The 72,089-nt window shown below is 38.2% G+C and overlaps 2 pseudogenes; one reads left to right on the top strand and one right to left on the bottom strand.

Annotated features, from left to right (window-relative positions):
• The first annotated feature begins 33,808 nt into the window (after positions 1-33,808).
• On the top strand, positions 33,809-34,448 carry LOC119505542 (annotated as a pseudogene).
• A 6,205-nt stretch (positions 34,449-40,653) lies between these two features.
• Positions 40,654-60,715, bottom strand: LOC119545135 (annotated as a pseudogene).
• Between the last annotated feature and the right edge of the window lie 11,374 nt (positions 60,716-72,089).

Raw genomic sequence — 72,089 nt, 5'->3', positions numbered from 1 at the left:
CTATCAAATTCCAAACCAGTAGCCTGGACTCTTGAAGACAATTGTATAACAATGAGCTTACAATGGGTGACAGTGTGATTGTGCGTGGATCGCACTCCCTTTATCCAGTGTATGGATGGATGAGTAGAAAAATGGGGACAAAAACTGAATGAAAAATAGGGTGGGATGGGGGCAATAATTTGGGAGTTCTTTTCTACTTTTATTTTGTATTCTTATTCTTCCTGGTGTAAGGAAGTGTTTAAAAATAGATTGGGTTGATGAATGCACAACCATATGAAGACACTATGAACAGTTGATTGTACACCATGGATGATTGTATGGTATGTGAATATATCTCAATAAAACTGAATTAAAAAAAACAGCATTACAAAACATTGCAGGGACAAGTGAGGTGATGTAAATGTGGAGCATGCATTAGATGGTATTAATTTGTCATGTGTGATGACATATGTTGTGGTTATGCAGAAGAATATCCTGATATTTTACAGATGTATACCCGATGTTTGTAATTTATTTCAGAAAAAAAGTAAATATGGCAAAATATTAAAAACATTAAATCTGGGTAAAAAAAAAATTCAGGGCAGTAAATTTCCTGCAATGACCAATAAGGGTATTTAATTTGACAATAGTCCCTTAAAGATGGTAGAACTGCCACCTGAAGAGACACATGAAAGAAAATTTGCAGCAGATTGGTTGGTATGTTTGAAGTATTTGGGGAAAAATACATTTAGTTAGCATGCTGAATACAGGCATTTTAGGGCCCTGAATCCATAAAATAATTCATTTTCTTGCCAAAAGGATTATGAGTGGTTATCCTCATGTAAAAACATAAGAAAACTTCCTTGTCAGTGATTATATTTTAATTTGTGTTGCTTTTGGTGTTTGATGCGTGTAGGGGCAACAAGTAAAAGGATATTGCAAGCAGCACCTACCACAATCTATTCTGATTTAATTGCAATATTATCATTGCTAAGTCATCAATATCTAACTAAGATACAACTTGATGGAAGTATTTTTTCTTATCTTCTACAAAATCTATCCAACCTTAAATCTGAAGTTAGTGTGCTTGAAAACAATGGTGTTTAAGAGAACGGACAAATCAGAGAGGGACAACTTATTGATTTATTTGAGACCACATTTTTAGTGGTGAATGATAACTTTGTTTTGATGGTTCTCTTTGTCAGCAGCTCCAAATGATAATATCCCATGCTCCTTGATATGAGAAATCAAGTCTTTGCTTAAGCTTTTCTTATTTTAATTATGTGGCATTATTTGAAGAAAGCTACTTAGCAGTAGTAATCATTATATTCTATCTGCCACAGACTTGATTTTAGTCCTGATCTCTATACTTATTTATTTGAGAGCCACAGTTACTTTTTCTTGGTGTAGTCTGCTCCTCTTGTCCAGCCACTTTCACAAAAGAAGGTTATTTTCCATCCCATGGATGTTGAGGTGGACCACGTGGCTTGTTTGGGCCAATGTACTATAAGTGAAAGACACAGGCAGTTTGCCAGTTCTAAGCCTGTGCCTTAAGAGGCATGTTTTACTTGCTGTCTTATAATCCTGATTTTTGCTGTGAGAATTATATACCCCTGTGTGCCGGTTTGAATGTATTATGTCCCCCAAATGCCATTATCTTTGATGTAGACTTGTGTGGGCAGAATAGATTGTAATTCTTTGAGTGTTTCCATGGAGATATGACCCACCCAACTATGGGTGATGACTCTGATTGTATAGTTTCCATGGAGGTGTTGGCCCACTCATTCAGGGTGGGTCTGGATTGGTTCACTGGAGCACTATATAAGCTCAGACAGAAGGGGTGAGCTTGCTACAGCCAGGAGGGACACTTTGAAGAACACACTGGAACTGAGAGAGGTGCTTCAGCTTACAGAGACATTTTGGAAATGGCCTTTGAAAGCAGACTTTTGCTCTGGAGAAGCTGAGAGAGGACAAACGCCCCAAGAGCAACTAAGAGTGACATTTTGAAGAGGAGTTGCAGCCTAGAGAGGAACATCCTGGGAGAAAGCCATTTTGAAACCAGAACTTTGGAGCAGACACCAGCCACATGCCTTCCCAGCTAACAGAGGTTTTCTGGACACCACTGGCCATCCTCCAGTGAAGGTACCCGATTGCTGATGTGTTACCTTGGACACTTTATGGCCTTAAGACTATAACTGTGTAACCAAATAAGCCGCCTTTATTAAAGCCAATCCATTTCTGGTGTTTTGCATTCCGGCAGCATTAGCAAACTAGAACACTGTGGTAGCCACAAGGAGGATGAGCAACACATGGACCAACTGTAACCCACCCACACCTTACAACTAACCTCAGAAAAGCCCAGCCTAGGTCAGCCCAACCCAAGGCAATTGCAGACATATGACTCAGAAATTAATGCTTTCTATTGTATGCCACTAAATTTGGGGATGTTTGCTATGCAGCAATAGCTGACTAATATAATTGGTTTGCTAGTTAAAATATGCTTGGTTGTCTCCATCTTTCCTGAATACAATAGTCATTCATTGCCCCCCCCCCCTTTTTCTTAACACTTTTGACATATCTTCCAATCTACTTCTCCCTTTGGGCCATTTTAATTACCAAACTAAAATTTAGATATAGCCTGCATGAAGAATGGGGAATCCACTTTCTGAACTGTGATGAAGGTCCAATTTATATGACTACTTCCTGGAACAATACCTCATTCAAAAATTAGTAGGAGTGGATTGGAAGGAATGAAGTTATTTCAGCATGTTTGTTTTTCCCATTGCTTTGCTTCATTTTGTCTGGAAATATTTTTTTGTTTGATAAATAAAGTAATTTAAAAAAACTAGCAGCTATCTCACTTGGAAAAGCCTCAGAAACTCCATATGTTTCCATTTTCTTGCTATGGTGTCATGTTCCTTATGATTTACTTTTAGTCAACTTGATCACAATGTAAATTTTGCATAGAGACAAGAAGCTGATGAGAGGTTCTCAAATATTCTCAGCCACATATTGTACCCAGGGCTGTGGAGTACACGCACAGAGTGATTCAAAAGATAAGGCTGCAGCTGCCACTGCCAGGCAGGTTCTGTGTTAAAGGCTTAGGTTCTGCAGATAATAAAATAAACGATTTCAAAAATATTTGATGGTTGATATTTTGGCAAAGTTGGAACTTAGCAAGAGAAACAAACAACCCAGGGGCATAGAATTCCTGAATTTCCTCATTTACAATTGCAAAGGTACTAAAACTAAGCATTCAATACAAATTTGTAAATGATAGAACATTTCCTTTTTGCACCTTACCTTCTGGTGTTTTTCTTTCTCATCATCATAGCACAAATATTTTCTACTTTCTACCCCCTGATAATTAACATCTTAATGGCTATGCATAATTTTGTGGTTTAATTATCATATATTTAATTATTTTTCTTACAGTTGAACTGCCAGGTTTTCAATACTCTAGGCAATACAAAGAAAATCTTCATGCGTAGAGACTGACCTTCTTTAGGAATCATTTATAAATGTGAATTTTATGTAAAAAGGTTTAACACATGTTGTAGTTCTAGGCATACACATGGCCAATTCATTTCCCCAAAAAAGCAGTTATAATTTTAAATGCCACACCAGCAGAACATGAATATTCCAGTTTCACTGAAACATTGAAGTTGTGGATTTGGGGGCCACTAATTTTGTAGCTATATATATTTTATAAAATAAAATATTATTTCATTTCCTTGTTTAATATTTTTATTTATCTTTAAGTTGATTACTGATATCTTTCATTCACCCCATATTTTGTTTTGGTGGGCTTATCCTTTTATTAAAACTTGAAAGATCATGTTAAAATGCCATGTGATTTTATTTCAGTTATATTTGGGCTGGCCCTGATAGAAAGAAATAGCTGCAGAAGAGTGTACATGGTGGAGGGAACAGCAAATTCAAAGTCCCCAAGGTGAGGAGCATGTGTCTGTCATGTTAGAGGAAGAGCAGGTGGTCTGAGTGGCTTGAACAGAGTCCCCAGGGAGAGACTGTCAGGAGATGAAAGCCGAGAGGGAACTAGGAATCAAACCACAGGGACCACTTTGTCAGCCATGGCTCATGAAATTGGGTCAACGTTCTAACTATTATGAAGTCATTGAGGGTTTGCTAAAATCCTTTTATGTACTGCACATATTCTGTAGGTATTTTATCTTCTTTATTATTCCTTTTTTAAAAAACAATTACCAGGACTTACAAGCTACACAACAAAATCTTGACTTGCTTACAGAAAGTAGTAAATCAGTAATGACTAGGGCAAGAGTTGGTGCTAATATCTGAGGAAAAGAGAAAATATTTGAGGCTTGTCCAAGATCATATCATTTTGATCATATCATCATTAAAATGGCTGGCAGATTAGGGTGAGGGCTCAGGGTCAGTCTGAATCCCTCTCCACTGTACCACGTAAGTTTCGGCAGCGTGGGGACGAATGGAGCGAGGCTCAGCACAAATGCCTTTGAGAACATTCATAAAACTCAAAAGAAATCATTGCCCTTTCCCCCATTTACAATTGTGTATAAATTTTTATTTGCCTTTCATGTCAAGTCATAAAAATCATTCTGTAGCACTTATGCAGATTTTTATGAACATATTCACTGCTGTATTTGTCAGCTAAAATCCCAATTATTTTATATTGTTTTCTGACAATATGCTCCCTGCTGCAGATCTGTAGTTTGCTTTAAGGACAGGCTTTTAAACAATCATAATTATTTGGTTTATGATATGCTATTAAACTCAAAGACAAAACAGTATTTTAGTAGCATCTGCTGTCACCACTATAGCTAAGACTTTTGTCAGCAGGGGTTTATGATCATAAAAAACCCCGTGTGTGTCAGAACTTAGCCGAAAAGATGATTGCTTGGGAGCAACTTTTTCTGCTATGAAATAAATTTTGTTGGTAGCAATTGGCCACCTTTATGACTGTTTTTTGTTGCTATTACTTAACTCAAAAGCAGCTTCAATAAATAAGAAAGGAAAGGCTTCAGCTTCTTAGTTTAGGCTGGTCACTAACATCGTTTGTTAAAAAAGCTGCTGGTCTACCCAAAAATTGGTTTGGGGGGTGGGGATTAGAGAGAGCAGTGTGCAATGGCAGGCTCTTATAAGAAGGAAGAGAGTCCTTTTGAGCATGTGGCTGATGGTCGGTTAATGCTGTTTATTCTCTTCTGTTATGATTTAAATTAAAGGGATTTCTGATGGGTGCAATAAAACTTTAGCATCCACAAATCTTAAACATTTCCATTATGAAAAAAAAAATAACATGCCCTTTAGATCTGGATAATAAAACAGAGCTATGTACCTAAGCTTACACTGAGAAATCAAGTTCTTCCCAAGAAAAGGGATAAAATTGCATTCTTCCTATGAAGTATGTACCCAACACATTCATTTCAAGAGAATCTGTCTCTTCTTTGGAGGGTGGCACGGCCCAGTGGTTAGAATTTATGAAATGCTGGAGAACTACTTTTATTTTATTTTTAAATATTTTTTTTTATTTTTTATTTTTTTTTAAATCACTGAAACATGAATCAGTCACAATACCAGGTTGTACTGACTTTCATCAGAGCTAAATACTTGCAAGCACAAAATTTAAAGGGGTCACCTCTGAAAGGAATTCTGGAAGAAACTTATTCCAGGTAAAAACAAGTAAAAGGCAAATTCGAGACAAATGGAAGGGATGGAGCAGAAAATGACCATCCATGCTTTGCAATTTTTTTTCCTCAACTTTTGCAGAGGAGCTGGGACAGCTTTCTGGAGATAGGTGATGCAGACTCACAGCCAACTGGAGTGAGGTTTTGCTGTTTTTTTCCTGACTGACTCATTCTTCAGGTTGTAACCTAAGCATCTCCTGTCTGGTGATATTTCTTCCCTCATGTGCCATCTGTGGCTTCCAGAACCCACCACATTTGAGTCAAGGCCCTTGTCTGTAGCGTCTGTGATATTCTGCATGTACGATTTCATAATGCCAACTCGTAATGCTAAAATGATTTTAATAAACTCCGTGAGGACACGCTAGGTCTCTGTGATCATTGTTTTGTTCCTCTGCTCAGCATTGTTCCTGGAATATGGCAGATGCTTAAATATTTGTGCAGAGATGGATGAGTGGGGAGCCAACCTAAGGGCCAAGATGTATGGTAGAATAGTCAGCTTCCTCAGCAATATCTGAGGTTCTGTGCTCCTCCTGTCTTTGCCCATTTATGAGGATTTACATTGCTCTTCAAATCGTTGCATTTCCTTAATTCATAATTATTAATATCCTCTGGCTCCCTACCTTCTTTTATCTTAGAATTTATTAAAGGCTCTCTTCTTTTGTGACGAACATAGGTAGAGCTACCCTTCTCACCTTCCTCATATTGGTTGTGCAATGTTTAAATAACCTTAATATTGCCTTATCTTGGACGTATGGGTGCTGGATTTGGGGAAGTGCAGGTAGGATTTTGTGAAAAATTTTGCATGCAAAGGAGACAATTTCAAGTTAGACAAATCATGTCTGCACCTATTCATGCAATGCACTATTTGGAATAAAATGTGAGAGAAGATGGAGTAGATGCATTTATTTATATATATATATGTACTGATATAGATAAAGCATATATTAGCACCTTTAGCATTGGGAGGAAACCAATCTGGTAAATAGGACGGGGACATTGAAGAAATGTGATGCAGGCTGAACACCTCTGGGAATATGAGGTTAAAAAACAAAATTACTATTTGACTGCATTATTTAACATCCTTTTGAATCTTGATGTCTATGATTCAGGAGATAGCAGAAATGAGGCTGCAGATTCAGGCCATCGTGGTGATATCTTTACAGAATACTGGAAAATTGAATGATCAATAAGTGGCTGAGTAATTAACAGAATATTCTGAGCTATTGGAGCTACATAATTTATATAAAATTTTCACAAAGGAATGCAATTCAGACATTCTAAGAAGCAGCATTCTACAAGCAATAGAACAAGAATAAAAAATTCACAGGGTTTGGTTTTTTTTTTTCAATATAAAAAAATTGGTATTTTCCTGGACAGATAGACAAATTGGTCAGGCTGTTTCTTCTTGTACATATTAGTGCATCTTCAGAAGTCAGAGATGGGCCAGGAGAGGCCAGACTTGCCTTAATATTTGGGTGGTACAATTAATTTTAATTTGTTTTAAAATAGCAGGTATTTTCAAATTCCTTGGTGTCATTTTAGTGAGAAGGAATCAGGCACGGAGTAGAATTAGAATCTAAAAGTCTGAAATTCTAAAATAGACTACTTCTAGGAGTTCTGCTTTAAAGGGAAGTAGAGGAATTTTAAATTCCTACAGTATAAGAAACTTATCTTCTTATGTTATAATTACAGTATAAAACTTACCTTCTTGGGTTTGTAGTTTGCTTATTTTTCCTCCAAAAAAATGATATTGTTGATTCATAAAGGTGATGGAATCTGTCTCATGTTAACCTCTGAAAATTTCAAGGACATAGAACAAACAGGGGTATTGTTTTCTTGATAGCTGATCATATAACAATTTTTCATTCTAACACAGAAACTGGGCAAGAGAATAGAGAAAATATTTGGGAACTTTCAGTAAAACAAAAACAGAGGGATAATTCTATAATAGAATATTAAACACTGATGAGTGGTTTTGGGGAAGATAGAGACATCACAATCCACCCTGTCTCTCCCACAATGCAAGTATAAATCGTAAACACAGTACATGGGGCAGCTCTGTGAGGACTCCATAAAGTACATGGATTTTCACCAAAATTAACTCAAAATGGGTCAAAGGCCTAATTGTAAAATACAAGACTATAAAACTTCAAGAAGAAAACATCGGAGAAAATCTAGATGGCTTTGTATTTGGTGATGAATTTTTAGATACAGCACCCAAAGTACAATCTGTGAAAGAAAAGAGTGATAAGTTGGACTTCATTACAATTAAAACCTTCTGCTCTTTGAAAGACACTCTTAAGAAAATGAAAAGATAAGCCACAGACTTGGAGAAAAAATGTGTAAAACACATAGCCGATAAAAAACTTTTATCCAAAATATCAAAAATCTCTTAAAGCTCAACAGTAAGAAAAGGGCAAAATATTGCAACAGTCATCTAACCAAAGAAGATATTCAGATGGCAAATAAGCAAGTGAGAAGATGTTCCATGTCATTTGTCCTCACAGTAACTGCAATTAAAATAAAATCACAATGAGTTGGTACTGCATGCTTATCAGAATGGCTAAAATCCAAAAACTGACAATATCACTGCCAAGAATTGTGGAGCAATAGGAACTCTCATTGCTTACTATTGGAAATGCAAAATGGTGCATTTACTTCGGAAAATAGTGGGGCAATATCTTACAAGCTAAATAGTCTTACCCTACAGTGCAGCAGCTGCACTACAAGGTATTTAGCCCAACTGCTTTAAAAACATATATCCTTGCAAAAACCTGTCTTCTAGTTTGCTAATGCTGCTGGAATGCAAAACACCAGAGAAGGATTGGCTTTTATAAAAGGGGGTTTATTTGTGGTTACACAGTTATTGTCTTAAGGCCATAAAATGTCCAAGGTAACACATCAACAATTGGGTTACCTTCACTGGAGGATGGCCAATGGTGTCTGGAAAACCTCTGTTAGCTGGGAAGGCATGTGGCTGGCATCTGCTCCAAAGTTCTGGTTTCAAAATGGCTTTCTCCCAGGATGTTCCTCTCTAGGCTGCAGTTCCTCAAAAATGTCACTCTTAGTTGCACTTGGGGCGTTTGTCCTCTCTTAGCTTCTCCAGAGCAAGAGTCTGCTTTCAACAGCCATCTTCAAACTGTCTCTCATCTGCAGCTCCTGTGCTTTCTTCAAAGTGTCCCTCTTGGCTGTAGCTCCTCTTCAAAATGTCACTCTCAGCTGCACCGAGTTCCCTCTGTTTGTCATCTCATTTATATGGCTCCAATGATTTAATTTAGACCCACCCTGAATGGGTGGGGCAACACCTCCATGGAAATTGTCCAATCAGAGTCATCACCCACAGTTGGGTGGGGTGCATCTCCATGGAAACACTCAAAGAATTACAGTCTAATCAACACTGATACATCTTCCCACACAAGATTACATCAAAGGTAATGGCATTTGGGGGACATAATACATTCAAACTGGCACAACCTGCAAGCAAATAATTTATAGGAACTTTTTCGGTATCACCAGCACCAGTTTGGATATATTATGTCCCCCCAAACACCATATTCTTTAATGCAGTCTTGTGGGAACAGACATATTAGTGTTGATTAGGTTGGAATCCTTTGATTGAGTGTTTCCATCTAGATGTGGCTCAATCAACTGTGGGTGAAACATTTGATTAAATTATTTCCATGAAGATATGGATCCCACCCACTCAGGGTGGGTCATGATTTAATCACTGGAGTCCTTTAAAAGAGCTCACAAACAAAAGGCGCTCACAGCAGCTGAGAGGAACATTTTGGAGAGAAGCTAACAGCTGACACTGATGATTGGAGGTGCTTGGAGGCATTTGGAGATGCGAGCCCAGAGTTTGTTCCAGAAAAGCTAAGAGAGGACCCTGAATCTTAGATGCACAGGAGCTGAAGAAGCTAAGAGAGACCCAGAAACATTTTGGAGAAAGCCATTTTGAAACACAACCTGGGAGCAAAAAATAGCAGATGCCAGCCATGTGCCTGCCCAGCTGACAGAGGTGTTCTGGATGCCATTGGCCATTCTTCAGTGAGGGTTTCATCTTGTTGATGCCTTAGTTTGGACACTTCTATGGCCTCAGAACTGTAAATTTATAACTTAGTGAATTCCCTTTATAAAAGCCAATCCATTTCTGGTATTTTGCATAACAGCAGCATTGGCAAACCAGAACATCACCCAAAACTGAAAGTAACCAAGATGTCCTTTAATAGGTGAATGTCTAAACAAGTTCTGGTACATCCATACAGTGGAATGCTGTTCAGTGATAAAAAAGAATGAGCTGAGCTATCAAGCCACACAAAGACAGGATTGAAATGTAAATGCATGTTGTTAAGTGAAAGTCAGTATTAAAAGTTTAAATGCTATATGATTCTATTCACATGACATTTTGGAAAAGACAAAATTAAGAAGATGGTAAAAAAATCAGTGGTTCTCAGGTGTTTGGGGTGGGAACAGGGTTGAATACGTGAAGTACAAAGGAAATTTTACTGTAGGAAAACATAAAGCTATTCTGCATGATTCTGTATTGATGGATACAAGACAATGTGCATTTGTCAAACCCATAGAACTTTGCAAAGAGTGAACTTTCATGCTTGCACATTAAAAACAAACAAACAAACAAAAAACCTCATACAGGAGGTTGGGGGAGTCCAGGATGGAATGTAGAGTGTATAAAAGAATTAAACTTTATTGTAAATGTTCGAAACAACTTCACTGAAGTCAGGGGTTGGAGAGAAGCTGATAAAGAAACACTGAAAATGAGTAGAGTCTCTACCACTAAAGACAAAAGGAAATATACATAAACACCGTACTCTAGTTGATACAAGTTTTTTCCTATGTGGTACAGATTAACAATTTTGAAACCATGATGGGTGTATACTGGAAACGAAAAATTAAATAAATGAATGGTAGATGGTTGGAACCCAGGTTTTTCACCAGTGGAGTGGGAGATTACAGATATGCAAAGGGAATGATTCGTGTAGCAATAGGTTAGAATTGGAGACCTCAGTATAAACTCATGTTTAGCTTAATATAGATACAGATGGATATATACACACAGACAGGCAAAGTTGACTTATACCTGAACCCTGTGATTCTGGAAAACAATGTGGGTTGAGAAATTGCCCATCTTTCATGTTACTGATCAAGACACCATTAACTTCCACTTAGCTGGACTAAACTTTAGACAAGCAACTCCCTGACCCTAGGCCTCTGACTTTCTTGGATCTTATAAAATCTAGATAGAACATGTTCCACCTGGCCTTAGCAGAAAACTTGTAAATTCAGGAGTGAAAAACACCATGGGATAGACCCACTCTGTTGCCTGGCCTCTCACTGACAGCCTCTAGCACTTTTCCACTAGCTCAACCTAGTCCTTAAAAACCCTTCAGTGGAGTTGAGTTCAGATTTGGTTCTGGTCTCTCTCCCCCATGGCAATAGCCTCCTGTTCTCTGTTTCTCCTATTGAAGTAGCCTTCTGATCTCTGCTCTCTCTTTCTTTTCCTAGTGGCATATAGCTTTCAATGAAGTCATCCTTACCTGCTTAACATTGCTGCAATTGTTTCTTTTTTCTTTGACAGCACACACACACATGCACATATTCATGTGTGTATATATAGACACATGTATATCTGTACATATATATAGAAATATTTATATATATGTCTATATACACAGGTTGTATACACACATGTATTTCCTTGCTCTGTGAGCTGAGAGGGCTTAGAATTAATGGCATTCCAATACCAACAAGCACACTTAGCACCCAGATCTTGATTTCTAATACCATACTCCAATAAAAGGAATCAGGGTTCTTTGGAGAAATGGCTGATTCTAGGACTAGAGTAGGAAATATAGAAGATGGGCCTGGAGCATCTTGTTGCTTCAGAAGATAAGGAACTGCTCAAAACCAACCAACCAAGCAAACACCCACAGTGATGGGACTATATGAGAGGGACACAAGAACCAACCTAAAGAGCCCCCAGTAGCCAAAGCTGGAACAATTTGAGAGAAAGAAAGAAAGAAAGAATTTTATTCTATCCAAAAACATAAAATAAGTATTCACAAATTCATACTGATTGTGATGGCTTGAAGTTGTATGTACCCGAGAAAACACATTTTCTTAAATCTAATCCACTCCTGAGGGTATGAAGCCATCATTAAGTAGGAACTTTTGATGAGGTTACTTCAGTGAACGTGTGACACAGTCCAATCAGGATGGGTCTTAATCCTATAACTGGACTCCTTTATAAGGCGAATGAAATTCAGACAGAGAGAGAAAGCCACAAGAAGCAAAAAGCTGAAATTCACCGGAACCTAGAAGGGAAGGGAGAGACCAGGAGACACCACAATGTGTCTTCCCGTGTGACAGGGGAGCCAAGGACTGGTCTCTAGGAAGAAAGCACTGCTTTGATGATGCCTTGATTGGGACTCTTTTGTTTAGCTTCAAACTGTGAGCCAGTAGATTCTCCTTGTTTAACCTAAACCATTTCATGGTATTTGCTTGAGCAGCCTAGGAAACTAAAAGTAATACAAATAGATAATTAAATAAAGTTGAAAATGAAGGAGAAGAGCTAAATCATGCATGTAGAAGAATTCCAAATAACTTATATTTGGATCATAACCCTGACTTCTTAAGGGTGGGGTGCATAGAGTGACTCCCTTCCAAAGAGGACAGCATGAAAAGGAGGCAAACAGAGTGCCTTTGTAGTTGAGATACATGGCACATCTCTGTCAGCCCTATTATCAAGGTAGCATCAACAATGATAAATAATGTTGATACCATCAGTATGAGGTGATGAAAATCATATTTTACCACTATAGTTTTCCTCCTCCAAAGTCATAATCTCAATCCAATCATGAAAAAAATATAAGATAAATCCCAATTGAGGGACAGTCTACAAAATACCTGAACAAAACTTCTCAAAACTCTCAAGGTTATCAAGAAAAAGGGAAAGTCTGAGGAGCTGTCATTCACAGCCAAAAGGAGCCTAAGGAGGCTTGAAAACTAGGTGTAATAAGGTAACCTAGGTGGGATCCTGGAACAGAAAAAGAACATTAGATAAAAACTAAGGAAATATGAATATAGTGTGGGCTCTCAATAATAATGATATATCAGTATTTGTTCATTAATTATGACAAATGCACCATGCTAATGTAAGGTGTTAATAAGAGAGAAACTGGGTTGGGATATATAGGCCCTCCCTGTGATATCTTGGCAATTTTTCTATGAATCATGATGAGTTGGATTGTTTCCCCCAAAGAGATACCCCAGTTCCTGTGAAGGTGACCTTATTTGGAAATAGGTTCTTTGAAAATGTGATTAGTTAAGATGAGGGCAAACTGGATGAGGATGGTCCCTGATCCAACATAACATGTCTTATTAAGAAGGAAATTTGGTCACAGACTCTGACAGAAACAGAGAAGTTCATGTGGAGAAGGAGATGGAAGAGATTGGAGTGATATGTCTACAAACCAAGGAACGCCGAGGATGGCTGCAAACACCTGAAGCTGGAAGAGGCAGGGAAGGATTCTCCCCATTGGTTTCAGATGGAGCTTGGCCCTACCAATACCTTGAGTTCAGACTTCTAGGCTCTAGAACTGTGAGACAATAAATTTTTGTTTTTTAAGCTACCTAGTCAGGGATACTTTGTTACTGCAGCCCTAGGAAACTAAGAAAATATCTAAAATTATTCTAAACTAGGAAGTTTAAGGTGTTTATTAAAAAAAAATGTAAATGGTAGCAGGTGGGTTATTAAGTAAGGAGAGAGGAAATGAAGTCCCACAGAACTGGCAGTGAATTTACCGTCTTCTTCCTCTCTGATACTGCCCAGTATGGACTCACAGGCAGCCGCAAACCTGGTACTGTACGAGTGGGTCTGAGAAGTGGTAAAGAGGGACCCTGAGGGGCAGCAGTAGGGGGAAATCTCTTTTTGTTTTATCTTGCAATTTCTCTTCTTTTGCAAACCACAGGCCATGCCATGTGTGCTGGTTTGGATATATTATGCACCCCCCCCCCCCCAAAAAAAAAGCCATATTCTTTAATGCAGTCTTGTAGGGGCAAACTGATTAGTCTGTTGGTTAGAGTAGAAATGTTTGATTAAATTATTTCCATGGTGATGTGGACCCTGCCCACTCAGTTTGGGTCTTAATAAAATCACTGGAGTCCTTTAAGAGAGCTCACAGACAGAAGGAGCTCAGATCAGCTGAGAGGGACTTTTGGATAGAGGCTTGGGAGCTGACAGAAATACTCAGAGATGCTTGGAATTGCAGACAGAAGAACATATGGAGATGTTAAGCTAAGGATGCAGAGGAGCTGAGAGAGGAGCTTAAACACAACCCTGGACCAGTAGATGCCAGTCACATACCTTCCTTTCCAGCTGACAGAGGTGTTCCAGACACCATAGGCCTTTCTTCAGTGAAGGTATCGTCTTGTTGATGCCTTTGTTTGGACACTTTTATGTCTGTAGAACTGTAAACTTGTGGCCAAATAAACACCCTTTATAAAAGCCAAGTCATTTCTGGTATTTTGCATAACGGCAGCATTAGCAAACTGGAATACCATGGCAACCAACCAACTGCCTAAAACTTTGAGAGAGTGGAAGCTGTCTCTCTGACCAGATGACCTGTGGTCCCAAGGATATGGGGCCAAACTTGTGTTTCTTTTTCTATTTCTCTCTCTGTGTATTTCTGAAACCTGACTTGGGATGCAGACTCAATCATAAGAAATTCATGGCAGAGCAGGGAAACTAAAGCCCCAGCTTTCTAGACAGGAAGATGGAAAGTGTCAGTGAGATTATAGAAAGGTGAGAGAAAGCAAATAAAGTTGTTCATAAACTTCTGGGCTCACCTCCATACTGCATATGCATGGATTTGGCCCAAAACATCAAACCATGGATGTTGAGAACAGAGTACAAAGTACAGCATCATCCAGATCCCACACTGACCACTGGGTGGAGAACATGAAGAATCAATCCAAATAGTACTGTAACACAGAGACTGGGAGAAAATATTTCAAATCATGTATCTTGTGAGGGACTTGCATCCAGAATATATAAAACTCTTCCAACACAATAATAAGGTAACTGAAAACTTGAGCAAAATGTTTTAATAGGCACTTCTCCAAAGAATACATGAGTCACTGATAAGCACGTGAAAAGATGCTCAACATCATTAGCCATTAGGGAAATGCAAATTGAAACCACAAGGAACCACCACTTCACACTTTCCAGAATGGCTATAATTAAAAAAGACAGACAATAACAAGCATGGACAAGGATATGGAGAAATTCCAACCCCTTGTACATGGTAGTGGGAATGTAACATAGTGCAGCCACTTTAGAAAATAATTTGGTGGTTTTGTAAATAATTGAACATACATTTGCCACGTGACCAGACTTCCCATGTCTAGGTATATACCCAAAATAATGTATTTTTTTTACTATATACCTCAGTATATTTGTGAACCAGGGAGGTGGCTAAAGGATTACATTATACATACTTAACTTCTCACAGTCTACCTAAAATTAATATTTTACCTCTCGAAGTTGAATAAAGAAACCCCACTCCTATACAGATCCCTATATCCCCCTGCTTTATGTTGGAGTTGTAGTATCTACATACATCTAGGACCACTGTTTTATTTATTTGTTTTTTGATTGTTCTCTTTTTGTTTTTATTATTACTTTTATTGTGCTTTTCCTTTGTTTCTCCTTTTGTTCCCTTTGGATTACTTGAAACTTTTTTTTAGTTTCCTTCCCTTGGTACCAGTTGGAAGTTCAAACTTTGCAAGCCCTGGTCTGCACATGGAAACCCTCCCACACATCCCACCCCCTGAACACCATAAAAACCAAGGCAGTCTCATCTCCCTGCTCCAGCCACTTTGGGACCTGCTTGGGAACCTGCCAGGCCCTGCTCAGAGAGCCTCATCATATGAGTAATAAATCCTTTCAAACCCTCTTGGTGTATGTGTGGCTTCATCAGGACTGGTGCTAAAATCAAATTTTGGCTGTGGGGTCCATCCCACCTTGGTGAAGTGATACAATTTCATGTAGAAGATTCCATGGAATCTATGGAATGTTTCCTATAGAAAGGCTACAAGAATTAGTAAATGAGTTTAGCAGATGTGTAGGATACAGGATCAGTATACAAAAATGAATCATATTTCTACATACTAGCAATGAGCAACTGGAAACCAATTTTTAAAAACACATTTACAGTAAGTCCAAAAAAGGAAATGCATAGGTATAAATCTAACGAAACTTTTGTAGTATCTATATGTTGAAAACTACAAAATCCTGAAGAAAGTAACCTAAGAAGGCATAAATAAATGACGTGGCATAATGTGTTCACAGATTGTAAGACTTGTTATAGTTAAAACATCAATTCCCTGTCATTTCTTTATAGATTTACCATAATTCCAATAAAAATCTCTGAAGAATTTTTGTAGATACAGACAAGCTTATTCTATAATTTACATGGAAAGGCAAATAAACTAGAATAGTCAAAACAAGTTTGAAAACAAGCAAAGTTGGAGAACTAACACTATTCAAATTTAAGAAATATTATAATGTTACAGTTATAAAAAAAAAAAGTGCAGTATTGGTGAAGGCCTAGACAAATAGATCAATGGAACAGAATAGTAAGTCTAGAAGCAGACCCATGCAAATTAATTTTCGGCAAATGTGCAAAAGCAATTCAGTGTAGGAAAGATACCTTTTCAACAAATGGTGTTGGAACAATTAGACATTCATATGCAAAACAATGAACCTCAATCTGAACCCCATATCTTATAAAAGTAATTCAAAATCAAAACTAATGTATAATGTAAAACTATAAAACTTCCAGAATAAAAAATAGGACAAAGTCTTTGTGAGATGGGGTTAGGCAAAGAGTTCTTAGATATGACAACAAAAGCATGATCTATCACGTGAAAAAAATGGTAAATTGGACTTCATCAAAATTAAAAACTCTTTCTCTGTGAAAGAGACTGAGAAGACAAACTACAGACTTGGAGAAATACTTGCAAGTCACATACCTGACAAAGTATTTATACAAACTCAACAATAAGAAAACAGCCCAATTTTAAAACATGGGTATATGACTAGAACAAATCTTTTACTAATGAGCATATAATGGATGGCACATAAAAAAATACTCAACATCATTACCTATTAGTGAAATGCAAATTTAAACATGCCATTATGAAATACCACTCCACACATTAAAATAGCTAAAATAAGATAAAGAGATAAATAATTATAACCACAATACCAAATGTAGGCAAGGGTGCAGAGGATCTTGGTCTCTCATACTTTGCTGGCAGAAATGCATGTTGACACAACTGGTCTTGAAAATGGTTTGTCATTTATAAAGTATTACATACACTTACCATGTGACCCAGAAATCCTATTTGTGAGCATTTGTTCAGGGAACACGAAAACTTACATTCATGCAAAAATCTGCATACAGATATGAAAGGAGCTCTACTCATTATCGTCTCAAACTAGAAACAACCCAAATGTACATTAATAAGTGAATGAATGCATAAATTGTGGTATATCTATGCAATGGAATAGTACTACTCAACAATAAAAGGAACAGATTATTGATATATGCAAAAATGTCGATAAATCTCAATGGTGCTATGCTGAAAGAAGTCAATCTCAAAAGCTTACATATTTTATGTTACCATTTATATGACATTCTAAGAGAGACTGAATGATGGAAATGGAGAACAGATCATAGATTGGGGTGAATGGAGGATGTGACTACGAGACAACATGAAGGAGGTTTGGGGTTGGTGAACTGTTTGTATCCTGATGTGGCACTAGTTATACTTTTCTATACATGTTCTAAAACTCACAGAACTGTGATCAAATAAAAGTCAAATTTACTGCACTTTAATTTAAAATATAAAATAAAATAAAAATAAAATAAGAAACTTTTATTTCAAGCTTTAAGTATCTTTGGAACAGTATTTTGATGGAAGTTTTCTTTATTTGCTACATAACTTGCTAAAACACATACCAGAGTCATTATCTTACCATTTTCAACAATTGTTAAGTCATGCTGGGTTGATCTATTAACAATTTATTGGCGACAGGAAGTCACTTTTACAGGGAGCTCTTGTTAATTACCCCAAACTTTCAAGATGTACAATTTTGCAAGCAAACAATGCAGTCTGACCACTCTACATAATTCTCTTTCTGGGGTAGTGGTTCTCAAGTTGGCTTACATTGGAATCACCTGGAGGACTTTCAAAATACTGATGTCTGATTCCAAACCCCAGATGTAATTGGTTTGGGGTCCAACCTGGGTATGAAGTTTCTAATGCACAGTCAAGCTTGAGAATGTCTGCCCTGGAGGATGCAGTGTGAAAGGTATTTAAGAAAGATAGCTCAGCGTCTTTATTAAGCAAGTAAGCTGCATGATGTCATATTAAGAGACCTAATGTTTATTTATGAAAGAAGGTTTAAATTCCAGTTACATATTTTGACCCAAAGGATTCTTTCCTATGAACAAGATTATGACACATTATAAGCCAGATTTTCCATGACACTTTCATCCCTCAGTGAGAGTAAGTAAGATGTAAGAGGAAGTATTGGCTCTCTTACATCACTCATCATACACACCAACAACCTCCCAGGGTGTCAGGCGGTGGGTCCCTTGCTTTGTGGGTCCCTTGCTTTGTGGCACAGCATAGTGTCTTGCCAATATATTTGATTCCATTTAATTCTTGTAGCATTTCTCCAACCCTACTGGGCTCTCTGCCGAGCCATGCCACATTGCCTTGCATGTCCCTGGACCATTGTTATCTGGCTCCCTCTTTTCTTCCCAGTGTCCTCTGCCAGTCTCTTTCTCTGCTTGCTGTCATCCATTCTCTTCTTTCTCAAGCCAAAGAGTGGATCAGAATGTCCCATGCAGCTTTTTCAAGGTATATATGACTTGTACCCCTTCCCCATGCATTGTACACTGTACCCCAAGACCCCTCCATGCTTCCAAGCTTTGCTCATTGTCATGGTTTGCCAGGTTGCTATGACAATTACCACACAATGGGTTGGCTTCAATAGCAAGCATTTGTCTCATGGTTTTGAGGCTTAGAAGAAGTCCCAAGTCAAGATATTGGTGAGGATTTTTCCTGGAGTCTGGAGCATTCTGGAGCTGGCTTTCCACAATCCTTAGGCTTCCTTGACTTGCGTCCCTGCCGCCTATCACATGGCAATCTTTCCCTGTGGTTTTTTCCCTGTGGCTCTTCCCTTTGGTTTTCTCCTACTTCTGGCTTCTCTTTACAAGGCTTTCAGTAATACAGATTAAGACCCACCCTCTTCAGCTGAGCCACACCTTAACTAAAAAATAGTGTCTTCAAGAGATCCTATTTATGAGGGATTCACATCCACGGGAATGTGCATTACGATTAAGAACACATCCATTATGCATGTTTGGGTGCGTAACTCAGTCTCAACAAGACCCAAGGTCTTCAGACTGATGCATGGTGGAACTGGGTTGCAAGCCGGGTTCCCAAGTCTGCTCTTGGAAATATCATCTGATTGAAATTCCCTTTCCCTAGCAACTTGAAAGACAGTTAGTTAGGGCTGGAGAGGGTGGTGGGCTTTCCCAGAGCCACACATGGGCCAGGTGGTAGAGAGATGTGAGTACCACTGCCTGCAGTCCCCAGCTCACTGTTGGACCCTGCTGTCTAGGGGCCTGGACCTAGAGTCAGGGGGTCCTGCTTTAGAGACAGATATGGAATTTTATGCTCCTTTCTATCATCAGTCACCCAGCCCCCACCCCCCCATCTACAGTCACTGGGGTATTCAACTACAGTTTTACTCTGGCTGTTGCCCACTACCCTGCTCTGCTTCAGGGAGATTACTCTGCTTTCAGTGCAGCTGGGTTGCATTGAGTTTACACACATTTCATTATCTTTTCCTTTATAAGAGATGCTACAAAACACATTGAGATGGGAAAAAACCCAGACACAAGATTTTTTAGGGTTGACATTTTTACCAGAATTGAAGAATTGATGTCGGGAGGGGTGGGTGAGAAACCCGTGATCATAATTTTGTTAAATGTTGCAGTTTGGCATGGCGAACGCCAGATTGCATGTGTTGTTCATTATGTTTATTGCTAAAAGGCCTACCACCCTCCTGATTCTGGATGTGAAATAAGGGTTTAAATCTTTAAACAGCTGCACTGTAAAATTTTAGATCCTTGCCTGAAGATAACCTAATTAAGTTTGTGGTTTTCTATCATTAAGGTGGTTGTCTGCCATGATTCGGAAGGCTGTATCTACCGGCTGACTCTCTGAGGGAGCTGGAAGCTTCTGCAGAAAGTCCTTCTGCTTTGCTGGATCGTGGAACTCAGGAGTTGATGAGGTAGGTTCAACCAAACTTATAAAAATTATAGGGCGTTTCTACAGCCTCATCTATAACGTTCTGAGTCCAACTCAAGCATTATACTGATTGTAGCACAAAGAAAATCATATATTTTAAAGTGAACTATTTGTGAAGAATTGAAATACACATAGGTAAGAGTGGAGAAGGCAAAAAATGGGTTAATCTTGCTAAAACGAATTTTGTTATAAATTCCATGATATGATGACTGCTTTTTTTTTTTTTCTTTTAGTCTCCAGGGGATTATTGTGTCCTTCTTCTGTTCCAGAGAAGCTCAGAATGACTGTGCTCTTTCGACATCTCCTTCCTTACTCCGTACCATTTCTCACTCTTCGTCACCACATCTTCTCTTTAAGTTAAACTTCCCTTTTATTTTCCCCTAGTACCCTGGTCTCTCAGTCCCTATTGGTTGCTACACTTCCTTCTCTTCTCGACCTCATGGGCGATCATTGTAATGCTTTCAGCTTCATGGAATTGGGTCCAGGTTGAATTGAAGGATCCAGAAGGGATGAGATCTTTGGGTGAGAATTGTAATGCCCTGAGCCTCACCCTCTCCCACATGCCTTGCCACAGAAAAGGGGTGTGGAGAGGAGGGTGCTGTGTCCCCTACCTGAAGCTCAGGGGGCCTCAAGGGAGCCCTGTGAAGAGGGGACCAACTTCTTCTGGAGTCTGAAGGGCACAGAAGCTGGTATCGGACTCACTCCTGGAAAAACCTAGAGGCACAAGGCTCGGCCTCCTGCCCCAAGGGTGGAATGTGCAGAGGGGCTACACTGGAGCTCCCTGAGTGTGTTGGCCAGAAGAATGGGTGTGTTTCCCTGGGCTGGAGGAAGAGTCTATGAATAGAAGCCACGCTGGGATATCCTGATTAGAATTCCCTTGCCCTTTGGCTTCCATTGGCATCAGCCAAGAGGACTCATCAGTAGGAGGCTGGAGAGTGAAAAGAGAGTTCCAGACACTCATTTCCCTACTCCCTCCTCTCTAGTCCAATGTTTTGGCAGTGGTGATGTTTTTATGCCTGTATCCACACATCCACTCAAGTGGTACCTATTCCAACAGTTACAGCTCTTACCAGGTTCCAATGATATCCTTCCCCCCACCCCTTTCCCACCTTGCTCCTTTAGGCCTAGGGCTAATGTAATGGCTCCCCACTATTGGTACTCTGTGAGGGCCTGGGGTTATAGACTCCCTCGCCTACCCTGCGAATAGGTCTTTCATTAAGCTCTCTTCAGTCAACCCTTGAATGTACCATCTCTTTCATCCCAAGACACAGACTGGTACCTTTGGCTCATCTGGTTTTATCTCATTTTTTCAAGGATGTGAAGGGGTTGAACTTAAAGAAAGAGACAGTGAGGATTTATTTGGAGAAAGTTGTTAGTGTTCTGTGTCATCCTCTTACCATAAGAAGAACAAGAAAGGGATGTTCCCACTCAACTTGAGCCTAGTGAGGGGTAGGCCATGTGGACTGCTTAGATAGCTCAGAATGGATCTGCAGGAGATCCAGGGGATACAGTGGTGCACTGGGGCTGCTCCCAGGCCTGGAGAAGTCTAAGGTGGGATGAGTGTGGCTACTTGGCTTCCCTGGGTTGGCAGAATGAAGAGGCAGCACTGGAAAATGTGCGCAGTTTTACTCACAGTGGACTAAAGGTTCATGACTCTTTAGGGCCATGGAGACTGTGGAGGGAGTTAGTCCAAAGAGAAATTTTTCCAGGGTCAAGGCAACCTGCACTGAAAGATGCTGGAGGTATTGTAGAATGCAGAAGCTGTGATGGTTATGGGAACTATAGTTGTAGGTTTCCAGTGGGAAAAGCCCTAATAAACTCACACCTTGTTTCCTTAGTAGGGATATTGTCCACATGGCATACCTCACTTGGCAACCTCCTTGATCCCCAAATTTCCCCCCCAACTCCCTCACTCATGCCATTGATGAGCCAGATACAACCCTGGGAGGGATATGGGGGAAGGCATGAGAGTAGGTAGGGAGAGGCAGCCTGTGCCAGTTCAATGTATTTTGTCCCCCCAAATGTCATTATCTTTGATGCAATCTTGTGTGGGCAGACATATTAGTGTTGATTAGATTTTAGAATCCTTTGGCTGTTTCCATGGAGGTGTGATTCAGTCAACTGTGGACAAGACCTTTGGTTGGATAATTTCCATGAAGGTGTTCCCCACCCATTCAGGGTGGGTCTGAATTAAATTACTGGAGCCCTATATATGCTCAGACAGAAGGAGCAAGCTTGCTACAGCCAAGAGGGACACTTTGAAGAATGCACTGGGACTGAGAGAGGAGCTCCAGCTTGTAGAGACATTTTGGCGATGGCCTTTGAAAGCAGACTTTTTCTCCAGAGAAGCTAAGAGAGGACAAACGTCCAAGAGCAACTGAGAGTGACATTTTTGAGGAGCTGCAGCCTAGAGAGGAACGTCCCAAGAGAAAGCCATTTTGAAAGCAGAACTCCGGAGCAGATGCCAGCCACGTGCCTTCCCAGCTAACAGAGGTTTTCCAGACACCATTGGCCATCCTCCAGTGATGGTACCCTATTGTTGATGCATTACCTTGGACACTTTATGGCCTTAAAACTGTAACTATGTAACCAAACAAACCCCCTTCTATTAAGGCCAGTCCAGCTTCCTGGAGTTTTGCATTCCAGCAGCATTAGCAAACTAGAACACAGCCAGTGGAGGAGAGTCTGCACTAATGAGGGGGGAAGCTTCAACTAATGTGACTATAAATCTGTAATCATTAATTACTGAACCAGAATGCTTTTCCTGGCCAAAAGTGGCCAGAGAACATTTTATGATTTAATAGCTTTCTAAAAATTTATGGGATTTGCTCACATTTTCATCCAAAGGTAGGGAAGTAACTAACCACAAAAGGAGTTTTAGAGGGCAGTGTAAAGGACAATAAAGTTGATTTTCTCAAACCCTGTGAAGATCTGTTCTTTGAATGCTCTGGATACATGATGTCCTCTTATTAGGCCATGGAGCCTTTCAAGAGAGCCACGGTTAAGTCCCTTAACCACGGTAATGTGACCACTATAATTCCATATATTCCAATTTCACTTGGGCTTTCAATGCTACTTGTCGCTCCTTTCATTTGTCAAATTCTTTTCTTATTTGGCATGGCAAGTGATGCCCCCATGTTTGTGGCAACCACCCCCCCCCCCCCATCACACTCCCTCATCCTTAAAAAAATCCATGAACTTGGCCTGTTTCCCAGCCATGGAGATGTGGAGATGTGCCTTTCAAATATCCCGTTATGGGTGGAATATTGACTGAGGGCCCCAGCAACTGTCCCTTGGGATGCAATACTGAGTTTCAAGACTGCTTCCAATCAGTGACTGAGCACAGCAGAGCAGCTGATGCAGGACCATTCTTGTGAGACACAGGATTCTTTTAACAGGTAAGGACTCCGTATCCAAGAAGCTTTCTTAGAACTCAGCTGCAGCTTGGGACTCTTCCAACCCAATCCTCCTTCCTTCCCCCCCTCCATCACAGGGTCTTCCTCCTCTGGCTCCCTTGCCTTTATTCTGTCTAAGGAATTTCTCCACTAAATCTCTTGCATGTCTGTTCTGGTTTGCTATGCCACCAAAATGTAATATGCCAGAAATGGATCAGCTTTTACAACTGGGGTTTATTTGTTCACAAATTTACTGTTCTAAGGCCATAGAAGTGTCCAAACCAAGCCATCAACAAGATGATACCCTCACTGAAGAAAGGCTGATGGCATCCGGAACACCTCTGTCAGCTGGGAAGGCACATGGCTGGCATCTGCAGGTCCTTTGCTCCTGGGATGTGTTGCTTTCAGCTTCTGATTCCAGTGGCTTTCTCCTTAAGCATCAGTGGGTTCCCTATTAGCTTCTCTGGGGCAAAATCTGGATTTCATCTCTTGGCTTCTCTTGGCTCTCTCCAGGTTCTGGTTATTTCTATGATTCTTTGCTTAGCATCTCCCAGGGTATTTCTAAATGCATCTCCAAACATTTGGGTCTGTGTTGGCCTCTGAGCTCTCTTAAGGACTCGAGTAAACTAATCAAGATCTACCTTGAATGGGAGGGGGTCACACTTTCATGGAAATAATCTAATCAAAGATCTTTACCCACAGTTGGGTGGGTCACATCTCCATGGAAACAACCTAATCAAAAGATCCCACCCATAATAAGTCTGCACCCACCAGAGTGGGTCAAAAGAACATTGTCTTTCCTGGGGTACACAACAATTTCAAACAGGCACAATGTCTAATCCTCTCTTGCTAGCTACCTCTCAGAGAGGATGAAGTGCCTTCTTCCTTCCCAAACTGACTCTTCTACCTACGCTCTTGAGTCCATTGTCTCCCACCTGCTCTGTGACCTTGCCCTGTTAGTTATTCTCTTCCCAGTAGCAGCTTTAATCTCTTGTTTTGCAATGGATTCTTCCCTTGAATATTAGAAACATGCACAAGTTTCTACAACCCAAACAGAAAAAAAAGCAAATTTTCAAAGTTTCCAACATTCATTACTATTAATCGCTCAGCCATCCCTTCTCGCTCTTTTCTCTTCCTACTAACACAGACTCTATGAGGTGGTGGTTTGAGTTTCACCTCTCACACTCAATACTCTCTCTGAGTCAGTTTCCTCATCTATAAAATGCGGATAGTTATACAACTCTTCAAAGACATCCTAGGAGAAAATTCGATAGTGAACACAAAGTGCTCAGCACAATTTCTAGCACAGAATTTGCATTCAACCAATAGTCATGAGTGCTTTGAGCTGTAAACTTTCTTCTTCTACAATTCTAAATTCATAGACTTCCTTTCATCCCTAACTCACTTATTCCTTACTTTTCTGTAATATGGCTTTGCTCTCATGGTACTTTATACCTGTCTGTATTACCATATTTGTCACTTTGTATTATTCAGAAATCACCTACTCCATCTCTATGACCACCTCTGGACTAAAAACAAATGCAGTGCATGGACCCCATCTTACGTGGATCTGACTTTGTACCTAAAACTATGCCTAGGATATAAAGGACACTTAATGAATTAACGTTTCCTGAATGGGATGATGGCTGTGTGATGTCTGAAATGACCATGAGAAACTCAAAATCCTCAGGATTGGCTCCACTCACATCTGTATTTGTCACCTGTCTCACAAGCCAGAGTATAACTAAAATCTGGAAACACTACCATAAGGTGCCCCAGGTACCTTAAAATGTTAGGATTGCTAACAGAAAAATTGAAATAAGGGGGTAAAGTTCTGGAGGGTGGAAAGGCAGGTATAGTTGCTTCTTCTTCCTTTTCTGCAGAGCTGATTAGGGGGAAACAAAATCTACTAGCACTTTCATTTACCATATCTGTACCTATCTATATCTCTTAGACTTGAGAAAGAATCTAGACCCTCTGAATCTATAGAGTTCCTATTTTTAATGCTTTAAAACTTTGAGTTTTACAATTAAACTGTGCTTTTTTTTTTTTTTTTTTGGGGGAAAAACCTTCTTTATTCAAACAAAATACCTGATTTGTAAATTGCTTTTTTATATATTTTTTGATACTAGATGACGACCATTCAAAATCTATTAGCATTTTGTTAGAACTATACACACAGTGGTTTGTGCTTCTATATCTTTTGGGAGAGTGAAGAAGCCATACAATTACTTTAAGAAATGAAGTAGAAATTGAAATAGGAAAAAAACTTAGAGCTTTTGCACTCTAAAGGAGCCTTATGACCCTCATCTACTCACTTTGCAGGGGAGGTGCCCGGGGATGGTGACTTAACTGGTCATTTTTGCAATGACCAAACCTAAGCTAGAATTTCTATCCCACTCCCGGTGAAGTACTTTTCTGATCCCTTCCACAGAGCGTAAGGATGGAGCAGTCTGAGAGATCACTGAGGCTGAAGGTATAGGGCAGATAGAACAGCCTTCATGTGTTTTATTTAAAAATCCCTCACACATGATTTCATTTGAAGAAAAGGATTTGAATGAAAGAATTAAATGTGCTCTTTCAAAGCTGAAATGCTTTGAAATGAAGGCAAATTTCAATGACGGGCATTGTGCACGGAGAAAAGCACACATGGCTTATTTAACTAGGAGAGAGAATTTATACCATTCCATGAATAACTCAGGATACAATTCAGTTTTCAGTAGCATTCTTAAAATGTAAGCAATGGAAAATTTTGATTGTGTGGATATGCGCACGCGCGCGCGCGTGTGTGTGTGTGTGTGTGTGTGTGTGTGTGTGTGTGTTTGGTATTTTTTTTTTTTTTTAATTCTCAGTATAGAGATTGGGGTCTCTTGGACAATGAACCATTTCCAGAAAACAAACTGCTTAGGAAGAAAGTCCGCTTCTTCACCGCAGGAGGCCAAGCTGCTTGATCTACTCGGCCAGAAATATGTTTCCATTATGTTTATGGAGTACATCCTCCTATTTTGCATTGTAAGTGGCCACCTGGTTAAGGCAAATAAATGAGAGGACCCAAAAAACAAAGCCTGGTTCTTGAATTGCTCAAATATATAACTTCTTTAGACTTCCATAAGCGGACACTTCTCTTCTTGTGGTTGACTTCTATCTTTAATTTCTTTTTTGTAAAATCCATGAATGGGTGAAATTCCTCTTTCCTTTTTCTGATTCTTTATCTTGTACCTACAGAGAGGAAGTTTTAATTTTGACTGCTTAAGTCCATTTGCAAGAAGTTGTTTTATTATCATTTATAAATGCTTCGAAAGGTCTTAAACGGGCAGATGGGGAGGGAAAGCAAAGCAATTGACTTTAAGTGACAAAAACACATATGGAAAGTAAAACGATATGGAGTTAAGGAAAATTGGGTGCTCCAGGTTTTCATGTCAGTATATGCATCGAGCAAACATACACTCTGCCAGAATTATAGCATCTTTCCTGTTGTTGGTAATTTTGTGATCTAACACTCATTTTATCTTTTTTTTCTTCTCATGGTTGATTAGCATTTCCCTGAGAAAACATCTCCACATATTAGCCGACTTGTCATTTACAGGTATCTAATGGAACCTTAATGTACATCAGAAAAGTAAACTAATTTGGTAAGATGCCAAGGCACCCTCCAGGACATCAGCCACATGCTGGGAGCAGGTTGCTCAGCCCAAGCAGGCAGCATTGTGCAAATAAGGGAGAAAGGTTGATATTACGCGCCAGCCACCATTCTGATTTAGTGCCACTTTCCCAGAGACATAACAGTCTCCATTCAGCATTTTCCCAAATGCCTTTTACTTACCCAATAGGCTGCAGTGACTCCGGTGACACCCATAGCCTTACACTTATTCTAGCAGCTGCTGGTATTTGTTATGAATTGTATTATGTGATGCCTCCCTCCCCCCCAAAACTGTTGAAGTCCTAATCCCCAGCATCTTATTTGTTAGAATGTGACCTTATTTGTTAAAGGATTCTTATGGAGTCTTAATTATGCAATTAGGCGAATTAAACTGAGGCCGTACTGTAGGAGGGTGAACCCTGTTCCTATATGACTGGAATCTTGTAAAAGAGAGGCATGAAGAGATTCTTCCCCACAGGTTTTGGAGGGAACATGACCTAGCTGACACCTTGATTTCAATCTTGTACTGTGTTTTCCTTGAATGTGTAATTCCTATGGGAAGGGTAGACTAAAGCTGGAAAAATGAGATTTGGAAAAGCTGCTCAATTGGAAAACCAGAACTGAGGAAATACAGAGAGTGATGAAAGAGCAGAGCTGAGTAAGGCACAGGGACCATTTCCCCAGTGTGTCCCTGCAGGCTGGTCAGCCTCTGAAAGGCTGGGCACCAGGTCCATCTGCTCAGGAAGAGCTGGACCTGTGCTGATGTGGGAGGAAAGCCCTTCACACTCTAGTATGAATTGCTCAGACAACTTCTCCCAGTGAATTTCTGAGAATCAGAGGAAGAGAGGGAGGCAGCAGCAGGCAAGAATGCCCCCTCAGTCTCTCTTCTCCTAAAGAAGACCAGCCTAGGGGCAGCTAGGAGCCCCAAAACCTAATACTCACCAAGGAGGCCCCTCTTGAGGATGGTTCCTCTTAGTCCTGTAATCAGTTGTGGCGTTTTTGAGTTGGCACCTCTAAGAGCCACCTCTAGGCACAGAACAACAGAAATTAGTAAGGGAATTTGGAGGATGTCTTTGCATATATAAAAGAAAAAATAACATCTACATCTCCCGAGTTAAAAATATTCAAAATACCCACTGATACCCCACACTGGGAAATTACTAAAACTATTGATTTCATTAGTTCTCTAGATTTCATCAGACCTCTCTCCAAAGAGCAGGAACAATGACTTCTTGGTGTTACATACTGTTCCCAGGAGAGGGCTGGACAGATACTGAATAGATGAGATTTAAATCGAAGTGCTTTATCTCACTAAAACCTACACAACATTGGAAAATCATAAAACCAGAAAAATGAATGTCTAAGGTTGTCCTAATGATAACAAAAATGCCATATTCTATAGCTGGCCTTTTTCTTGTTTTTGTCTTGAAGCAGAGGAATAAGAGGTCTTTCTTCAGCTACGCCTCATCATTCAGGAAGGCCAAAATGCGTTGCTGGGTTATAGATCAATCATGTTTTAATTATATGCAACAATGCAAGTCTCCTACTGTTGTTCCTTTAGCTAAGCTGTTAAACTGATTTGTACTCTGCATTTGAGATTTCACAATATTTCCCTGGGCAAATGTATTTGCAATTATTTGAGCAAGGTGGTCATTTTTCCTGACTGAGACATCATTTTATTTTCCCAAGTAGATGGAAGAAAGTTCATGAAAGTAAAACCACCTGCACAGAGTTATGGAGCAGAGACTCTAGTCCAGGAAGGATGGTTAGCTGTTTCTGGGCTGTGAGCTCCAGAGAATATACACATTCAATATTTCAGTGTGTAGAACATCAACCAAAAGTGTGTGTGTGTACTCTCTGCCTGTGCTTTCCCTTTGTCATTGAATTCTTTTTATGAGAGGCTCTGTGTTGATGAGAAAACTTTAGTGGCTCTGATCAGTCAGAGAAAAAGCCCGCTTTGGCTCAATGCTGCAATTGTTTACCTTCAGACTGATTGCTTCAGCACTGACAGGCCTTGCATAATGTGTATTGGTTGTACAGTGTTATTTACCAAGGGGTTGGATAGTGCCATAGTCTGTGTGGCAAAAGTTTTAGCTGATGACAGCTGGTCCAAAAGAGGGTCATATACATTTTACCTAATGTTTTACAACTAGAAGAATAAAAGGAAATTCTTGGAAGATTTAAAATCAACAACAGTTTCATAAATATTTACAGAAGACTCATTGGATGTCTATCACATATCTAGGTCCTAGAGAACAGATACTCAAAGGCTCAAGAACCCAGCTCAAGTGTTCAGATTTTATGCATTGTTAGTGAAAGACACACAGATATTATTGAGGACAAGGGAGATGTTGATTTCTCGCAGGCAATGAATCCCTAAATCTCTTTGGAAGGATAAAGAAAAGACTAGAATCGTATGAAAGAGCATGTGGAACCACCCATCAATGGTCAATGAATATCCACTTGCTTTGGGCTTTGTGTAGATTAAAGAAAAAGATATGAGTTAAATTACTACAGGTGAAAAGATAAGCAATCCATGAGGAGGCATGGTGTCTACTCCCTTCTTCAATCTTGGTTGGCCAACCTTTGGGTAGGAGGCAACAACCCTGACTATATGTATCTAGAAACAGAAGACGCTTTGCTGTCAGTGGAGTGTTTGGAGATATCCCCAAAGAGAGGTAGGAATTGAGTAAGACCTGAAGGATGAACAAAACTTAGAAAAAAAAAAAGGACCAACTAATGTCTTCCAGATATAAGTTATGGTGTAGACAAGAATGAAGAAGGAAAAGCTGCATGTTGCAGTCTTAAGGTAGAACCCGGGTAGTAATGAGTGAGAGTAAAATTTAAAAAAATGTGAATTTGGTATTTGGTATTTTTCCTGTGTGTTATCCCTTTAGTTCTTGCTCTGTTCGGTGGGTCTCACATTCTCCACTGGCTCTGGTCTAAATATATGTATATAACCTTGTTAAAATTTCCAGTTCAGCACTGATGTGTCCCTTTTCCACCACGGTTTTGCTACTATCTGTGCTTCATGACATAAGCAAGACAATTAAAATCTATTAATATTGATTGACTTGAAGAAAAGGTTAGTAGTAAAATCAGACGGCATTGATGTGGGAGTCCCCAGGAGTATATATATAATTCAAGGACTATTTTCTCTTTTGGCTATTCAACTATTTTCTTTCCATTTAACTAAACAGAAAGCCAGAATGAATTGACATTGTTTTATCTTTAAAATTCAGGGTTTAGCTGGACCAACACACAGAGGATTATGCAGTCTTGGGCAGGCATGGACAAATATTTGAATGTCAGAAAGGAGATTCAGGCTATGCACTAACCAGGCCCTTTTTAAGGATGCAAACACTGGAGTATTTGCCAAGAGTGAAGCTTGCAAATGTTGGGAGATCTGCCACAAAAATAACATAGAAACAAAACTAAGTGATGTGTGGGAAGAAAGTTCTTTATTTCATTTTTATATTTAATCAATGTGCTTTTGAAAACGTTCTTCTAAGTGTTTGAAATTGTGACTTTTAGCTGAAAAGCTTGTGTCTCCCCTGATACAGAAATAATTATGAAAGATTTCTTGCCTCTATCCTGGAGCTACCCATTTTCCAAAGTTGGACACAGTTCTCTTTCTCCAACCCAACCCCAGCTACAGGTGTGTAAGCCCGGCCTCAGGGACCTGGGCAGCCCAGCATGGCCCCCTGGGGTGTCAGAAAAACTTACCCTGCCCATTTTAATCTGTCATACTCCAAGTTCTGCTCCTCCAAGGCATAGGGAAGTGAGAATTCTGTGATGACACTTTTCTTTCTGGTAGCTACAGTTTATCCTTTATTGTAAAATGGCTGGAACTCCTGGCATGAAAACCAGCTGCCACATAAGCTGGATAGATTAATGTTGTATGAAGAACTCAGTGGAACTCAGTCTACATTTTAGGGCTTGTGCTGGTTTGAATCTGTTATGTCTCCTGTGACAGTTTGAATGTGTTATGTCCCCAAAAACGCCATTATCTTTGATGCAATCTCGTGTGGGCAGATGTATTAGTGTTGATTAGATTGTAATTCTTTGGGTGTTTCCATGGAGATGTGACCACCCAACTGTAGGTGATGACTCTGATTGGATAATTTCCATGGAGGTGTGGCCCCACCCATTCAGCATGGGCCTTGATTAGTTTACTAGAGCACTATATAAGCTCAGACAGAAGGAACAAGCTTGCTACAGCCAAGAGGGACACTTTGAAGAATGCACAGGAGCTGAGAGAGGAGCTGCAGATGAGACACATTTTGAAGATGACCATTGAAAGCAGACTCTTGCTCTGGAGAAGCTAAGAGAGGGCAAATGCCCCAAGAGCAACTGAGAGCGACATTTTGAAGAGGAGCTGCAGCCTAGAGAGGAACATCCTGGGAAAAAGCCACTTTGAAACCAGACCTTGGAGCAGACGCCAGCCATGTGCCTTCCCAGCTAACAGAGGTTTTCCGGACACCATTGGCCATCCTCCAGTGACGGTACCCAATTGTTGATACCTTATCTTGGACACTTGATGGCCTTAAGACTGTAACTGTTTAACCAATGAACCCCCCTTTTATAAAAGCCAATCTATTTTTGGTATTTTGCATCCTGGCAGCATTAGCAAACTGGAACATCCCCATAAAAGATTATGTTCTTGTGGGGGTAGATCTGTTTTGCATGGGTGTGACCATTTGATTAGGTAGTTTCCATGGAGATGTGATCTTGCCCATTCAAGGTGGGTCTTAATCATCTTTATTGGAGTCCTTTATGAAAGGATAAAAGGCAGAGACATTTTGGGAGAGAGCTCAGAGACAGAAATGCCCCAGCAGGAACAAGCAAGGTTACACAGAAGCCCAGAGACATTTTGGATAGAAGGACCTGCAGATGTTGCCCACATGCCTTCCCATGTGACAGAGGAACCCGGGATGCCATCGGCCTTTCTTCAGAGTCAAGGTATCTTTTTCTGAATGCCTTAATTTGGACATCTTCATGGCTGTAAAACTGTAAATTTGTAACCTAATAAATTTCCATTCAAAAAACCAATCCATTTCTGGTATTTCGCGTTCTGGCAGCTTTAGCAAAGCAGAACAGGGCTCTTGGGGTCAACGTGAACTGGCTGAGGCAGATGCTTCTCAGAGCGCCCCAGGATCTGCCTCCCCAGCAATGCACCTTGGGTAGAGTGGCACATTTATTTATGGTCAGAGTTGACAGGATTCCAGGCTTGCAGCTTTGGGATGCAAAACTGGAACCCCTACTACCTCCACCTCTACTTCCTTACCTACAGACCTTTCACCTGAATTTGTCCAGAGCTCTTTAGGCCAAAGTAACAAATGCAAAATGCTTACAGATGGAAGCAAAAATTATTACCTGTCTCCATATGGTCAGGTTTTTGTTTAACATCCATGACACCAAAGACTTTTCCGTGCCTCAGCCTTTTCTTTCATTGCACTGTCTCTGCACTCATGGGCTCTAGCTCTGGACAGATTTCTTGGTAGCCTATGCAATCTTGGACAGGTTCTATGACTTACTTTTTGCTGGGTATTCAAGATACAGTTTTTTCAGGAAGCTGTATTAGAAAATACCCTGGAGAAAGGAAAGCTTATCATATTCCAAGAGAAAATTATCATGCTCTGTAATCCAAAGAAGTATATCAGTATTTGTTTTTTTCTCAGAGTAAATTTGAGCCTTCTGGGGCGTGTTTGCAATTGCTTTCTAATAATAGAACAGAATTACCATAATGATTTACCCTTTTTCCTTTCAGCTATGTAAATGGATTTATCAAGATTATTACACCAAGTGCAAATATTATGCAGAGGATATTATAGCTTCCATCAATCACTTGTCTAAGTTCTGAAGCTTTCTTGAGTGAGACTGATTGCAGTAGATTTTAAAAATCCCTATTAAAGATGACTGTGGGCATTTTCCTTAATGTAAATAATTATTTATTGCATGTAGTAATTAATAAAGACTAAAGAAGAATGAAGAGCCAATGAGGACTTGTCAATGCTTAAAGCCATTTTAAACAGTGAGATCTGCATGTACAGATATCTCAGGGAAGACAATGACCTCAAAAATATAATACTCGCTATGTCTTTCTGAAAACTTGCTACCCTATTAACTTAAAAAAAAAGAGACAATTTCAATGTCCTTTCTCTTTTTATATTTCTCACATTAGTTCATGTATATGTTTTTTTTCACCTTCAGGGATTTTTAAAACAGAGTTAACAAAAGATAAGCAATGTACCCAGCTCACACAATAGTCCTGTCTGTCTTGCAGAATATGGGATAAATATACAAAAGACTAAGCAAAATAGGTTCAACATTTCTTCAGCAATGATGCTTCTGTCAGTATCTCTTTATTTTCTAGTAGCCTTCCAAATTTATTTACTTGGATCATATATTAGCCCATGAATAAAATTTTATGATTTGTAACTTCCTTTCCTTTTATTTCCTCAATGGGAAATGACATTTTTAGTTGACCAGTTGATCACAACTTTTACTTCAATTTGGTGTTATTGAGGTTATCAGCCCTGAGTTTCTTGTGGTTGCCATTTCTTATGTTTAGTCTTTTGACAACATTTTGTTTTAGATATGACTCTTAAAAGCTGTATAGAGTATCCTCTTTTTTTTTTTTTTTTTTGCTTTAAAACTCAACTACACCTGCCGCCATCTTGGTTCCACGTTTACCACACAAAATGCCCCGTGAAGCCACAGAAACCATCCCTGCTACAGAGCAGGAGTTACCACAGCCCCAGGCTGAGGCAGGGTCTGGAACAAAATCTGACAGTGATGAATCAGTAACCAGAGCTAGAGGAACAGGATTCTACACAAGCAACCACACAACAGGCCCAGCTGGCAGCAGCAGCTGAAATTGACGAAGAACCAGTCAGTAAAGCAAAACAGAGTCCAAGTGAAAAGAAGTGCCTATGTCCAGACTGGGTCTTTGACAGTTTACAGGGGTTACTAGGGTCACTATCCAGAAATCTAAGAATATCCTCTTTGTCATGACAAAGCCAGGTATCTACAAGAGCCCAGCTTCAGATACCTACATTGTTTTGGGGGAAGCCGAGATTGAGGATTTATCTTAACAAGCACAATGAGCAGCTGCTGAGAAATTCGATGTACAAGGTGAAGCTGTATCGAACATTCAAGAAAACACAGACTCCAACTGTACAAGAGGAGAGTGAAGAGGAAGAGGTTGATGAAGCAGGTGTGGAAGTTAAGGACATAGAATTGGTCATGTCACAAGCAAATGTGTTGAGAGTAAAGGCTGTCTGAGCCCTGATGATCGACAGTAATGATATTGTAAATGCTATTATGGAATTAACAATGTGACCATCTGAAAATGAGGTCTTTTTATTTGGTGTTTCAAAAGAGTAGCCTGCAGCTTGGTTTGAAATTCATACTGTTTCTATCATTAATAAAGTTATGGCTTCTTGTTGGATGGAAAAAAAAAATCCTCAAATAAAGAATTCTTGTCTTTTAATAATATCTTTAAACAGTTTACATTTTTAAGATTTCACCAAGTTCACAGTATCTTAATGATTTTATCACTTCACTATTATAAATGAAATAATTAGAAACAAGGAAGATTACCAGTGAAGGCTGTATTACTAAGCATTTGTTCTTAAACTTGACTACAGGTTACAATGGCCTGGTAGCTTTTAAGAAATTAATATCCAGAGGCCACCTGCAGAAACTTTGATTTAAGTTGCCCAGGGGTGCATCCCAGGCAGTTCTATTGTACAGCATTTGAATTTTTTTTAAATAGTCTCTCTTTTTTCCTACCTAAACCCATAAAGGATCAATATTATCACTGCAGATTTAGATGTGATAAATTTCACTATATAAGCTACAAAACTGATAATGGAAGTATCAGATGATTTTCTGAGGCTAATGGGTATTCAAAGGCTATTAAATCCCTCTTTATCCACTGTGGGAAACCACAATGCTCCAAGGATTAGCAGGTGGCCTCAAAGTCTTCCCAAATCACTGAGCTCTTAAATGAATAAAAGATTTAGACTCTCTTGACATGATCCTTTTTTTTTGTAATTCAACCTACCTTGAAGATACCAAGCTGCATAAGAGAATTCAAATGTCGGCTAAGATAGGCTTCTAATAGATACATGCCATTTCCTTTATCTAGTAATACTGATCCCCAAAACTCTAATCAATGTCAGCATCAGTTACACTTACTCCACTTTAAAATCTCTTCTGACGTGATGGGAATTTGATCTTATAATTGTGAGTCTGAAAGTGAAGATAAAAGATTAATTCTTAGAGCACTTTGCCAAGTCCAGGATGATCTTTTTACCTATTTTCAAATATCTTTGGAAGTCTTGAGAATTAGTCAGTCAATAAAAAATGTTTATCCAGCACTGATCTGTGTGGTGTACTCTGCTTGGAACAGGGTACAGTGGGGTTGGGGTGGGGGGAAAGTAAGAAGGCAAGTATAAGTAATGGCCGTTGAAGAGTCTCAGAACAGTTTGGGAATCTGTGAATACACGAAAGGACATCTAACAGCACTGAGTCATTGATGTGCCCAATGACTGATAAAGACAATAAATACTGTGTGAGACAGGCAGGGTTTAATTTATTTTGTGGTCTGCTTTGATAAGAAAGATGCTGCCGAATCATTAGCCTGGCAATAAATAAAACTTTAAAAATGCCCTGCTACCAAGAGTTAAGACTCCAGGCTTCTCTCCTGAGTAATCGTCCAACTCCAGTCATCTGTCAGAGGGTAACAAACATGGCTGGAATTCAGAGGATCAGCCAGGTTTTTAAGAAGCAACAGAGTTCCAAGAACAAGATGGGAAGGTAAGCATAATGGTTTGAGTAATTGAAGTTGTGAGTGCAAGTCAAATTATATACCTTTTAGTAATTCCAAATAAGAACAAAATTTTATCTTTGTAAAATGGAATACAGACCAATCAAGAGAAAACTAGAAAAGAAATAATGTGTTTTAATTGCAGAATACAATTCAGGTCTTCAGATCTCTCTTTAACTCCCTGTTCTCCACTGTATTTCCTGCCTGCCATGAGAAAGCAATCCAAAGTATTGTCTGGATTGCAGATTTTTCATAGCCCATGGACACGACTACCGATACTACAGTTTGAGAGAGCTTCTGTGAGCTCAGAATAGAAGAAAAGGGGAACACTGAGGGTTTCCTCAGTTTGATGGGAATGTGCTCAGAGAAGGCTTCACGTGGTAAATGGCACTTTTCCTGGGATAAAAGTGAGGGTGAAGAACAGGAAGACTTTTTCCAGGCAGACAAATTGGTGCTGAGGCACTACAGGTAGCAGGAGATAAAGTATGAAGACTTGAAGTGCAGGGTTGTTTGCTGTGGCTCGGCTGTCATTCTGTTTAAAGGTGAATCAACCGTGAGTTACGGGGCTTCTTGCCAGAACTCCACTGCCTTGCAGTACCTTATGAGAGAGTAATGCTGTTTCCTTCTATATAAACTAAAAATCATTTTTCCAACCAAAAATCTGTGAAATGTGCAAAATATTTCTTTTTAAAGAAAGTAAAATAGAAAACAATAACCATACATGGTCTGTTTCTGAGTTTTTCTTATTAATTTTAACATCTTTATTGAGGCATAATTGACATTCTATAAAATTCCAATTATGAGTATGCAATTTAGTGACTCTAATGAATTTACAAAGTTGTGCAATCATCATTGCAATTTTTCTTCAGAACATTTCATAACCTCCAAAATGTTCCTTGGTGCCTGTTCGAAGTTCATTCTTGATCCTACTTTCAGTCCTTGACCACTGCTGATCTGTTTTTCTGTCTCTGTAAATTTCTTTTTCTAGACATTTCATATAAGCAGAGTCATACAATATGTGGTCTTTTGTGGCTGGCTTCTTTCCCTTAGCACAATGGTTTTGAGATTTATCCATGTTGTAACAGTTTTCAGTAGTTCTTGTCTTTTAAGTGTAAAATACTATCCACTGTATGGATACTCTGCATTTTGTTTATCCATTTAGTAGTTGATAGACATTTGGATTGTTTCCAGCATTTAATTATTATAAACAATGCTGCTAAAAGCATGTATTATATCTTTGAGTGAATATATGTCTTCATTTCTTTTGGTTAAATACCTAAGTGGAATGACTAGATCTTATGATCAGTATATATTTAACTTTTTAAGAAACGGCCAAACCATTTTACCAAGTGACTGTACCATTTTGCATTTTCACCAGCAATGCATGGAAGTTCCAGTTTAGCCACATCATTGCCAGGACTTCATGTTCTTAGTCTTTTTGTTTATAGACTTTCTATTGGGTGTATAGTGGTATCTCATTGTGGTTTAGTTTGCATTTCCTTAATGACTAATGATGTTCAGCATCTCTTCATGTACTCAATGAACATTCATGTATTTTCACTGGTGAAATCTTTATTCAAATCAATTGCCCATTTTTATTGGGTTGTTTGCTGCCTAATTATTGAGTTTTAAGTGTTCTTTCTATATTCTAGGTACCAATTATTTATCAAATATTTAATGTGTAAATACTTTCTCCTGCTTTCCAGTTTTTCTTTCCATTTTCTTAATGGATCTTTTGAGGCACACAATTTTAAAATTTTGCTGAAGTTCAAATAATTGAGGTTTTCTTACAAGGATCATGCTTTTGTGTGGTATCTAATAAATCTTTGCCTAATCTAAGCAAGATGTTCTCTTGTTTTTTTCTAGAAGTTTTATAGTTCTAGCTCTTAAATTTAGGTCTATGATCCAACTTGAGTTAATATTGGTAAATGATATGAGGTAAGGATCTAAGTTCATTTTTTAAAAGATGTAGACATCTATTTGCTGCAGCCTCATCTTTTAGAAACACCATCCTTTCCCAAATTGAATTGTCTTAGCATCTCAAAAATTCAATTGCCAAAAATGTAAGGATTTATTTATTGATTCTCAATTCTGTTCCATTGGTCTCTTTATTTTGGCTTTAGAGTAAGTGTTGAAATCAGGTTATGTAAGCCCTCAAATTTTGATCTTCTTTTTCAAAATTGTGTAGGCTTTTGTGGGTTCTTTGCATTTTCAATAAATTTTAGGACTACCATGTAAATTTCTATGTAAAAATCCTGTAAGATTTTTTAAGGATTGTATTGAATTTTTCTATCAATTTAAGGGGTAATTGCCATGTTAACGATATTGAATCTTCCATTCCATGAGTATTGAATGTCTATCCATTTATTTTGATCTTATTTAATATCTCTAAACAGTGTTTGAAGTTATAGATGTATAAGTATTGTGCCTCTCCGTAATATTTATTCCTATTTGAATATTTTTTTATTCTATTTGAAGTTACTGTAAATGGACTTGTTTTCTGAATTTTATTTTTGGATTGTTTGTTGCCAGTGTATAGAAATACAATTTTTTGTGCGGTTTTATAACATTCTTATATTTGAATTTTAAAGATCTTCTCCAGAAACTTTTTTTAAATAAATGTTTTATTGGAGAAAAATAGAACCACTGCATACACAAGGAAAAAGAGCACAAAAATTCAAGTGACACAGAACAACAACTGAAAGTCACAGTTATTTAATATTGTTTGCAATTACTTTTCAATTTCTTAAGTAGCTCCCCTCAACTCGTTTTTTTAAACAGTTTTGCCCATTTTTCAGCTGAAACAGCATCAAATTTAAAAAAAATCAAGAGCCTCAGGGAAGGAAACTGCTTTCAAAATAGTGAAGGAGACATCAAGAGTCTTCTAACAAGACTGACTCTACCTAAAAATTGTTTCAAGTAGCTAGTGAGTCTTCTCCACACATTTCCAAGACCATGAATGATGAGTTAGAACACTGGTTAGATGGTCAAGGTATAAAGGGAGGCACAAAATAGCTGCATTTCCTCGTCAGATGAGTTCATGTAAGAAAACCAGGGAGGAGCTGAGAAAATATATCAATGCTGCTCAAAAAGAATTAGGAAGGAATTCTAAATACCGCATATAGCTAGACAACAGTATACAAGAAGATGCAATTAGAGAGAAACAGGCAACATTTTACAAATGGCTGGCCACAGGAGGTCTTTGAGAACTCAAGAAAACAGTCAATGGCAGACAAAAGAGTCAAAATCTCCTCAGTTGAAGGTTAGGACTTAGGTATTCTTCCTAATGGCTCTACATAGATGAGGAAAAAAATGTTTCAAAAAGCATTATAGTTCTGATTTTCAAAAAACAAAACCAAAATTTCTGCTTCTCTTCCAAGATCAATTCCCTTCAAAGCTTCAAGGGAAAACAAGCAAACACAATGAACAAAAGCATTGATGGTAGAAAAAAGCCTGGTACTCGAATTATCAATCTGAAGAATAACACTTTTGCTATTTTCTGTGTATGAACAATCCCAGGACATTCCTTGGAAAAGCAGCTGTCCAGTGGCTATTTGAGAACTCTTAACTTCAAGCAATTTTGTGAAGAAGAGGCTCAGTATGACACAGAATCTTTGTATCTCAGTTGTAGGAAGTTAGAATAAGGATGATAAAAAAAGCCTCATTTGCCAACAAAGAGGAAAGTTGAGATGCTTCCAAAAAACTCTGGCAGAGAAAACAGGAATGCTAAATCCTAGGAAGCCTGTAACAATCTACAACTGGTCCAAGTTAAAGACAAAACTGCTCAAATGTAGAGTCTAAGTTAAGTTGAAAACTAGTCGATGAATTTGTTCCTGTAATAATTTACAAAACATTTTAATTTTGGTCTCTTTGCATCTTCTTGTTGTATTCATTTTTAATATGAAGAAAGAGTTGGATTTTTCTCCCCTATGATATTCCTCTTGTACAACTGATCAGCAATTTTCTATTTCAGCTATTTTTACAAGTACCTGTTAATCATAATCAGCACAGTAAACTCAGGGCTAAACCATATACACACATCCCACACTCATAAATGGAAAATTTTAGGATGTATATTTACAAGATATCATCTAAGCAACTGTCCTCCTACTTGAAAACTTGCTTCCAAATAAATTAAAAAAAAAAAAATCCCTTTCAGTGTAACAGAACATTAACTAGTAAAGTATCAATAGCCATGACAACTTATTTTTCTTTTCAAGGGAAAATAAAAAAACAGGTGAACAACCAAGTGCACGGGTGGTTTTTCTATTTGATAAATACACCCAGAACTCGGTGCAGTAAATAAAGTTTGTGTTCAGTTTAAGTATCTTTAAATGATATTTTAAGCAAATAAACCTCTTGCTTCATAGTTAATCGTGTATAAGAATCCTCCTGCCACCCTCCCCACCTTTTTTTTAATAGCCATAGGGACTTCTTCCTCAGTTCCAAAGAGGAATTATGAAGAACAGATACTTTAAGAGTTTTCTCCACATCTTACTAAATAACATGCAAAGAGTTCAGAAACATTCTTCTTAAAGGTAAATATTACTCTTTGAATGGGCATGTTAACCACTAAAAAAGTCCATGCAACTATTTCCATTACACTGTTTCATTTGGTCATTGGTAGTATAAAAGTAGTTAAATAACAGGATCAACAGGTTAGTTTATCCACTGGCTACGGCATAAGACACCAAATGCTTAAGGGGCAACATTTTATGCAATACAGTTGTACTGATTTGGATTTTCTTTGTCTCTTTCCATGTAGTCCCAGTCAATAAAGGATTCAATTCTCTTCTTAAGATCAGCAGGCTTTACTGGAAACTTCGACTGGTTGTATACTTCTGAAACAAGGAGATTGTGACTAAGTGTCTTTCTCATCTTCATAATTCGAACAATTGCAGCATCAATTTGATACTGTCTTGAAATATTCTTTCTGTAGTGCTTGCTTGTTCTTCCACCATTTCTTTCATCTGGATTTGACTGATCTTTATCCTGAAAAGTTTGTGTTTAAAATCATCACTACAAATGAACTTATCACCATCTTCAATATTTTTGCCCTTTGACTGCAGTGTTCTCCCTAACTCTCATCCTCTATTCCAGCAGCCTGCTTGATCTCTTCTAAACTGAACTCCTCTCCCTCATTAAACATTAGCAGCACCAGTGTTTGGAAAAGAGAGACCTGGAGTTCTTTTTCACCCTCTTTAAATGAAAGCCAGTGCCCTTCGGGACGGAGGGCAGGAAAACGGGATAAAGGGGTAAGCTGTGTGAAGGTGCGCCGGACGAGACACGATTGTTTTTTTACATATCGATCTTGTATCCTTGACCTTGCAATTTTTGTTTATTTAGTTCTCAAGATTTTGTGGATTTCATAGGATTTTCTAATTACAGAAGAAAGCCATCTATGAATAAAGACATTTTTATTTTATTTTCCATCTGGGTGCATTTAATTTATTCTTACTTTTTGTTCTAATAGCACTAGTTAAAACCTCCAGTTCAATACTGAATAGAAGAGGCGAAAGCAGTCACTCTTGATTGTGCCCAGTCTTGGAGGGACAGCATACAGTCATTTACCCCTGAGTGAGATTTTAGTGTAGGATTTATAGATGTCCTTAAGGAAGTGCTGTTCTATCCCTTGTTTGTTGAACTTTTTATCATAAATAGATATTGTCAAATACATTTTCTACATTTATTGAAATGATCATTTAGTTTTTGCCCTTGTTACTATTGTGGTATATGAGCTCAATTGATTTGCAGATATTAAACCAATTTTGAATTCTTGGGAAAATCCCACTAGTTGATTGTGTATAATCCTTTTCAGATACACAAAATATTTGTTAGTATTTTGTTAAGGATTTTTGCGTTCATGAAGGATATTGATCCGTAGCTTTTTTTGTTGTTGTTTTCCCCTTGTGATGTCTTTCTCTTGGCTATCAGGGTAAAAGTAATACTGGCTCCATAAAATGAGGTGGGAAATCTCCTATTTTCTGAAAAAGTTTTTGAGGAATTGGTGTTCTTTTATTCTTGGAATATTTGGTAGAAGTCAACAGTGAAACTCTCAGGACTTGGGCTTATCATCATGAAAAGATATTTAATTATTAATTCATTTTATAACATTGTTACAGATCTATTTAGGTTTTTATGCCTTCTTTAGTCACATTTTGTAATTTGTGTTTTTCTAAGAAGTTATCATTTCATATACGTTGCCAAATTTGTTTGCATAATGTTGGTCATAATATCGCCTTATATTTATTCTCTTTAATTTCTGTAGTGTGGATAATGATGAACGTCTTTCATTCCTGCTTCTGACAATTTTTTTCCTTCTCTTGTTTAGTTATTTATAGCTTACCTAAAGATTTGGCAATATTGTTGAACTTTTCAGTGAGCCAACTTTTGGTTTCATTGATTTTCTCTTTTGTTTTTCTGCTTTCTCTTTCATTGATTTCTTCATTAAAGTTACCTCATTCCTTTCTTCTGCTTACCTTGGCTCAATTTTTGTATTCTTTTCTATTTTTAAGACGAAAGCTTCGGTTATTTGTTTGATACCCTTTTTACTGATATGGGCATCTACAGCTATTAGTTTATTTAGCTGTATCCCATAAATTTTGATATTTTTTTTTTCATTTAGTTCAAAGTATTTTCTAATTTTCCTCATGATTTCTTCTTTGATCGATAAGTTATTTAAAAGTACGTTGTTTAATTTCCAAATATTTTGGGATTTCAAAATCCTCAATTTCTTATTTTTAATTTAGCACCATTTTGCTCAGAGAATATTCTTTGTATGATTTCAATCCTTTTAAATTACAGACTTAAAAAAAAATTTACCTAGCATAAGAACAATTAGAATGACATTCCTGTGTTCTTGAAAGGAATGTGTATTTGGCAAACATTGGATGGAATGTTCTATATTTGCTATTTAGGTCAAGTTGGTTGATCATGTTGTTCAAGTCTTCTTTATTCTTGCTAATTTTCTGTCTATTCGCTCTGTTATTGAGAGTGGGGTATTGAAATCTCCAAATATAATTTTTATTTATTTTTATTAGAGAAATTATAGGTTTACAGAAAAATCATGAGAAAAGTACAGAATTCCCATGTTCCTCCCCTCACGCATGCAGTTTTCTTGATTATTAACAATTTGAATTAGTGTGGCATGTTTGTTACAATTGATGAAACAATATTATAATTATACAATTAACTGAAGTCCATAGTTTATACTAGAGTACACTGCTTGTATTATAAGGTTCTATGGCTTCTTAATTTTTTAATTCTGGTAGCATACATACAATCTAAAATTTTAATCACTTTCAAATATACAATTCAGTGGTGTTATTACATTCACAATATTATGCTACCATCACCACTATTCACTACCAACTATAATTTTTGAATTGTCCATTTCTCCTTTCAATTTTGTCAGGCTTGCTTTGTGTATTTTGGGGCTCTTGTTTGTAGGTGCATATATATTTAAGTATATTCTTCATATATATATATATTCTTAACATATTCACCCCTTATTCATTATGAAATATCCTTTTTCTCTAATAATAATTCTCATTTTAAAGTCTATTTTCTCTGATGTTAATGTTGCCATTCAGTTCTCTTATAGCTGCTGTTTGCACAGTACATCTGTTTCTGTTTGCTAAAGCTGCCAGAATGTAATATACCAGAAATGGTTTGGCTTTTAAAAATGGGTATCTATTAAGTTACAAGTTACAATTCTAAGGCCGTGAAAATGTCCAAATTAAGGCATCAACATAAGAATATCTTCTCTGAGAGGCTGCTGGCATCCAGTTACTCTGTAACATGGGAAGGCACATAGCAACATCTGCTGGTCCTTCTTTCCTGGTTCTGGTTTCAATCACTCTCTCAGCTCCTGTGGGTCCTTCTTGCTTCTCTGGGCATTACTCTCTCTCTGCTCTGTCTCCAAATGTCTCTGCCTTTTATCCTGTCATAAAGGAATACAGTAAAGGATTAAGACCTACCTTGAATGGGCTGGGTCACATCTCAATCGAAACAACCTAATCAAAAGGTACCATCCACAAGAATGGATTACAAGAACATGGTCTTTTCTGTGGGTATATAACTGCTCCAAACCAGCACAACATCTATTTCCATCTTTTTACGTTCAAGCTATTTATCTCTTCAAAGTGTATGTCTCTTATAGATAGCATATATATGGTTACTGGTTTTTTTGAACAGGTCTGACAATCTTTGTCTTTTTGTTGGGTTGTTAGACCACTCAAATTTAGTGTAATTACTGATATTGTTCAACTTATGGATTCTATTTTGCTATTTATTTTCATGTCTTCTGTCTTTTTTCTTCCTCAATTCCTCCATGACTATCTTCTTTCACTGTAAGTAAATATTTTACTCTACTATTTTTACACCTTTCTTGATTTTTTTTTGCTTTTTTTTTTGCATTATTTTCTTAATGGTTGCTCTAGGAATTAGAAAATGTAATCATTTTATGTTGAATGATTATCGTGCATCCTGTAATCCTGCTCATGTTTTTGGTTAGAAATGCTCACTGCCTCTATGTACAGTGTCCAAAGGAGTTATAGAATATTGTCTGCTAATAAGAAGGTTGTCCCAAGTCTCAGATCCTCATAATGAGAACATATCACTGGTTCCACTTCTGACATCCTATGCATACCTCAAGGACATGCACTTTTCTCATTTTTGTCCTTCAAGGTACTACTTCATAATAACTATCTTATTAATAGGACTTAAGTGAGGACTAATAAATAATAATCTCATTGCTAGGTAGAAAAGTCATAGATACCCAAATGAAGCTATCCTTCACATTTACAGATGTAATTATGGTTGCATTTATTACAGAATGAAAGAATACCCAGTTCTCACCAATATAATTATTCACTGGGATAATTCTCTGCCCATTCAGAGCTTTCATTGTAACTCTAACAACTACATGAGATTAAATAGACCTGACCTTGGAACAAATAAAACACTTCCAAGAATAACAACCTAATGGTAACACAAATCCTGCATTTATAATGGTTCCCATTTCGGTTTTGATTGGATTATTCAGTTATCATCTGACACTAACGCAGATACTGAGCCTTAATTTGGCAATTTGATATTTATTCTAATGAAACAGGCTCTGCCCAGGTTCATGGGGGCTCATTGGCATTACAACAGCTGGGCTGGTACATTTTTCTCCTCTAGTTCACACCATCATGGAACACACAGAGACTCATATGTGGTCAGCAGAGGAAATAGAAATGGCAGGTTTTCATCTATATCATTCTCCAACCTCACTGCATTTTTATTTTTCAAGGAACACCATTGTTCTAGTTTGCTAATGCTGCAGAATGCAAAACACCGGAGATGGACTGGCTTTTATAAAAAGGGGGTTTATTTGGCTACACAGTTACAGTCTTAAGGTCATAAAGTGTCCAAGGTAACACATCAGTAATCGGGTACCTTCACTGGAGGATGGCCAATGGCGTCCGGAAAAACTCTGTTAGCTGGGAAGGCACGTGGCTGGCGTCTGCTCCAAAGTTCTGGTTTCAAAATGGCTTTCTCCCAGGACATTCCTTTCTAGCAAGCTTGCTCCTCTTCAAAACGTCACTCACAGCTGCACTCAGTTCCTTCTCTTTGAGTCAGCTCATTTATATGGCTCCACTGATCAAGGCCCACCCTGAATGGGTGGGGCCATGCCTCCATGGAAATATCCCATCAGTTATCATCTACAGTTGGGTGGGGCGCATCTCCATGCAAACAACCTAATCCAAACGTTCCAACTTAATCCCCACTATTATGTCTGCCCCACAAGATTGCATCAAATAATATGGCTTTGGGGGACATAATACATTCAAACCAGCACAACCATGACTAAGTGCACAGCCCAAAACTTACTTATATAATGCTAATTACACAATGTACTACATATTGCATAAAAAGCCAGTTTATTAAAATTTAATTCTACATCCATTTAGCAACTACATTTATTGGATATTTTATAATCAATTATGCTTCTCTTTTTGTAGAAGCAAGATTATGGATTTTCAATAAATTGTGAGCAATTGCATTGATTACAGTTAAATTAAAAATCTAATCATGGCAGCATTAGATTTCACTGTTTCATTTCCTATCTCATCATAAAGACAGCAAAAGTCAATGTTTCCTAAACTAGTAACATGGAAATGTGTGTGTGTTTATATACGACAACTTTTTCCCTTTGATGAATAGTAAGCATTCTTACAAAAATCATATAAAAATATGTTTACCAGATTAAATTTTATTGCATTCTGTGTAGTACAGTAATTTTATTGGTAGCATCTTCTTTCACTGTGTGCGAAGTATATTGGTTGTGTATATTTAGCTAAAAGTGGCTATTTTCTGAGACAGTTGATCTCTGGATTAAAGGTTCTTTGATTTAGATTTTTTAGACAGTGTTTGCAAATGATTGCCTTAGATATGAGGTGTGGGAAATTAACTCATATTATGCACGAGAAGTACTAGGTTTACTGAACGTCTGACCACAGAAACTGCTCTCTGTGTACATCCTTCCAGAGTGGAAGTTCTCCACCAACAGAGCCTCTGCAGACTCGGATCTACAGATAATGGTCCAGGGTCAGATGTAATTCCAATTCTGTCAAGGTGTAGCTGTGTCATTTCCTCATAATATCTGGTTCTTAGGCTGGTTGCAAGCATTAAATGATGTAATGCACACGTGCTATAGACCATGCCTGGAACATAGTAGTGTTATTAGATAATATAACTATTGCATGTTATTAACAACTATTCAGGTTTACAGCCTTTCAATGGTTGCTTGATCTTTGTGGGTCTGCATCGCCTCATCCATAAAATGGGGTACTGAATTGAATGGCCTTTGATTTTATGATTTTCCTCTGAGCCAGAAAAAAGCAGCCCTTGACATACAGAAACTGACTTGAACTCATGGCTAGACTTCAGTGTTATTACAGACCCTCCCCCAAATTACCCAAGAAAAGCCAATTATATTGTGGTGATTTGCAGGTATATACCCCCAAAAAACACGTTCCTAACCTTAATCTATTCCTTTGGGTGTGATCCCATTGTAAGCAGAAACTTTGATGAGGTTACTTCAGATAAGGGGTGACCCAGTTTGGGACTTAATCCCATTACTGAAAGCCTCTATCATAAGGAATGTCACTGTTCTAGTTTGCTAATGCTGCTGGAATGGAAAACACCAGAAATGGATTGGCTTTTATAAAAGGGGGCTTATTTGGTTACACAGTTACAGTCTTAAGGCCATAAAGTGTCCAAGGTAATGCATCAACAATCAGGTACCTTCACTGGAGAATGGCCAATGGTGTCCAGAAAACCTCTGTTAGCCGGGAAGGCACGTGGCTGGCATCTGCTCCGAAGTCCTGGTTTCAAAATGGCTTTCTCCCAGGATGTTCCTCCCTAGGCTTCAACTCCTCAAAAATGTCACTCTTAGTTGCTCTTGGGGAGCTTGTCCTCTTTTAGCTTCTCCGGAGCAAAAGTCTGCTTTCAAAGGCCATCTCCAAAATGTCTCTGTAAGTTGAAGCTCCTCTCTCAGCTCCTGTGCATTCTTCAAAGTGTCCCTCTTGGCTATAGCAAGAGCTTACATAGTGCTCTAGTAAACTAATCAAGGCCCATGCTGAATGGGCGGGGTCACTCCTCCATGGAAACTGTCCTATCACCTACAGTTGGGTGGGTCACATCTCCATGGAAACAACCTAATCAAAAAGTTCCAACTAAATCAACACTAATATGTCTGCCCCCACAAGATTGCAACAAAGAACATTACTTTTTTCTGGGGGACATAGTATATACAAACCAGTCCAGTCACAGAGAGAGAAAAAATCCACGGAGAAGGAGCCAGAAACTGAAAGTCAGTGGAACCTGGGAGAGAAGAGAGAAGACAGGAGAAGCCACCGTGTGCACTGCCATGTGAAAGAGGAACCCAGGACCAAGGATCACTGGCAGCCAGCCCGAGAACACCAGGCTTTGGGAAGAGAGCATTGTCTTATTATGCCTTGATTTGGACTTCCTCTAATCTCAAAACTGTGAACCAGTAAATTCCCATTGATTAAGCCAACCATTGCCTGGTATTTGCTCTAGCAATGAGGAAACTAAAACACATATATTAGTTTATTTCTGACACCCTCTTGATGAAACATCCATGGTTCCCCATGGTGTGTATTCTCCCTTGTAACAATGAGAAATAAGCCTAATTTGTTCAACTATAGGTGTTTCTGGTTGTCTTTGGCTGAAGGACATTGACACTTTATAGGCAATTGCTCAGACATCATCTCATTTCTTCCCTATGAAGTCCTCCTGTCTGATGCCCAGTTGGACATGATCTTTAGCTATGTGGATATCTAGGCTCATCACCATCACAGCATTATTGACTTTGGTAGGGAAAGGAAGAAATCACAAATGACTCCAAACAGAACTAATGAAAAACCCTAAAATCAAAACTATAGGAAAAACATGCCAGAAAAATAATTTAATGCAAAGCCCAGGACTGTGGAGGTTGTTTGGACTTTTCAGGACTTCCACTTGCTCATGGCTGGAAGGGGGATGAGGCAGAAAAGTTCATAGCCTTCCCTCATCCTGCACCCCCTTTCCCCAGGAGGCCTTCCTCTGCCTTCCCTCTTCCCATATGTAGTCTTTTCCCTGAGTTCCTTCCTGGGGTCTCAGCCAGCACTGCTACTTCCTGGGCCAGTGTGGCAGGCACCAGAGGGGATGGGCCTCCTTCTGCCTGGGCTTGGACATCCTGAACACTTGGAGTCCTGCAGAGAAAGGAGGTCCTTGGGGCAGATAGGCAGATACCAGTGGGTGAGATGGAATGAGGGTGAAGGCAAGGTATCCACAAGAAATCCCAAGGTACAGGGGGTTGTAGAAGTGGGGGAGCGGGGAGCAGTGCAGCTCTCCAACAGATGGCAAAGCACTTTGGAAGCACAGGCAGCTTTCATGTCTGAACTCCCCAAAGAAACAAATACTTTGCTAGCCTTAGCAATAACAGTAAATAGAGTGGCTCCCTTCCCTTCCCATCCTGCTTCCCTTTATCATAGAGCACAAAGATTGCATAGCAGTCTGGTCAGAGCATCTATAGTTACTTTTCTTTGTCTTCAAAAGGATTTTCTAACTGTTTTATAGATGGCTCCCATTAGAGAGCCCTGGACTTGACAGTTTGCCCTCTGTCCTAGGACCTCAATACCATCCTGCCAGGTTCTTATCATTCAGTTAGATTCTATATTCTCTCACTAAACTTTGCTTGTTCTGGTCCTGCTGGGGAGTAAATGTAGAAGGGTGCAGAAGTGGACTCACATGAGGGGACTAGGAAGAGAGCTCCAGATGCCACGGCTACATATATTAGGGAAGTTTCCACGGTGGCTCCACTCAACTCCTCCAAGCCTCCTGGGGAAGCATCCCTTCCTCTGCATCCTTGACCCTGTCTCAGAAAGTTCCCATTTCTTCATGATTTTGGTAAGTTTTCTCAGGTTGCACTGCATGCTCTCAGTGCTCTGCCCATCACCCCTACTCTTTGTTCTTGCCCAACCTCCCAGCCTCCCCTTTGACTGACTGGTCCCTGTTCATCCTTGGAGATGCAGCTCAAAGGTATGTACTTCCCACTTTCCCAGGATCTTAGTCCTTGCTGCCTTGGAAGCCCTGAATTCCAAGTTTTGTCTCCACAGCTGTCTCAGCCCCAAATTTGGCTTGACCTCTTGGTCCCTCAGTGCTCATAACTGACCACTTTCTCCTTGAAGGGAAAGCAGTGGAGAATACTAGGGTCACAGCAGTTACTTCCACTTACTCTGGGTTTTAGGGTCTCAATTCCTAGAGGCCCTGTTTGCTCTCTGATTTTTAAACTTTATCCACTCTTCCTGTTTTTCTTGGATGGAAGGTTGGTCTCATAAAGCTACTCCATCCTACTTGAAAGAAGATGTCAACATCCAGAAAAATCCATATTGTTTTTCACAAGGGGACCCACTCCTGGAGCATAAGAGGCTGTGTCTTTCAAAGTTATTTGCAAGCATCAGAAGTTCTCCCTAATTTGATCATAAAAGGAACATATTAAGGAAAGGTCATTTTACATAACACTATTTGAAGAAAGGCTGAAAACCTTCCATTGGTTTGATTTTTAAGTCACTTCCCTCAAGACACAGATTCCAAGGAGAGCATCTCATTGCTTTGCCTTGTCTGGGTGGAGTGTGGGGTCCTGTGATTGATATTCCCAGATAGATGAAAGCCATTGGATATGGTAAATTGAAGTGTTATCGAAAGAACAGGTTCATGGGTACTTTTCAGATCATAACACACCTACCCACAGTGAAAGGGGAATCATCACCAAAGCAAAGTACTTCTCAAAATTATGGGCAATTACCTTTACGATGCATTGTGTTTGGTTGGAAAATACCTTAATGGATGCAGAGGAAGAAGCTAAGAACCAGGTTGCTCTGGGGTGGGTAGCTAAGGTTCTTTGGACTCATTCTGTTTTCCTTCCCCTATTACCTCTAGCAGATTCTGTGGTCTGGAGGTGAGGATGTGTTTTTCTAATTGCGTTCTCGGTAGTGTCTCGGGACTCACAATAGATGCTGCAACAAATAGTTAGGAAACTCATCAAGGGGTGGTTATAATCAACCGCTAATCATCAGAACCAGAAGGTTCACATGGTAAAAACTTTAATACTATGCATCTCTACATATAATTACATGCCACTAGAATCTATATCTACACATAAAATGAGTAAATGAGTTAGAAATATTTACATAACTTTCCCCATCAATATGGAATCAAACTAGCAGTGGGTTTCCCCTGAGTCCTTTCATTTTTAGGTCCTCTTGTGTTCCTTGTATAGGGATGTGACTCACTGAACATTTTTATAGATGAGAATATTGATCACTTTTATTATAAATGGCATTCTATAAATAAAGTGGAAATAATTCTCACCTATTCTGTTCTCATTTCCAATTTAATTTAAGGTGCATTACTAGTGGGAACTCTTGGCTTTTATTTAAACCTGTAATCTGTAGCCTGCTTTGTGGGTTAAAAATTTTGCAGTTAACCCCTCTTACACCAAAAGGTAAATATACATCTGAATCCCCACGTGAAACTGGAAACTTTACAGATAATGTCCTTATTGTCTTGAACAGTGTTGGAATTTTATCGGATTTTCCAACACTGTTCCAAACAATTAAGATTGATGTGCCCTAGTTTCTTACTAAGCAATTGCCAGAATTGTACTCTCCCTAATAAAGAGGAATCTGACGCTTGTGGGAAGCAGTATCGTTGTCATGAATCTAGCTTAATAACATTATAACAGTTCCAGAAACATTTAAACCCTACTTTTAAGGTGATTAAATATACATTCCCTGAGCACAGAAAGGCAGGAGACTCCTTGCTCTTCTCCCTGATCCCCTCTGTAGCTCAGAAGGACCATAAAGTGTCACTCCAGGGGTCTGAGGTCCAATCCGAAACCCTGTCCTCTCTTAGGCTCATCAAAGCACAGCACTTGCTTAAAAAGGTCCTTCTATCCTTGTGCTTACAGATTTCTTATGAACATCCTGGAAACTCAGACCTATAAGCCATGTTAAAAAAAAAAAATTTCATTCCATGGGTGGGTTGGTGCTCAATACTCTATGTATCCACTGAGCTCTGCAATTAAATTACATCTTTTAGGACTGTGGATGAGAATGCAAACTCAGGACTTAAAAGTCCTAAGGGAGACAGAACCATTCAGACAACAAATGCAAGCTTACTTATTCTACTCAGAATTTCAATCTAAATCATTATTGTAGGAATTTGGAGATATGATTTTATCTCTCTTCCTAAGTGGGGAGAGCCTTGTTTTTCCAGCTATGTTTATGCATAAGAACAGTAACAAACGCTGTATGGGCACTTTCCATACATTAACCCACAGAACGTTGTATGCATTCATTCACGGAAGCTACACAAGGTCGATACTATCATTTTCCTCATAAAAATATATATATGTTCTTGTGAAGCCCTGACAGCTATTTTATTTTGTTTTTGTTAATATTAAACAGCTTTGGAACTTGGCTTTTCTTGAGCAACCGCAAGGAATCTGTGAGAAAGAGATTCATTATGATATGATAGGATCAGATAATGTCTTGGTTGATAAATAGGAAATAATTCCCAGGCATGAGTCTAATCTGATGGTTACTTGTTTTACTTGCTTATGGAGTTTACATGGTAATTTTGCACTGTAACATTTTGGAAAATCACTGGACAACTGCAGGAATAATTTTGTTTACAGTTTAATATGGAATTACCAGAAGAGAGGATAAAGCTATACTGGAGAATATTTTAGGACCATGCTTAATTTTCTTAATTCTAAATTTCCATCATCTTCGCTTGAATTTGCTGCCTCTATATTTGTTTTGGATTAAAATTCCTGGTCTTTATGCACAGACCCTGTAGATCCAAATAATAAATTAAAATAGCCATTTGAGAGGGCAGAAGCTAAGTCTACAGTTTTGCCTGGTGCCTCTGAAATGCGTATTTTCTGGCACACATCAATTAGGTCTATGTAACCAAGTGTTTTTAAACATCAGGCAAAATATAATTGTTTGATTTACTGCTTATTCAAACAGAATAAGATAGAAGAGAGAGGAAAACCAAGAACTGTGATTACTGGTTACCAAAAGACCCAAATCGAAGCATTCTTTAAAAAAATAATAATATGATGTCAATCCCATTTTTTCCCTCATTCTCAAGAATGAATACAGCTCCAGGCAGATTGTTGATGACTTCACATCTCATTTAATACTCAAAAATATAATGTAAGAAATATCATTTCCCTCATTCTAGAAATGTGTAGTCTGAGTCGAAGAACAGTAAGTAGCTGTGATAGCCTCACAGGTCATACTGGCTGGGAGCACGGAATTGAACCTGGCCTTCTGGAGCTAGAGACCCAAGGCTTAACTTCTTAGTCATAACCACACACTATCTCACAATAGAGGTTTCCAAGTTATATACCTCAACTTAATGATTAGTGTCAGGGGGCTTTTTACAGAAAGTCATCTTTCAACATTACTGTTAATTCATGTGTTATTCATCTTATATTCGATAAACCGTTCAAGAATGCTTACTACCAATAAGGCAAAAGAGAGTAAGACAGAGTTGCTGCCATCAAAAAGAAGATAGACCAGTGGGGAACCTGATATATACACAGTCTAATTAGGAAACCATGGAGAAAGCAAGCAAACACACACACACACACACACACACACACACACACACACACACTCACACATGCACACACACACCCAGCAGTTATAGAGAGTTCCAGAGAAGGAAGGGACTGGGTAATCCTAACATTATTTCCATCTGGGTTGAATAAAGGTTTCAGGAGGAGGCAACATTGATCTGTACACATAGATGTGAAAAGAGGTTTATTCTAGTCCCAATTCATAGGGCAGAGATTTGGAACAGGGTCCATGTAAGAGGAATGATGAATAGGTTGTTTGGCTGGATGCAGGATGGGTGGGTGGGTTGTGGGGCTGCTGTAGAGGATTGAAAGAAATTAAGCCTACAATAGCCAAAAGGATAGTACATGGGAATTCTGTATTTTATGCATGATTGTTCTGTAAACCCAAAACTTCTTTTAAAGAGAGAAAGAAAGAAAGAAATAGATGGAATGGAAACCTCCTCAACAGCAAAAAAGTAATTTAGCCAACAACAGCCAAAAGAGATAAATAACGCAAGTGTCCATCATCAGATGAATCGATCAATAAAATATGGTGTATCCATACAATGGAATACTATTCAGCCACAAAAAGGAATGAGGTACTAACAGATGCTACAACATGGATGAACCCTGAGGACATCACATTAAGTGAAATAAGTCACACAAGGGCAAATACACAAAGGATAAGTACTGTACGATTCCACTTGAATGAATTATCTAGAATAAGAAAATTCATAGATGGCAAGATTGGAAGCTCCCAGGGGCCAGGGGAGAAGGAAATGGGGAGCTATTGCCCAATGGGTACAGAGTTTCTGTTCAACATGATGAAAAAAATTTGGTAATAGATGGCAGTGATGCTTTCACCACATTGTGACTGTAATTGATGCTACTGAATTGTATATTTAAAAATAGTATATTTTATGTTTTATATAAATACATATAGCCACAAAAAAATTAAAACCCCTCCAAATTGTAAATCATGTTTGATTAATTATTGCTTTTGATATCTAATAAAGATAATACAAATTTTCTACAAGAGGAAACTGACCCTAAATACCATTTCCACAAATTCTTTTCATTAAAAAAGAAAGAGAAATTAAGCCTGAAGAGAGGCCCTGTGGGCAAATTTAGGATAGCCTTGAAAGGAAAAATGAGAAAATGGGAAGTCATTGAAGGATTTTATCACAAATTCATAATTTCTCACTTTAACCACACTTAAGTGTACAATTCAGTAGTATAAATTGCATTTACAACATTATGCTACTATCACTAAAACCCATTACCCCTACTTTTTCATCACTTTCAACAGAAACTCTTTACCCATTGAGCTATAACTCTCTCTTCTTGCTCCACACCTGGTAACCTACAGGCTCTGTCTTTATGAAGTTTGCTTCTTCTAGGTGATACGTATAAGTGAGACCATACAACATTTGTCCTTTTGTGTTTGGCTGATTTCGCTCAACATGATGTCTGCTAGGATCATCCATGTTGTAGCATGGATCAGAAATTCCTTCCTTTTTTACAGCTGTATAATATTCCTCTGAGTGTATATACCACATATTATTTCTCCACTCATCTTTTGATGGATACTTAGGTTGATTCCACCTTTTGGCTATTGTGAATAATGCTGCTATGAACTTTGGTGTACAGATACCTGTTTAAGTCACTGCTTTCAATTCTTTGGGGGTATACACCAAGAAGTGGGATTGCTGGGACATATAATAATTCTATTTTCAATTTTCTGAGGAACTGCCAAACTGATTTCCACAGTGTCTGTGCCATCTTACAATCCACCAGTAATATATAAGGATTCCTATTCCTAAGGAGAAGTTTTTCCTCTGGAGGAATGCAGAATACTGTGCATAACATAATTAGCAGGGGAAGAAGGATAGTGGTCAGTATTTTACAGTGCCCTGTGTGTTCCAGGTAATCTAATCATGACCAGCCACCATACTCAGGCACCGAATACAGAAGGTGAAAGTAAATGATCAAAGGCTTCTAAGTTCTTGCATGCCCATCCATCATAACAGGACGTGGTGGAGAAAACCGATGATCTTTTACCCATATTTAGTTAGATGGAAGCAGCTCAAAGCATTATTAACATTATGTATAACACAGATGTGGAAAAAAATCTCAGCTCTTTAAGGACAAAATTATGTCCTGTAGTTAACCATAACATTATTGGAACTTTAAATAGTGCATCACGTATTAAAGTTCTCAGTACATATGTACTTTGAGCAGCTCTAATAAAATATAACTAATACACCACATAATTCACCAATTTAAAGTATACAATCGAATGTTCTTTCATATATTCACAGGGTTATACAATCAACCATTATCAAAATCTAATTTTAGGATAGTTTTTTTTCTTAAGAAGAAACCCTGCATCCATTAGCAGTAACTCCCCAGTCTCCCTTTCTTCTAGCCCCTCAAACACACTAATCTACATTCTTTACTTTGGATTTGCCTGTTGTGGATATTTTGTACAGTTGGAATCAGACAATACATGGTCTTTTGAGACTGACTTCTTTAATTAAGCATAATTTTTCAAGGTTCATTCATGTTATAGCATGTATCAGTACTTCATCCCTTTTTGTTGCTGAAAAATGTTAAGATGTGTGGATATACTACATTTTGTTTATTCATTAATTAGTTGATGGACATTTGGGTTGTTTCCACTTTTAGGCCATTATGAATAATGCTATTCTGAACATTCACGTACAAGTTTTTGCATGGATATATGTTTACATTTCTCTTGATTATATTCCTAAGAATCGGCCTGTTGAGGCACATGGTAACTCTATGTCTGAATTTTTGAGAGACAGCCAGTTTTCCAAAGTGGCTGAACAATTTTAAAATTTCACCAGCAATGTATAAAAGTTCATTTTTTTCCCAGCACTTTATATTGTCTGTCTTTTTAATTATAGTCATCCTAGTGTGTGTGAAGTAGTATCTCATTGTGGTTTTGACTTGCATTTCCCAAATGACTAATGATGTTGATCACCTTTTCATGTCCCGTTTCTTGGCCATTTGTTTATCATCTTCGGAAAAATTCAGATTCCTTGCCCATTGTTAATTTTATTATTTGTCTCTTAGCAATTGAGTTTTAAGAGATCTTTATGTATTCTGAAAACAAGTACCTTATCAGTATATGATTTAAAAATATTTTCCTCCTTTCTGTGAGGTGTTTTTTCACTTTCCGTGGAGTTTCGTTTGATCCATACAAATTTTTAAAGTTGATGAAATCCAATTTGTCTATTTCCTCTTTTGTTTCTAGTGTCTTTGGTGTTATACCTAAGAAACCATTGCCTAGCCAAGATCACAAAGATTTACACTTACATATTTTTTTTAAGAATTTTATAGTTTAAACTCCTACATTTGGTTCTATCATTATTTTCAGTTAATTTTTTGTATATAGTGTGAATTAATGGTTTGACTTCATTCTTATGCATGTAGATATCCAGTTGTACCATTTGTTCAGCAGCATTTGTTGAAAAGATTATTCCTTCACCATTGAATTGTCTTGGCATCCTTTGATTGACCTGAGATACAAAGGTTTATTTCTGGACTCTCAATTCTCTCTCATAGATCGCATGCCAATCCTTAGGCCAGTATCAAATGGCCTTGAGTCCAGCAGCTTTGTGGTGAAATCAGGAAGCATGAGTCCTCCAATTCTGAACTTTCTTTTCAATATCATTTTGGCTATTTGGATTTACTTGAATCTCCATATAACTTTCAGGATCGGCTTCTCAATGTTTACAAAATGCTGGGGCTCAGCGTACATTTGCTCTATTTTAAACATTGAAAGATAATAATAACTGCCATTTACTGACTGTCTTATCATGATTGTTCACTCATTTATATTTAAATATGTTTTACTCTTCAACAGAAAAATGAAAATATAAAATGGGAGATATCATGTGAAAGTGAACTGGTTGAGGCAGGTTTGCCCCAAAAATGAGGCCCGTATTTCCATGGTAAGACGGGCAATTGAAGTTTAAGAAGGTGATAAATTAAAACACTTTGAAAAACATCCATAATGAGAGTTGAATTTAGCATTTGTAAACATCAACCCTGCTATACAAGCCTAGCATCTTTGAAATGATGCATCTTTCCTTCTATTTTTGTGGATTGGTCATGTGGTGGTGGACAATGATTACATATGCAAATGGTTGCTCAATACTGAGCTGACACCCGACACCATAAATAAAGGGACAAAAGGAAAGCTTGGTGCCCCCTCTTATGCAAGTGGGTTGTGGGTAACCCATAGATTACCTGGCAAACCCACCATAGATGGGATTGGCATTTTTAGAACAGGAATCAAGTCAGTTCCAAATTCATATAGCATTGGAACTACCGTACTTTATATCACTTGTATTTTAGATGAACTAAGGGGAGAGTGAACACAAGTTGGAGCCAATTTTAGAAAGCAAAGATAGGGAAATCATGTGATCCAGGCAGAACAAGACCAAACTGGTACCAGAAATAAATGTGATTCTCACTCCCTGGGGGAAGAGGCCCCGTTTTTTCATCTTTCCCTCCTTCAATTCTGATACTGGCAAATTGCAGTGTAGTTTTTAATTAGTACCTAATAAAATAAAAAAAACCCATCGGAATTGGAACTGACAGCTAATATACACAGTACCAACCAGACTTTTATTACAGCGCTCTTAGCCATGTATGATAAACAAAAGAAATGTCTTTTGAGCACATTTTGAAACTTAGAAACAGGGTTACAAGATATGACTTTATATCCTCAGAGAGAACTAATGCTTTTCAAGGAACCCATATGCAAATTCAGATAAGCAAGAGAAAGAGAAAGAGAGGAAATAGATGGATTATAAATATAAATGTAGGTATTGGCATTGGTATAGATATTGATATAGATACAGTTATCCATATAGACACACACATATATCCTACTGGTTCTGTTTCTATGGAGAACCCTGACTGATTCACCTCCCAAACCTTGTTCTCAGATTTGTAGTTTTCCTTTCTTCTGATTTAAATAGAAAAGTGAAAAACTCAGAGGAGAACTTCCAGAAGCTGCCACCTTCACGTTTACCTGCTTACCAGCATTTGCACCTGTCTATTGGGCATTCCCAACTTTTAATGAGATGAACTAACCATGCACTTATTTAAGGTCAAAGGTCCATTAATGATTCCTTCTCTCTCCTGAAATTTTTCACTTTCTCCTGGAACATTTCCACTAGCATTTTTTTCCAGTTTATTAATGCTGCTGTTATGCAAAATACCAGAAATGGATTGACTTTTATAAAGGGGGTTAATTTACAGTCTGAAGACCATGGAAATGTCCAAATTAAGGCATTAACACAAATATATGTTCATTGAAGGAAGGCCAATGGTGTCCGGAAAACCTCTGTTAGATGAGAAATCATGTGGCTGGCATCTGTGGATTCCAGGTTTTGTTCCAGCTCCTCTGTCAGCTCCTGCCCTTTCTTCAAAATGTTGCTTTTGGGGTGTTTGATCCTCTCTTAGCTTCTCCAGAGCAAACACTGGGCTAGCATCCCCAAAGTGTCACAAAAGTCTGCTTTCAGTGGTCATCTCCAAAATGTTCCTTTCAGCTGCTCTCCAAAATGTCATTCCCAGCTGCTGTGAGGGCCTTCTGTTTGTGAGCTCTTTTATAGGACTCCAGTGATTAAATCAAGACCCACCCTATGGGTGGGGTCCACATCTCCATGGAAATAATTCAATCAAAGGATTCCAAACTAATCAACACTAACGTGTCTGTCCCCACAAGATTGCATCAAAGAGCATGGCGTTTCGGGGGACATAATACATCCAAACCAGCACAGCATTCAAACATTTTATTGTATTTCCCTCTTACAATAATTAAATAAAACCCTTCTTTTGGCCCAATTCCCTCTGCCAACTAGTGGTCCAAGAGTTGGTTGTATGTACTGTCTCCAAATCATCTCCATCCATATTTTCTTAAACCCACTCCATGAGATATTTGACACTCCGACAAAACTTCTCTTACCAGGTCACCAACCACCTTCGCATTGCTAAAGTCCATCATGGATTCTCAGTTTCCGTATTACCCATTTGATGCAACCATTACTCTGCCTTGAGGCACACTTCCCACTGGGCTTCCAGGACAACACCCACAAGACTTCTTAAGTGTTCTCACAACCTGACAGAGCAGACAACCCATGAGAGAAAGAAGGAGGAAGCAGCTGTAACTTTATTAGCTCAATCACACAATGTCACTTCCAACATATTTCATTCATTTGAATTGAGCCACTAAGATCAGCTCACAATCGGGGAGGGGAATTAGGCTCTACCTTGGGGCATGTCAAATCTTCCTGGACATATTTCAAAACCACGCATGCAGTGACTTGCAGTGAAGAGCTCAAACAAACTTAAGTTACTAAATCTAGAGTTATATAACCATTTTCATTATTCCCATGGTAGACATAAGAACTAATGGAGAAATGAGGGAGAAACAATTTGGAATGTCAAGATGGGATAAATTATATTTTAGTTGTGAAGTCAAGATTAGGAAATATCCCCAAAAGAATTTTCCATCAGAAAATTCATAACCCCAATCAGAGGGCTAGGAAATTCTTAATGTAAGACCTTTATTCTCTTAATATCCAAAAATGTTTTCACGTTATGTAGCAATATGTCAGCAAACAATCGTTCCATGTTATAATTATTTACCAGTGATATTATGGTTATTTACCATGCTTTGAATGGTCACATTGTCTAGCAAATGGCATCATGTTCTGTAAAATGTGCTCTTTATGTTTATTCACATGAAAACCAATCATTTATCATTTGTGTGAAAAATGGGGCTGTCACGTTGGAGTATGAACAGAGAGCAAAAATCAGATAGTTAGAAATTCCATTTCCTTGGGCCAATTTAATCACACAACATGCCACACTACTTTTCCTTTATTAAAACAACAAATGCTAAACTGCCAAATGTCACAAAATAATCCCATTGTCTCTTTGGAATCACTGATGTCCTTGATGCTCTGGAGGATTTAAAATCATGGCCAAATAATAGAGAATCTTGCAATAAACTTTTCTAAAGATAAATCAAATTAGGATAGTTCACTAGCTGGTACTGTGAGACTGATTCCTTTAGGGTCATACTGCCTGGGTTCTAAGGAAATAGAAATTAATCAGAAGAAAAATAGTCAATTCTCCCCCACACCCCATGGCACGTGCCCCAACCTGTCCTCCCCTGTTAGGACACATGAACTACCTACGCCTCCCTTAGGGCCAGTGCTCCTGATAATGCATGTGACCTCATTGGTAATCCTTCCTCACAATCTACATCAAGTTTTCCCTCTAATGTATCTGCAGGAATACAGACATGCAGCCACCTCTGCTCTCGTCTCCCCACTTTCTCCTTTAGCTCTGTCCTATTTCCCTGTTTGACTCCTTCCTTAACAGCAAAATTTCTAGGAGGAATTGTCCAGACTTGCTGTTCTAGTCATTCTCCTCTTATTTTCCCTTGAACCAAACCCAATCAGTCCTCTGAAACTACTCTCATCAAGGTCACCAGTGACTCCTACACTACATTGCTAAGTCCAAAGTTCACTTACCAGGCCTCATCTTCCTATAATTACCAGCAACTTTTGTATCATTGAGCTCTCTCTACACTTAGATATATTATCCTAACTTGGATTACTGGATACCACATCTCTTTGCTCCCCCCCACTCACTGATCACTTCTTCTCTTCTTTGGGATGAATTCTCCAATTCTCCTCATCTCCATGACCACTTAAAGGACCCAGAGCTCAGGCCTTGGACCTCCCTTTTTTTTTTTTAATCATCACTCTTTACCTCAATGATTTCATCAAATTTCATGTCTCTAAATACCAACTCCATGCTAACAAATTCCAAATTTATATTTACAGTTTGGACAACTCATCTGAACTCCAGACTGGTAGATACAACCGTCCACTGGACTTGCTCCCTGTTGTATCTGAACATTGCCAAATACCTACTGTGTGACATTTACTCTTTGCATAACTTTGAGCAAGTCTCGTAACTTCTCTAAATCCCTGTTTGCACATTTAAAAATGGAGATAGTCACAGTGACCTCTACAGTTCAGTAGGATGATTATTAAGTGATATTTTGTTTGAAAAGAGCATAGCATCATCTTTCATGTAGAAAATCTTCATGATTACTCTTTCTTTGAGTCCAGATTCCTACTCCTGGACACTCCTCTGTATATAAAGTGATAGACTTTCCAGAGTGGACTAACTCCTCACCACCCAACCCACCTCCACCTGCAAGGAGAAGAGCAGATTTCCCACAGGAACTGTGCTGATTGAACTCAGGAAAGTTCAATATTCACAGTCTTCTTGAGAAGAACCTAGAGCTCCACCCCACTGCCTGAATCATAAAAGGTGTTCAGCAGCAAATTGGTCCCAGACACCCCCTATGCTCTGGCTGGCCCCTGACAACCCTGATCAGGGTACAATGTGGCCAAGTAGTCTGGTCACTTAATGTCATATAGCTTTCCATGGCCTTCCTTCTAGAGAAGTAGATGGCACCAATCCAAGGAAAGACTCAAGCTGGGAGTCCTACAGTGTGGAAACTTTGGCTCCTGTGCTGATAATGCTGCTTCTTGGAGTCTGCACAACAAGGCCAGGGGATGCTCTCCACACCCACACAGGACCCCAGGCTTGGGCAAGTTTCTGTTTTTCAGTTTGTCCAGACCTTTGATCCCACCTTATGGTAGAGGAAGGGACCATAGTGCTCATGCAGATGCAGTTTGTGGAAAAAAGAGAGGAGGTTTTCTTGTTCTTGGTTGGAATTTGGCATGAGGCAGGCCAAGTAAAGATTTCAAATTCCATTAGGTATATATATATATGTTGTAAATTAAAGTCACCTAAAATAGACAGGATGCTTTCTGGCCTACAGAGTTCTAGTGTTTCTTACCTAGCAATTTGGATGTAGGTGATAGATAACTTTCCCACACTTTTGATTTCCTTCTGTGCCTGGTATACTTCTCCTGGTCCCTTAGGAACCCCCTCAGATGCTGTCTTCCCACAAAGCCAGCCTCTCACCCTGTATGATGCAGTTACTGTAGCCTCTGCCAGTGTAGTACTGCATTCATCCTATGGGGTCAGTGAGCCTATATCAGACCTAGTAGCTCCCCCAGGACCAGAGCTTCTGCATATGCCCTTTTGTAAACAGGGATCTGGTCCCATTCTCTGAACCCTTAAAATGTATGACTCCCACTTGGGGAAGAAGAGCTGACTTAGAACACAGAAGCTGTGTAGGGTGTAGGAGATAAATCAAGGGGATGAAGGTATTCCTAAAGCCAAGATAACTTCCATTTGTTCAGAGATTTAATGTTTGAAGCAATTAAAGAAATGCTAAGAGGTGTGTAAAATGTTAACATTAAAAAATTAACAATTTAAAATGAATCAGTATATAATTATGCTGTTTACAAGATAACTATAGTAGCTTTGAATTCTTAGTTTCAGGCAGGCATTGCGGTCAGCCTGGGACACAGGTTTGAAGTGCTTTCTTTCAGTCTTGTCTGGCTATCTCTGGGGCTAAACAAGTAACCTCAATAGGAGATGAGATCCAAAATATAAAATTTGTGGCCGTTCATGAATATGAAGCTCAGGGCAAAGGAGCCCCTGGCTCTCCCTGTTAAAGGTTTGCTGGAAAAATCAAGAGTATGTGACTTCATCACCTCATCACAAGCTGGGGAGGTGTTTAGTCTTTACTGGAAGGAGATACATATCCTTATAAGTTACCCTTGGTGAAAACATTCACACCTGTAAGACCAGAGGATATTTCAGACAAGTAAATGCAAAGAAAGGATGTACAGATGCATAGTAAATGTTTCCACTTTGTTTGTAAGATAGAAATAAACTCTTTTAATAGTTGATTAAGATGAATCTGTCTTTCTTAGGGACCTTTTGTTGGTTTTTAATCTGACTGAAAATTATGTATAGGTTGAGTTGGCCACATCACAAAGACATTATTTAAAAGTTTTTATGTGAATTGCCTATAGTTAGAAATGCATTTCCCTTGCTCCCTTCTAGCTGTGTAGAAAATGGAAAGAGACCCAACACTCTGTGATGAAAATAATGCATGGAGAGCTGAGGGCCAGGAACAAAACAGGGGACTCTTCGGCTGCCAATTTTAATCCACTAATTAAATTTAAATCTGTTTGCTTTTATAAATGTTATTAATTAAATTGTTCATTTGAAGAAATAGTATTAATTGCAACATCAGTGAAATGCCTTTTGTCTAAAAGGCAAGTTTCAAATTAATCACAGTAGCTAGATTTCTTAAGACTAACCCCTAATTAAATAAGATTCAGTACTAACCAAGATCTTTGAAGAAAATTCAGAGTATTAAAGCACTCTGCTGATGATTTCATATCTGACAAATTTCCTTCAAAGACGGAGAGCTGTGACTTAACCCATTGAAGGAAGAGAGCACATTCAGCATCTGAGCCCAAAGGGTGAATTTATTACTAAAGCCAGAGGGAGGCTTTGTCTGGAGAAGACAGCTGCTCTTACTTAGGAGCTTTTGGAAGAGTAGGATTCAGGGTTCAGTGGAGTCTCAGAGGTAGAGGTACTTGGGGAGCTGGTTGGCTTTAGCCATGGAAGAGTGGGTACTTGCATGGGTCTGAGATGATTTGTCATGATAGCAGTTAAAGGGGTTTAAAATTGCTTTTAGCAGTTACTTGCATCCATGGCTACAGAACACTAAGTCTTATCTGAGGACAGTGAATTATTTTTTCTCAAGCTCTCTTTATTGCACTGCATCTCTATGATCCCTCAGTCCATGTGATTTCCACGTGCACCTTCTTTCCATGGCTCCCCATCCTTGACTCTTTTTTTACTTTGACTCTTTAGTGCTTTTTTGCTCTTGTTATCACTCTATAAATTGTGTTTTGTACATGTACATACACACAGGGCAAACTTCTATGGGAAAACCCCTCAGGTCAAACAATCCTGGTTGAGAATAGTCCTTCCACTCCACTTTTTTATATTAAAAAGTAAGCAAATAACAAAACTCACTCACAAGGCCTTGTCTTTCACTTATCTATGCCACAGAGTATATTAGCATGGGTCCAAACCATGTGACTACTTGTAGAGCATTTTGGTATCTTTAGGAGAAAAGGGAAAATGTTAAATTACAGAGAAGAATAGAGAGATTTTGAAATTGTTTTTGCTAAGACCAACATACCTGGGTCACTTGGAAAAACAAAGTTTATGTGAAATGTTGGAAACAAAATATCTAATATAATTAAAAGAAAGATACATGAAACTTTGGAAATACAATCTATAAAACAAGAAACAGACGGAATTAAAAGAAATTGAAACAGACTTAAAAGATCAACTGTGTAAAACTGTTAAAATTAACTTATACATTTAAAAATATAGTCAATGTCTTTTATTTATTAATAAATATATCTGTTGGATGTAATACATACAGAGAGAGAAAGACAGGGTTGGCTACAAAATTTGTGGGGCTCAGTGCAGAATGAAAATTTGAAACCCCTGTTCAAAAAGCTGGGAAAAGTTGCTTTTAATGGTACTAAGGTAAAAAGCTTTTTTCTTTCTTCCATGGCCTATCAATAGTACCTGAAATAAAAAACCACCCAAAGCACTTGTGATTGTGAATTTTGAGCCAGAGGATATGTTATTAATCATAAAAAAGTTCAAAGTTCAATTCTAAAGATTAAACTAAGAATGGCATAAATGATTCTTCAGGTTATGAATGCAGAAGTAAAGACATTTTCCTACCCTCACATCCACCAAACTTCTGTCCCTTCCCCCAAGATCTAGAATAAAAGAAAGAAGAGCAAATCTATTCAGCCTCAGATTTCCCAGAGTAATACATAGCAAAAGAAATCAATAGATCAATGCCTACAAAGTTTGGAAGGAGAGAAAAGATGACCTAAAAACTTAGGAAACAGCCAACTTATCTGTCAACCATAAAGATACACATAAAAGCCAGGAGTTTAAGAATAGGACAGCAGGAAGACTGCTTGAAGTCATAGTAGACACAGAAACTCAGTGATTTTAGAGATGAATCAAAATAAAGAACTCAGGGAGACACATGAGAAGTAAGGTCTGTGTTCTGAGTATAGACTCCTTTTAAATAAAGAATATAGTATCCAAGACTAAAAAGCTATGGGGATTAAGGTTAGAAAAGAAAATAAAAATGTCATAGTTCATAACTAGTAAGTATATAATAATAAAGTTAGGATGAGAAAAAGTTTAATGTGCTAAAGGCCACATTTCATATAAGGAAGTCAGCTGATATGGTTTAAAAATCACAATGTGCATTTTGAAAGTAACTTAATCCTATTACTAGCATTCAAAACTTTTTTTCTTAATTCTGTTGAAAATATTTGGGCACTGACATGTATCATATCAAAGAGATATTTAGTTTAAGTTGAATAATCCCTTCGTAGTCAAACAAATTAAGTTTTTCTGCTCTTGTAAAATTATTTTCACAACTTTTTATAAAAGTAGGATATGTGTAAATAAAATTATATTTTAACCATATTTCTACTCATCCATATTAAGAGACATCTGGGATGCAATTTACCAAATTCAAATGATAGTACTCCTTGGGAATGAGATATGGAATTATTTGTTTTTAATTTTTTCTCTACAGTTTTCTGTAATCTTTGAACTTTAGAAATGAAACCATGGCCATTTCCCAATCTATTATAAATGCTAATTTTGGCTCTACCAAATTTTCTATTTAACATGTGTCACATTTGAGAACTTTCTTTTCTATATCTATAGATTGAATGTTGGACCAAATGATCTATCTTAGTCTGCATTATTATAAGAGTGATTCTAACACTTTTTGATTTAAATAAGAAGCCCTTCCTCATCCTCACTTTCAAGGTCATGAAACCAGATGTTATATAGAAATATCAGAAGCAAATAATAAAAACCCTTTTACAATTCAAAGTGGGCTACTTTTAGCCAATGGAATTTTTAAATTAAAATTTAAAATGTCCAAATATATTGATATGACCATAAAATTAAAGACCAAAGATCAGTGTTATTGACACAAATGAATAAATATGAAAGTAAATAATGAAATAAATGAAAAGATGGCAGAATGCAGCAGACATGAGAACAATTGATCTCACTCACAACCTAATTGATACTTCATCCTGAAAGGTTTGATCTAATGAGGCTTGGGCTCATCATTTGAGCAATGGCATTTCTCCTGCATCACACAGAATTGGGGGAGAAAATGAAAGGCAAGGAAACAAAGGAGAAATCCCAGTATATCTAATGACACCATCTTTGATAGATTTTCTTTTTAATGTGTCTGCTGACTTTTGAAAGAATTGTGATCATGTGAATGGAATGAAAGGACCTTCCAGCAGTTTCTTTGGGTTTTATAATTGTGATGTGTCACCTTGGCTAGGCTATGGTATCCAGTTGGTTGGACAAACACTGGCCTGCTTGTGCTGTGAGGGTATTTCATAGATAGGATTGACATCTATGATCAGTTGATTACATCTTCAATCAACAAAGGAGATTGCCCTGGGCAATGTAGGAAGTCTCCTCATCCAAACAATTGGAGCTCTTAGAAACCAGAACTGAGGATTTCAGAGGTCAGAAGAAGAATTTCTGCTTCAATTTCAGCATTGGCTTTTGCCAGAATTTCATTGTCTCCAGCCTCCCCCCTGGAATTCAAACTAAAAACTTCAGCATCACCTTTATCAGGATTCCAGACCTGCAGCCCATCTTATGGAGTGGGACTTACCAGTCCACATAGTCATGTGATCCAATTCCTTATAATAAATCTCTACCAGTAATATTTTCTGGAGAATCCTGACCAATACAATAGCACCCAACATAGAAGGATGTGCAATGCAAACCATGATCATTGATGCCTAATGACAGTGGATGTTAGAAGAAGACAAAGCTTAATGCAGAGGAAAAATAACTTTTGACAAGGTCTGATTTCCTCAGGTCCAAGGCATTCAAGGTTTATGGAATTTTAAAAGGGGGATGAGATCAATAGGTTAAAAAAAGAAATAAAGAAAATACAGAATGCTGAAAATATTTTGGTGGTGTGACTGACTAGCAATTTTCAGGAAAAAGCAAACCAAGCTCTCAACTGTTTATGTTTAGCACTTAAAAGCCCCAGACATCATTTCAAATGTGAGGAAAAAGAACCTGAGGCCTAGGAAAGTTAAGAGGTCACCCAAGCCCCCCCAAATAGCTACTGGTTTGGGGTCCCAGGAATCCCAGGTTTCTCAGGCCTGGGCTGCTGCCTAAGTTTGGAGAAACAGCATTTTGTTCTGACTGATAAGTGAGGACAAGTAGCTCAGCTATGATTTATGAAGTAAGGAATGGAAAATTTGAGGGTGTGTGTCCAGCCTTGTCATAGGGAAACAAAGGTGCTTCCAGGAGTCTCAGATAAGTCGTAGGGGAAAGGAAGTTCTTTTCAAGCTGTTTCCAGAACACAAAGGGTGATGGGATTTCTTAAACTTTGCTGTTTTCCAGGATCATAGGCTCAGGTAAAATTCAACATTGTCAATTCTGATGCAGCTTATATAATTAACATAAAAGTGATGCCTATTAGTATTTTACAGTTCTAATTTTCTTCTTATTTTCCATTTTCTTTATTTACATTTATCACATGACTTTGTGAGAATCTCTCTCCCTTTGACTTCCAAATCCTTCCACACTTTGCATTTTCTCCACCTCTTTGATGATGCCTTTCTTATTTCATATGCTGAATTTAGTTCCTCTTCTTGTTCCCAAACTGTGGGCATTTTATATTTTAATCTATTGTTTTTTTTAAGTGAACCACTTCCATGACTGACATACCTCCAAATCTCTGGCCCTTGCCCCGCACTCCACAACCCCCAGTGCCCCAACACACACGTACAGAGGTCACCTTTATCTTTCACGTGCCTTTCTGGGAGAGGCTCTTGACTATCCTGGACACAACTTATTCTACCCAAAATTGCTCTCCTTCCTATTATCCCATTTCTGTCATTGCTCTCACTGAACTTCCTTCGTTTTCTCTGGCTAGAAACTTAGTATTCGCTCTTTTGCATTCTTAATATTTGGTATTTTAGTAAGTTTTACTTTCCCTTACTTCCTCTCCTTTCCAGTTGCTTCTCATGAGAAAGATGCCCTCAGGAATATATTTAGTGGGCATGGAGTGAGAAGGAAGAGAAATATTCAAGCAGGGTCCTGACCTCATGCCTCTCCTGATGCTGAGAATTTATCTCCACCAACCCCCTCCCCCCATCACAGGGAAAAGCACATGGAAGAGCCATGTCTAAAGAATCCCCAGTGGATCACTGGAACTTGTTCTGTAAAAGGCAAGGACTCTGGACAGGTCTCTTCCTGATATTCCATAAATAATTCCCAGATAATGTCATTTTGTAGACATCAATGGTCTTCAAGTGCACTCTCTCCCTACTGGAGGAAAGTTTATGGATGACTAATCAATGCCAAGGAGGCCAACAGCAAATTTTGGTAGGTGAGATTATCAGCCTTCTTAACATCCTACAAAATGATAACTCATGTACAGCCCTTGAGTTGATCCTCCTGTCCAATCCTTCAGACTCTTCCTTTCCATTTTGTATTCTTTCACAGATAAGTCATCTGAAATGCTATAATTTTCTTTCTATTATCCCCACATGCAATGAGATATAAAATTCAATATTTACCCTATGAAATTAAAATAATTGTGATATATTTAAAGTGCATCAAATTGTTTTTCAAATAACTGAAAATTACATAGATGATAATGATATTAAATGAAATTTAAACATAGGCAAACAGAGAGCTGGCAAGTTTAAAAAATAAAAATCTGAGGTAGGATATTGAAAAGGAAGCCCTAAATTATACACAGTTTTTTTTTTTGTGGGCTGCCAACTCAGTTTAGAGTTTCTGTGAGAAAAGAATTAGTAAGAAAAAAAAATTAGTTATAAGTTATCAGTTGTCCCCAAGAAGAAAACAACAGTTTGTCAAGAGACACACACCAGCTCCTCCTAGGACTGAGGTCTAAGATAAATTCCCAAGGACATGACATAGAGAACTATGTCTTAGCATCATCTCTGTGAGAAATCATGGTGTGGAGTTCACAGGTTGTATATCATACTCTCCCTCAATTTGGCCTATAGGCATGACTTCTCTGCATAAATGTAAAACCCTTCACTATTCAAAACTGTTGCATTATTCAAAACTGTTACCTTCTGCCCCAAGCAGGCTCACCTCTTCACGTCTGCATTGGAGACTGTACTGCTTACAGTCCTCCCTCTACCCTTTCTAATACTATGTTTCCTTTTTACATATAGAATAACTGCCTGATTATTGTAGAAAACATTTTGTTCCCAGAATTCTTAATGTTTTATTACATTCTACCAATCTCAACATACCAGGTAAGAGGATTCTTGACCCCAGTCTAACTCTGCTTTTTGAACAATTATGTGGGTGCTTTTGTCTTTCCCACTTCTGCTTTCCATTGGAAGCAAATATCCAATGAAAATATCCTTCCTGAGTGAATGGGAAATCAAGACTTTCTCAGATGAAGGAAAACTAAACAAATTTGTCACCAGCAGACCTACCCCAAAAGAATATCTAAAGGAAGCTCTCAAAGTGGAAAAGGAACGATAAAGGTGGAACTTCAGAACATTTGAAGAAGAAAGAAGGGACATGGTAACTGAAATGTGGGTATATACAAAAAGCTTTCCTCCTCCTTTTCATTTTCTAAAGTTTGCTTGATTGTTGAGGCAAAAATTGTCTATTGTGATTTGCAATCAATGTATGTGGAAGAAATATCTCAGACAATTAATTGTAAACAAGAGAGGATAAAAGGATGTAAAAAGAGGTCATCTTTCTACCTTATTGGACTGTTAAAATGACAAGTCGTAGACTGTGATAAGTTACTTATATCTCATGTAATACCTACAGCAAGGACTAAAAATCTACACAAAAAGATATACTCAAAAACATAGGTAAATCAAATTGGAATTCTAAAACCTATTCAAGTAAACTGTAGGAAGGTAGAAAATAAAAAAACAGAGAAACAAAAACAGAGGAAAATAGAAAACAAAAAATAAAATGGCAGACAATTCCTCATATATCAATAATGGTATTAAATATATATGGTCTAAATACACCAATTAGAAAACAGAGTTTTGCAGATCAGATTAAAAAAAACATGACCCAACTATAAGTTATCAGTTGTTATATGTTATATAATTATACAGACAGTTTTGAAAATAACAGGATGGAAAAAGACACATTAAACAAACACTAATTAAAGGAAAAGAGTAGCTATATTCACATGAGATGAAGTAAACATAGGAGCAAAGGAAACTAACAGAGACAGAGAGACATTATATAATGATAAAAGGGTCAGCCTACTGAGAAGACATAGCAATCCTAAATGCGTATCCACCAAACAACAGAGCCTCAAAATACACGCAATGAAACTGATAGAACTAAAAGGAGAAACATGCAAATCCGTAATTAAAGTTGAGAATTTCAGCAAGCCATTATCAACAATTGATAGAACTATTAAGCAGAAAATCAGCAAGAATGTAGAATTCAACATCAACCAGAAGTATCTAAACAACATTTACAGAATACTCCACCCAACAACAAATGCACACTTTTTTTCCAACAGCTCAGACAACATAACCAGACCACATTGCAGGCTATAAAACAAACCTGAAAGAATTCAAAAGAATTGACATCATCAGCAGAGCGTTTTTCTGTGTACACAGTAGAAGCAAAGTAGAAATCATTAACATAAAGATAAAAGAAAATTCTCCAAACACTTGGGAACTGAATAACATACTTCTAAATACTACATAGGTCAATGAGAATGGAAAGAAAATGAAAATATAATATCAAAATTTGAGAGACATAGCTAAAGCAATGCTGATAGGAAAATTTATAACACTTAAATGCATATATCAGAAAGCTCCCTCCTTAAGAACTTGAAAAAGAAAAGCAAAGAAAGCAGGAGGAAGAAAATAATAAAAATAATGACATAACTTAATGCTTGTTGAGCTGTACATCAAGAGTTGACACCTTTCTGTATGTATATTTTACGATAATGGAAATGGCTGAAGTTGTTGAACTGTGACCCATGACATTCTTTGAAATTTGCTCTCTAACAACTCATGAAATCATACTTTGAAAGTTATCACTATTATGTATATATGTTAAAGTTCACAATAAAAAAATAATAAGATAACAGCAGAAATCCATAAACTGAAAACAGAAAAACAATAGAGAAAATGAATGAAACAAAGAGTTTTTTGAAAAAAAATCAATAAAATTTTCAAATCTCTAGCAATAAAAAAGGGGAGAGAGAAGAATGGAAGTAAGAAAGAGGGAGGAAAAACAAATTACCAATATCTGGAATGTAATAGTGACAACACCAAATGCTGGAAAGGATGTGGAGAAACTGGATCACTCATATATTGCTGGTGGGAATGTAAAATGGCACAGCCCCTCTGGAAACCAGCTTGAAATTTCTTTAAAAACTAATTATGCAACTACCATATGACCCAGCAATTGCACTTTTGAGCAAATATCCCAGAGCAATGAAAATATATGTTCACACAAAAACCTGTACACAGTTGTTTGCAGCTGTTTTTATCTGTAATAGTTTTAAACTGGAAACAAGCCAGATGTCCTTCACAGGGAAACAGTGAAACCTTGGTACATCCAGTCCATGGAATTACTACTCAGCAAAGGAAACAAACTATTGATACAGACCACAACCTGGATGAATCTCCATATAATTACACTGAGTGGAAAAAAGCAATCATATATTTCATGATTCCATTTATATAACATTCTTGAAATTACAAAATGTTAGAACTGTAAGCTACATTAGTGGTTTCCAGGCATTAAAGGGGATGGGGTGGGAGCTCTGTGATGATGGAAATATTCTCTGTCATGTCTATGTAAATGTTAATATCCTGGT

The sequence above is a fragment of the Choloepus didactylus genome, chromosome 10, assembly GCF_015220235.1.
Source record: "Choloepus didactylus isolate mChoDid1 chromosome 10, mChoDid1.pri, whole genome shotgun sequence".
Classification (NCBI taxonomy): Eukaryota; Metazoa; Chordata; class Mammalia; order Pilosa; family Megalonychidae; genus Choloepus; species Choloepus didactylus.
The sequence above is the reverse complement of the archived record's forward strand: the minus strand, read 5'-3'. Positions and strand labels throughout refer to the sequence as shown.